This window comes from Panicum virgatum, chromosome 4N (genome assembly GCF_016808335.1).
Source record: "Panicum virgatum strain AP13 chromosome 4N, P.virgatum_v5, whole genome shotgun sequence".
NCBI classification, from domain to species: Eukaryota; Viridiplantae; Streptophyta; class Magnoliopsida; order Poales; family Poaceae; genus Panicum; species Panicum virgatum.
Genome location: NC_053148.1, coordinates 22,223,525 through 22,295,016, shown reverse-complemented (window position 1 = coordinate 22,295,016; position 71,492 = coordinate 22,223,525). Strand labels below are relative to the sequence as shown.

The window sequence follows — 71,492 nt, the reverse complement described above, 5'->3', positions numbered from 1 at the left end:
TCATAGGGGTAATTTTGTTATTGCATTCATGCTGGTGCATTATTTTATTTGTTTGAGTGAATAAGGTTTTGAATTCAAGTTTGTTTTTGAATTCAAATTAGTTTGAGTTCTTTAGACTTGAGTTGAGTTAGAAATAGAAAGGAAACCAAAACTCCAACCCAACACAGCATCAGACCGGCCCATGGCCCACTCCCCTTTCCCCAGCCCAAAACTAGCAGCCCAGCCCTCCCACCTTTCATCTCACGCGGGCCCAGCAACCCCCACGGCCAACACGGCCCAGGTTCACCCCACGCTCCCTCTCTACCAGGCCGGCCCGCGCACCCCGCGCGCACCCGCCTGCTCCCCCGACGCCTTGACCCCACCGAGCAGGCAGCCGCGCGACGCACCCCGCCCCTGCCAGTGGCCCCCTCCAAGCCAGTCGCCTCTCAGCCCGCGCGCGTCGCACGCCTCGCGTCCCTCTCACCCGCGCCCGGGCCCACCCGCCAGCGCCGCTCACTCCGCGCGCCCGCTCCCCGCGCTCGCTGCCCAGGCCCACCTGCCAGCCCGACCCGCCTGCCAGCGCCCCGGCTCGCTCGCGCGGCCCAGCTCTCCCCGCACGCCGCGCCCTCAGCCCAGTGGAGCCAACCCCACAGCCAGCGCCCCGCGCCCACTCCGCCCCGGCCCACCGGTCAGCCTGCGCCGCGCACCCCGTTACGCTGACAGCCCGGGCCCGCATGTCAGAGTCCCCTTCCTCCCGCGCCATCCGCTCCGCGCAGCGCCCGCATCCATCTCGCCGAGATCTCCGGCGAGCTTTCCTTGCTGGCCCGCCCGCCGAGATCTCCGGCTTGCCTTTTTAACCACCCGCGTCGCACCAGGAGTCCCATCTCCCACGCTATCACCGCCCCTAACCCTAACACGCCACAGCCGCCATTGCCGCCGGAGCAGAGCCGCTGCTCTACCGCGGCCACACCGCACCACCCCGCCCCAATCCTTGCAAACCGCCTCCGTGGATTCGCCTTGACACCCCGAAGCACACCGAGCCTTTGCTCGTGACTCTAAGGCCGCACGCACGAGAATTTCTTGTGGGTTTCCTCCGCGGGTAAGTCGACCCGCTGCCGTAATTGCTCGCCGCCGGCGTAATTCGAGTCGAACTGACCCCAGGCACACCTTCACAGGACCCATCCGGACTTCATCGGTGGATCTGCAAGCCCGGAGGAGCTCTCTATCGACCCGCCCTGTTCTCAGCGCCGTGCGCCGCCGCAGGAGCTCGACGCCGACGACTCGGAACCGCGTTCCAACCCGATTCAAGCCTCGGTGAGCATCTCCTCCGCCCCCTCTACCTTAAGCATCCGATACCTAGGCACGTGAGCCATTCCCGTGGCTAAACGCCGGTCCTCGGCGACCCTCGCCGCAAGCCGCCATGGCGGGCTCTGCTGCAGGACGCTTTAGCCCCGCACGAACCTTGCCATAGCCTGCACTAGCTCGGCGAAACGCACTCAGGAGCCACAGCCCCAGTTTCGAGGCCCATAACGGTCTAGCTTGTGCCCGCCGGCAAGCTCTTGCCGCGCAGGCCCGCCGTCGCCGATGCACGCGCCGCCTTGAGCCTCCCCATGACCCGCTTAGGCCATAGGTGGACTACGCATGGCGCGTAGTCCGTCCTAGACCCGAAGCCGCGTCGAATCGAGCCCGGAGCGGCCGATTTAGGCCAAGTCCGGCGAGCCCCGCCGCGGGAAACCATCCCCGGCGATGTCCCGCCGCCGCCCGTGCGCCCAAACGTCCTAAGCCGTCCAATCCGAAACCGGCGGCCGGGATTAGATCGGCGCAACGCTTTGCCCTGAGCCATGCGATCGCGATCCAACGGCCTGGATCCAAAGATACCGTTTCGGCCAGCCTTTTTTTCTAAAGAGCCCCTAAGTTTTTCTTAAATCAAGCCGCGCTCCATCCAGTTCAAAAGAAATTCCAACCAGGCCCTGTTTTTTTTACTTAGGCCCCTGGCTTTTCTCAGATTAGAACCCGCAGCCTTGAGCCGTCAGTTTTGCACGTTAGACCCTAAAACTAAGGTTTAATTACGTTTAGGCCCTCGGGTTTTGCAGAAAAGCCCCTGAAACTTCAGTTTTCTTACAAATAAGCCCCTAGAACTTGTTTTTAGCCTGGAAAATGCGTTTTAGCTCCGTTTTTAGCGTTCTTTATATCCACGCGATCGTTGTAACGCGTAGAATAGTTCTAGAGTAGTTTTGTGCGCTGTTTTTATGTATTGTTGTACTGTTTCTTAGTTTTTGTTAGAGTTTGCTTGTATGCTTATTGTTGTGCATTGTTTTGGCCATGTGTTCGTGAGTAGACGTTGATCCATCTGAGGAGCCTCAGTACCAGTACCCGGAGCAGCCGTCTTCCGAGCAGTTTGAGCAGCAGCCAGAGCAGTACGAGGAAGGCAAGTATAACATGAACAACCTATCACTTTTAATTACAATCTCATACTGCATCTTAATACTGTATGCCTATAAGGACTTTCCTAGCCACTTTATATCCTTTATATATATCCTTTGGGTTGCATTTTGGTTAGTTGTGCTAGGTGCCGCGCTATAAACACACTCTGGTCCTTTTTAATTAAATTGATTAATGGTTTACTTGAATTTAATTCTGAGAGTGGCACTCTGTGTGGCTTGAGTGGCTCACTTCTCGTTAAAACTGGTTTTGTTAGAAACATGGTTTAGGGGGCCAGCACGGTGCTTAGTGCTTGGTTGGCCACTCTCCATAAGGACCGGTTCATAGAGCGACAACCTGGGACAACAGCGCTACCACAAGGCTAGAATGGGATAGACTTGGCGTAATAATTAGATCTTTTTGGTTTGGAGTAACTTACCTGCGGGGCAAGAGTAGTAAGCTTCAATGGTCCCTGCTCCTCCGGCTTGGTCTGTGCTACGTGCTTGTACCCCTGGAGGTGGGCCCCATCGTCGCCGACCTAACTCTCGCGGTTACGCCTTACCAACGAGATTCTTTTTAAAGGCCTCGTAGTGAGTCGCTGGCCATCTCACCTAAGGAAGTGTGATGAACAACTGGCGTAGCTCACGACTTGTGGGTAAAGATGTGCAACCTCTGCAGAGTGTAAAACTGGTATACTAGCCGTGCTCACGGTTATGAGCGGCCCAGATCCTCCTTTTGATTAGTGAAGTTATCTCCTTCCGACGAGGGAGGTGCTTCTCGGGGTTACCTTGGTGGCTTGGTTTTGGTTTGGATCTCAGTAGTAGTATGATTAAATCTGATTAATTACTATGTAACTGGGTTAATGGTAATTCATCCACTCGTAGTAAATAGCTCTAATAAAATTTTGCCAAGATTAAAAGCTAATGCAGTTAAGTCAGCCAGCCTAGAGCCTCATAGTTTGTGTTATACTTGTTGAGTACAAGTTGTGTACTCACCCTTGCCTCTTCTCTACTTTTTCCTCTTGGCTACGCTACTGCTGCTCAGTTCCTGCCGTCACGAGGGAGTTCGTCCAGCGCTACCAGGACTACGAGGACTTCTAGGTGCTTCGTCTCCCAGTCGACGTCCCTGTGGCGCCCTGCTTCAGTTTCGGAGAGCTTTTATCGTATTTTGTACTTCGCTTCCGCTGTATCAGACATTTTGTCATTATTGTAATAAATAACATTCGTATTCGCTTTATTATGTCTTTTTACGTGATATGTGCTATGATATACTGTTCATTCTGTTGTATATACGTGTGACTTGATCCTGGCACGTATATGATTGCTCGGTTTATGTTCTTTTATAAACCGGGTGTTACAGAGTGGTATCAGAGCCATATCGACTGTAGGACGAAGCCTAGATAGAACTGGTCGAGTTTTAGGACTTCTCCTCACCAATCCTTGACTGCTGAAACTATTTTACTATTATACCCCTTGACTTCTATGACTTTTACCCTTCTTGCCTTGATTTCTCTCTCTGAAGAATAGTTTTCGTAGATTTGGCCTGAATCAGTCATCTGACCACCATGAGTTAGCTAGGTGACCCTTTTATAATAATACGATAGCACGTTCTGCGACGCGTTGTGTTAGTCGAGTCTATTGCTAAACTCGGCTAAGTCGTGAGAATTGTCTGCTTGTTATTATGCTACAAGTTTGATTTGGAATTTTGAATGATTGCATAGCTTAGTAGTTTAAAGTTGTTTAAAGAAAATCACTCTTATGATAAAGTAACTAATTAATAAAATGAGTTAGATCGTTGGGGGATAAAACAATCCACTCTAACCTCTCTACCTTATCATGCCTTGAGTTTCCCCGGTCTTGTTTGTTGAGAAGAAGGATAATACGAAGAGGGTATGATATCCAGGGATTCACTGGCAAAGACGTCACCGACGGGGACGTCGGTTTCTGTAAGGGGGTAGGGATGTGACACCCCGTCCTACACATAGTACAAGAGAAGTTGAGAATCTCTCTGATGAAACAGAAGAATTATGCTATAGTTCCTTCTTCTCGGATTTATGTGAATACCTATCTGGAGTTAGCAGCAATGATGCATGAGAAGTGTTGTCTAATAAAATGAAACTTTACATAGTGAGGTTTTTCTCTTCCTTGACCTTACCAATCTGTGTTTTCCTCTTTACCCAGCTCAGATGTCGGCAGAACAAAAAGACCTTGGAGACAGTGCAATGGGTGATGGTGAGAAAACTTGCCAGTGTTGCCAATTCTATGGTGTTCCTTGTCGTCAAGTTCGTGCAACTGAAGATGAAGCTACAACTAGGAGGAACCAGAGGTTGTTCTCCGGTACAAAGAGAAAGGGGTCTCATCAAGAGCAGCTGGTAGAGAATTCCCTTTTCCTCGATAATCCATCGGTCGATGAGCTACAGACCATCCAGAAGAGAAAGGATCATGAATGCTCTAGAGATACACAGGTCAAGAACCAAGAACTCTATGATTATGTTGATGGGTTGACTATCACTATGAATGTGATCCAGCCACGCGGTCGCAAGGAGTCCAAAGAGCAAGCAGCAGAAATAATGCAAGATGTGAAGATAAGTTCACAGGGAGGTCAACGAAGTAGCGCCATTCACCGCCACCGCATGTGCTACAAATGCGGGCAGAAAGGTCATTATGCTAAAAGTTGTCCAGCACCTCAGGCTCCACGGCAGGCAGGACAGCAGGGGCGCCCAGCCCAACCCAGGGCACCACGACAGGGGAAGGTGAACCACGTGACGGCCGAGTCAGCGACCGAGGCTCCTAATGTGGTTATTGGTACATTCATGGTCAACTCTTATCCAGCTATGGTGCTTTTCGATACCGGTGCTACCCATTCTTTCATTTCCAAGTCATTTGCCGAGCAGCATCGTATACCAATTTCTTGTATGAGGACAGCTATGATAGTTACTTCACCTGGGGGCCAGATACACACCTGCTCTATATGCTCCAGAGTTAGTATTGTCATAAGGGGGGCAGAATTCCGCACTGGTTTGATCGTCATTGATTCCTCGGGGATAGATGTGATTTTAGGCATGGAGACCCTTACCAGATGGGGAGTCCGTATTGATTGTGCTCAGCAGACAGTTCACTTGTCAGCATCTAATGGCCAAGAGGTGACGGTCAGTACTACAGAGCCTTCTGGTTTTCTTCCTCAGTTGGAAGCTAGACCCACGGATGGTATTCGCGTGGTGTCTGAATTTCCGGATGTCTTTTCGGAGGACTTGCCAGAAGAAGGAAGAGGAGTTGATGAAGACCTATCCTGATCTCTTTGCTAGCCAGCCCAGAATCTCGGGACGAGATTCCTGTAAGGGGGTAGGATTTGTAACACCCTAATTCAAATTTCAGTATATATTAATAAATTTAATTGGCTTTATTTAATTTTCTAGGTTTGTTGTGTTTAGTATGGCATATAATCCCATTTTGTTCCATAAGTAGTTAAAATTTATCATAGGGGTAATTTTGTTATTGCATTCATGCTGGTGCATTATTTTATTTGTTTGAGTGAATAAGGTTTTGAATTCAAGTTTGTTTTTGAATTCAAATTAGTTTGAGTTCTTTAGACTTGAGTTGAGTTAGAAATAGAAAGGAAACCAAAACTCCAACCCAACACAGCATCAGACCGGCCCATGGCCCACTCCCCTTTCCCCAGCCCAAAACCAGCAGCCCAGCCCTCCCACCTTTCCTCTCACGCGGGCCCAGCAACCCCCACGGCCAACACGGCCCAGGTTCACCCCACGCTCCCTCTCTACCAGGCCGGCCCGCGCACCCCGCGCGCACCCGCCTGCTCCCCCGATGCCTTGACCCCACCGAGCAGGCAGCCGCGCGACGCACCCCGCCCCTGCCAGTGGCCCCCTCCAAGCCAGTCGCCTCTCAGCCCGCGCGCGTCGCACGCCTCGCGTCCCTCTCACCCGCGCCCGGGCCCACCCGCCAGCGCCGCTCACTCCGCGCGCCCGCTCCCCGCGCTCGCTGCCCAGGCCCACCTGCCAGCCCGACCCGCCTGCCAGCGCCCCGGCTCGCTCGCGCGGCCCAGCTCTCCCCGCACGCCGCGCCCTCAGCCCAGTGGAGCCAACCCCACAGCCAGCGCCCCGCGCCCACTCCGCCCCGGCCCACCGGTCAGCCTGCGCCGCGCACCCCGTTACGCTGACAGCCCGGGCCCGCATGTCAGAGTCCCCTTCCTCCCGCGCCATCCGCTCCGCGCAGCGCCCGCATCCATCTCGCCGAGATCTCCGGCGAGCTTTCCTTGCTGGCCCGCCCGCCGAGATCTCCGGCTTGCCTTTTTAACCACCCGCGTCGCACCAGGAGTCCCATCTCCCACGCTATCACCGCCCCTAACCCTAACACGCCACAGCCGCCATTGCCGCCGGAGCAGAGCCGCTGCTCTACCGCGGCCACACCGCACCACCCCGCCCCAATCCTTGCAAACCGCCTCCGTGGATTCGCCTTGACACCCCGAAGCACACCGAGCCTTTGCTCGTGACTCTAAGGCCGCACGCACGAGAATTTCTTGTGGGTTTCCTCCGCGGGTAAGTCGACCCGCTGCCGTAATTGCTCGCCGCCGGCGTAATTCGAGTCGAACTGACCCCAGGCACACCTTCACAGGACCCATCCGGACTTCATCGGTGGATCTGCAAGCCCGGAGGAGCTCTCTATCGACCCGCCCTGTTCTCAGCGCCGTGCGCCGCCGCAGGAGCTCGACGCCGACGACTCGGAACCGCGTTCCAACCCGATTCAAGCCTCGGTGAGCATCTCCTCCGCCCCCTCTACCTTAAGCATCCGATACCTAGGCACGTGAGCCATTCCCGTGGCTAAACGCCGGTCCTCGGCGACCCTCGCCGCAAGCCGCCATGGCGGGCTCTGCTGCAGGACGCTTTAGCCCCGCACGAACCTTGCCATAGCCTGCACTAGCTCGGCGAAACGCACTCAGGAGCCACAGCCCCAGTTTCGAGGCCCATAACGGTCTAGCTTGTGCCCGCCGGCAAGCTCTTGCCGCGCAGGCCCGCCGTCGCCGATGCACGCGCCGCCTTGAGCCTCCCCATGACCCGCTTAGGCCATAGGTGGACTACGCATGGCGCGTAGTCCGTCCTAGACCCGAAGCCGCGTCGAATCGAGCCCGGAGCGGCCGATTTAGGCCAAGTCCGGCGAGCCCCGCCGCGGGAAACCATCCCCGGCGATGTCCCGCCGCCGCCCGTGCGCCCAAACGTCCTAAGCCGTCCAATCCGAAACCGGCGGCCGGGATTAGATCGGCGCAACGCTTTGCCCTGAGCCACGCGATCGCGATCCAACGGCCTAGATCCAAAGATACCGTTTCGGCCAGCCTTTTTTTCTAAAGAGCCCCTAAGTTTTTCTTAAATCAAGCCGCGCTCCATCCAGTTCAAAAGAAATTCCAACCAGGCCCTGTTTTTTTTACTTAGGCCCCTGGCTTTTCTCAGATTAGAACCCGCAGCCTTGAGCCGTCAGTTTTGCACGTTAGACCCTAAAACTAAGGTTTAATTACGTTTAGGCCCTCGGGTTTTGCAGAAAAGCCCCTGAAACTTCAGTTTTCTTACAAATAAGCCCCTAGAACTTGTTTTTAGCCTGGAAAATGCGTTTTAGCTCCGTTTTTAGCGTTCTTTATATCCACGCGATCGTTGTAACGCGTAGAATAGTTCTAGAGTAGTTTTGTGCGCTGTTTTTATGTATTGTTGTACTGTTTCTTAGTTTTTGTTAGAGTTTGCTTGTATGCTTATTGTTGTGCATTGTTTTGGCCATGTGTTCGTGAGTAGACGTTGATCCATCTGAGGAGCCTCAGTACCAGTACCCGGAGCAGCCGTCTTCCGAGCAGTTTGAGCAGCAGCCAGAGCAGTACGAGGAAGGCAAGTATAACATGAACAACCTATCACTTTTAATTACAATCTCATACTGCATCTTAATACTGTATGCCTATAAGGACTTTCCTAGCCACTTTATATCCTTTATATATATCCTTTGGGTTGCATTTTGGTTAGTTGTGCTAGGTGCCGCGCTATAAACACACTCTGGTCCTTTTTAATTAAATTGATTAATGGTTTACTTGAATTTAATTCTGAGAGTGGCACTCTGTGTGGCTTGAGTGGCTCACTTCTCGTTAAAACTGGTTTTGTTAGAAACATGGTTTAGGGGGCCAGCACGGTGCTTAGTGCTTGGTTGGCCACTCTCCATAAGGACCGGTTCATAGAGCGACAACCTGGGACAACAGCGCTACCACAAGGCTAGAATGGGATAGACTTGGCGTAATAATTAGATCTTTTTGGTTTGGAGTAACTTACCTGCGGGGCAAGAGTAGTAAGCTTCAATGGTCCCTGCTCCTCCGGCTTGGTCTGTGCTACGTGCTTGTACCCCTGGAGGTGGGCCCCATCGTCGCCGACCTAACTCTCGCGGTTACGCCTTACCAACGAGATTCTTTTTAAAGGCCTCGTAGTGAGTCGCTGGCCATCTCACCTAAGGAAGTGTGATGAACAACTGGCGTAGCTCACGACTTGTGGGTAAAGATGTGCAACCTCTGCAGAGTGTAAAACTGGTATACTAGCCGTGCTCACGGTTATGAGCGGCCCAGATCCTCCTTTTGATTAGTGAAGTTATCTCCTTCCGACGAGGGAGGTGCTTCTCGGGGTTACCTTGGTGGCTTGGTTTTGGTTTGGATCTCAGTAGTAGTATGATTAAATCTGATTAATTACTATGTAACTGGGTTAATGGTAATTCATCCACTCGTAGTAAATAGCTCTAATAAAATTTTGCCAAGATTAAAAGCTAATGCAGTTAAGTCAGCCAGCCTAGAGCCTCATAGTTTGTGTTATACTTGTTGAGTACAAGTTGTGTACTCACCCTTGCCTCTTCTCTACTTTTTCCTCTTGGCTACGCTACTGCTGCTCAGTTCCTGCCGTCACGAGGGAGTTCGTCCAGCGCTACCAGGACTACGAGGACTTCTAGGTGCTTCGTCTCCCAGTCGACGTCCCTGTGGCGCCCTGCTTCAGTTTCGGAGAGCTTTTATCGTATTTTGTACTTCGCTTCCGCTGTATCAGACATTTTGTCATTATTGTAATAAATAACATTCGTATTCGCTTTATTATGTCTTTTTACGTGATATGTGCTATGATATACTGTTCATTCTGTTGTATATACGTGTGACTTGATCCTGGCACGTATATGATTGCTCGGTTTATGTTCTTTTATAAACCGGGTGTTACAAGTTTGAATTAGGATTAGATTTAGAAAAGGAAAGGGATTAGAAAAGGAGCCCAAACCCCAAACCATCTCGGCCCAGTGACCAACCCAACAGCCCAACTCGCAGGCCCAACCCTCTCCTCTCTCTTTTCCCTTTCCCGCGCTCGGGCCGACCCAACCTGCCCCGCGGCCCGACCCACACCTCCGCGCGGCCCAGCACGCGCTCGCGCAGCGGCCCGCTCCCCGCACCGCGTCGCCCTCTCCCTCACCTCTCCTCGGGGTGCGATCCATAGTGCCCACCAGCCAGCGCCTCAGCCCGCGCGAAGCACTCAGCCGCTCGCTCGCAACCGCGTCTCTCCCTTCCCGCTGCCAGCCCGGCCCCACGCGCCAGGGCCGTCCTCTTCCTCCGGATCCCGCTCGCGCAACTGCCGCCCGAACATCTCGCCAAGGATCACGCCCGCGCCCCCCACTGCACGCCTCCCCAAGATCCCCGCCCAGCCTTTAAATTGGCCCCGCAGCCTCTGCGCCCACCATCTCGCTCAGCCGCGCCGCCATAAACCCTAGCACGCCGCCACCACCCGCTCCGCCGCGCTAGAACTCTGCGCCGCCGCGGGCACGACGCTCCGCAGCGCCCAAGCCCCACCGGAGCCGTGCACTAGCTCCGCCCGAGTCCCAGGAGACTCCCCGAGCTCTCCTCCCCCGGCCTAGGTCCCTGCAGTGCCGGAGCTCCGCCGAATCTGCGTCACCAGTGAGAAGCTCCGCCGCCGTAAATTCGTCACCGCCGGCAACCCCCAATCCCCTCCTGACCTTGTTCCACCTTCACAGCACCCCGGCGCACCGAATCGAGGAGCCCAGGGACCCGGAGGGGCGCCACCGCACCCGGACCGCGAGCTCCGCCCCGTCTCCGCCGTAGGTCCTCACTGCCGGCGCCGTTGCATCACGCCACCGACCTCTTCCAAGCTCGGTGAGCATCCCCAGTTCCCTGCCGTGCTCTTACACTAGATGTTTTATCCTGTAACGCACCCCTGTGGCCGCGCGAGCTCACGCCGGCGATGTTCCGCCATGCCCACCCGCCGCCGCCGATGCACGCGCCGCTCCGGGCCATCCCGTGCCTCGCTAGAGCCATCAGTGGGTCATGCATGTCGCCTAGATGCGTCCCGACCCAATCCCCACTTGAATCCGCCCCGGGGAGGCTGAGATGGACCCCCGCCGCGGGATATGTCTCCGGCGACTCACCGCCGCCGCCCGCGCACCCAAGTCCCCTGAACCGCACGATTAGAACCCAACGGATGCGATTAGAACCGATCCAGACCTGATCCGGGCCGTCAGATCCAAAACCGGCAGCCCAGATTAGAAGATACCCTTTCGCCTAGTATTTTTTTCTAAAGACACCCCCATGTTTCCTGTTATCAACCTGCAGTCCACCCCTTTTGAAAAATAATTGCGGTTTGGCCCAGTTTTTAGCGTCTAAGCCCCTAGACTTCTACCTTTTAGAACCCGCAGTCCAAACCTTGAGTTTTTGCACGCTAGCCCTTAGATTTAACTGTTAATTATGTTTTAGCCCTCGGTTTTTGCAGAAAACCCCCTGGAACTTCAGTTTTCTTACAAATAAGCCCCTAGAACTTGTTTTTGGCCTAGAATACGCGTTTTAGCTCCGTTTTAAGCGTTCTTTATATCCACGCTATCGTTGTAACGCATAGAATAGTTTTAGACTAGTTTAGTGTGTTGTTTTTATGTATTGATGTACTGTTTCTTAGCTTTTGTTAGTGTTTGCTTGTATGCTTATTATTGTGCATTGTTTTGGCCATGTGTTCGTGAGTAGACGTTGATCCATCTGAGGAGCCCCAGTACCAGTACCCGGAGCAGCCGTCTTCCGAGCACTTTGAGCAGCAGCAGGAGCAGTACAAGGAAGGCAAGTGTAACATGAACAACCTATAACTTTTAAATACATTTTCATACTGCATTTTAATACTGTATGCCTATAAGGATTTCCTAGCCACTTTATACCCTTTATATATATCCTTTGGGTTGCATTTTGGTTAGTTGTGCTAGGTGCCGCGCTATAACACATTCTAGTCCTTTTTAATTAAATTGATTAATGGTTTACTTGGACTTAATTCTGAGAGTGGCCCTCTGTGTGGATGAGTGGCTCACGTCTCGTTAAAAGATGGTTTTTGTAGAAACATGGTTTAGGGGGCCAGCACGGTGCTTAGTGCTTGGTTGGCCACTCTCCATAAGGACCGGTTCATAGAGCGACAACCTGGGACAACAGCGCTACCACAAGGCTAGAATGGGATAGACTTGGCTTACTAATTAGGTCCTTTTGGTTTGGAGTAACTTACCTGCGGGGCAAGAGTAGTAAGCTTCAATGGTCCCTGCTCCTCCGGCTTGGTCTGTGCTAGGATTGCGCTCCGGTGCTTGTACCCCTGGAGGTGGGCCCCATCGTCGCTGACCTAACTCTCGCGGTTACGCCTTACCAACGAGATTCTTTGTAACGGCCTCGTAGTGAGTCGCTAGTCATCTCACCTAAGGAAGTGTGATGAACCTCTAGCGTAGCTCACGACTTGTGGGTAAAGATGTGCAACCTCTGCAGAGTGTAAAACTGGTATACTAGCCGTGCTCACGGTCTTGAGCGGCCCAGATCCTCCTTTTGATTAGTGGGGTTGTCTCCTTCCGACGAGGGAGGTGCCTCTCGGGGTTACCTTGGTGGTTTCGGTTTGGTTCTCAGTAGTAACATGATTAATTTTGATTAATTACTATGTAACTGGTTTATGGTAATTCATCAACTTGTAGTAATTAGCTTTAATAAAATTTTGCCAAGACTTAAAAGCTAATGCAGTCAGTCAGCCAACCTTAGAGCCTCATAGTTTGTGTTATACTTGTTGAGTACAAGTTGTGTACTCACCCTTGCCTCTTCTCTACTTTTTCCTCTTGGATACTCTACTGCTGCTCAGTACCTGCCGACACGAGGGAGTTCGCTCAACACTACCAGGACTACGAGGACTTCTAGGCGTTCGTCTCCCAGTCGACGTCCCTGTGGCGCCCTGCTCAGCTTCGGAGAGCTTTTATCGTATTTGTTCTTCGCTTCCGCTGTATCAGACATTTTTGTCATTAATGTAATAAATAACATTCGTATTCGCTTTATTATGTCTTATTTCGTGATATGTGCTATGATATTCTGTTCATTCTGTTGTATATACGTGTGACTTGATCCTGGCACGTATATGATTGCTCGGTTTATGTCCTTTTATAAACCGGGTGTTACAGCTACCCTCGAACGCGGAGTTCGAGATGTCCTATGCGGTGTTCAAGGCCAGCCGAGGGTGCCTAGCAGGGGGATCCCATCGAGGGAGAGCATCGAGCCCTCGGACCCTACCTAATGGGTCCGAGCCCCGCCTAGCGCACCTTCGCGAGCACTTTTACGTAACGTGTCCACGCACCACGAGCCGACCCTTATCGAATGGAGCACGGACGTTCGCTTGAACCACCCGCTAACAGCTCACCGAAGCAACCATAGCTCGCGGCCCGGGCATGGGTAGCATGGTGCGCTTCACCCCTCCTCCCTGCGGAAGGGCGACGAGGGACGTAATTCTAAGTCGAGGGTTCCCCTGAACGCCTTCACATAGGCCAAGGCTCGGGGGCTCCTCGCACGCTGTGGCTAAAGCCGTATCCTCGGATAAATCAGCAATCACCCGATTGTGAAATCCTATGTGTCAACAAACCCCCCTCACATGATCAACAAAACTCCCTTCGCGCTTAACACGTCCTCCGGATTGATCAAAAGGGCTGCAGGCCACCATATCAGCACTGGAAAGCGCCGAGGCCGGCTGAAAGGAACGCCGAGGCCAGCTGGAAGGAACGCTGAGTGACTGCCTCACCCAATTGACCACGCGATACGACGTCTATAGCCCTTGGATGAGTGCTAGCACTCCTCCAAGGCCTCGGAGGCTACACCCGCGGGTGCGCTGATGCACCCGTATGGAGGAAATTTCACATATCCGAGGAACTAAACCCCCACAATTAGCATCTGAGTTGCCGCTCCGAGGGATCAAGCCTCTGCAGGACTGATACTCATCCCTACAAAGGCTCGGGGGCTACTGTCGGGTACCATAATTAGGGGCACCCTAATTCAGGGACTAAACTGCCCTCGGAAACGCAAAACACAATTAGGCCATCGGGCCCACAATGCCTACCGCCTTGTCAAACTCTACAGTCACACCGAACCAAGGCCAACAGTCTTCCTCCGATCCGAAGGGGAAGAAGGATTACTCGACGGCGATCCTGGAGAGGAAGAAGCCACCAATGATGACAACTCCATCGTCACTCTGCACCCGGATCTTCTCCAGGTCCTAACGAGGCCCAATCCTCACTCAGCCTACGGCCCAGCTCTGCAGTACGGCCCATCCTATGCCTCACTCGAACCCGCTGAGCAATCTCCACTTCGCTCGAGGCCTCCCCTCTGAGGCCCTCGACATTGCACCACATCTCCGCCTCGCTCGAGGGTAGCGGACCTACCCTCGGAAGGCAGGCAAACTCTGCCTCGCTCAAGGGTAGCGGACCTACCCTCGGAAGGCAGGCCAACTCCGCCTCGCTCGAGGCTACCCCTCGGCAGATGGAACTAGTAACCCATCTGCTCACCTGCCCATCTGACAGAAGCATTAAATGCCAACCACCCCACCGCAGTGTGCAGGGTGAGACAGCGTCAGGCCACCATGCCGCACAGCAGCTGTGACCGGAGTTTCGTCCACCAACTCCGATCACTGCTCGGCCATCCCCGGCACTGTTCCGACCCTGTGAGAACCTGTGACGCCTTGTGCAGACGTGCCCGGCACTGCTCTTGCCACTATACTGCCTACTCCTCGTACTTTCTCCTCTGCAGAACCCTCGACCGGCATGGGCGCGACCCTCGAATGTGGTACGGACCTTGACTAGAGCAAGACCTCTGCCAGCAGGACCGTCGGCGCTCTGCCAGCTCAGGCCCAGAGGACGGTACCCTCAACAGAAGACACCACGACGCCCACAGGAGTCACCAGGACGCCGTCACGATCTCCGCGAGACCAAAGAGCCACCCAGAACACTGCCACGCCCGGCGCCACGCCACCCCCCCCCCAGTACTCAACAGTGTACTTCAAACAGTGATCGACCACTCCACACCCCCGATTCGGGGGAAGACGACGACTTCTGAGATTTCCCATATATGTACTCCGCCCCTCTTTGTGTCTATAAAAGGAGGCGGCGGGCGCCTTCGACCAGCTCCTCTAGCTTCACTCGGACACCACACACAGAGCACACGCTCACTCTCCCAGTATTTGCACTCGCCTCAATCACTTAGCAGAGACTTGGGTGCTTTCCTCCCTCTCTCGCCACGCTTGTACCCCCTACTACAGGCACTACGGTGCAAGACAATACAATGCACTCGCACACCCCTGCTGGACGTACGGCCCCGTGGCCGGAACCAGGATAAACCCTTGTGTATTACCTCTTGCATCAACCATCTAGGGTGAGGGACGCGCAGCATCATCACTCGTTGGTGCCGGGCCGCCGGGTCTGGACACCGACAGAAAGCACACGAATCCAAGGGCCCACAAAATGGGACAAAATTGACCTAGATTGGTGGGAATCACCAAGGATCATGAAAAGGACCCACCTACCGGTCATCCATGCAAAGGCGGTGCCTAGGAGGGCCCACCAGGGATCGGCCAAACTAGGACTCCTTCACAGAACCTTTAGCTTTGGCTGGTAGATTCTTTGCACTGCCCCTACATCGGTTTCTAAGGTTTCCATACAAAGTGGTGGCTGGAACCGACCTCTAGCCACTATATAAGGAGGAGGAGAGCCTCCCATTCAACACACAACAACAAGAAGAGAAGAGCTCCACTCCAAGTGAAGTCTGTTGATATTTCTTCGCGCAATCACTAGGAATGGGGGTATTAAGCCCATCCCCGGCAATAGCACCAAAAATGCTTGTTCATATTTCTTAGCGCAATCACTTGGAACGGGGGTGTTAAGCCCATCCCATGCAACGGTGTCAGAAATGCCGGTTGGTATAACTTAATGATTAAAAAAATTATCCACAAGCGCATGGGTCTCATGAATATAAATTGCCACGACCGATTGAGGAAATTTAATCGATAAAAAACAAATCAATCTAATACTTTTTTCCTATTATATTTCTAAACCTGAGCTCTTCCAACCCCAACTTCTTGTTACAGTATGTTATAGGTCACCTGCCAACCCTAAAAGAAACCATGTAGGCTTGCCCAAACGGGTCCCTCCAAGGCGGACATTCATTGGATCCTTGTGGGGCTACACCGATGAGACCAGTTTGACCGAGCTACCACATCGGTCTGACCAGTTTACGCTGAGGCACCGCAAGGTGCACCCATGCATGCTGCAAGTTCGGTGCTCAATGTTTAACACGTGCGTTACACATGAAAATCAACACATTCATACAGGAATATGGGCGAACTGGATGACCAGAAAGATCACAAATATAATGAATTAAGACTACAATGAAACATATTAGCACTTATCTTATTGGTGAATCACTCTTAGTACTTACATGTACATGTAACAAAGTTAAATACATCGAAGCATCCCGTTATGAACAGGTACAAGTTAACAGTTGACTTCATCTTAAAGCATCCAGCGATTATTGTGGCTTCAATTTGAGAGATGCGCTGCAACCAAGAACGAAAAAAGTGAGCACAAGAGCTGTACAATTCGACCTGTGTCAAAATTCCTATGGTAGCCAAATATTTTGCCCAACCTTACCACACCAAGGCGGAGAAACTAAAGTTGTGCAAACCTAACCTATGTAGTGGGGCATAGATGCATAGTGGCAAGCATGGTTATGAAAAGGTAGAAGTTACACCTATTGATGCAGTATCTCTTCCCTGTCGGTGGTGGCCCGTCATCAAAGACATGCCCAAGGTGGGCGTCACAGGCAGCGCAAAGCACCTCAGTCCGGGGCATGAATACGATTGACATATCAAGCTTGCTCTTGACATTGTCGCCAATCGGTTTATAGTAGGAGGGCCATCCAGTACCACTGTCGAACTTGGTCGATGATCTGAACCAATAGGAGCACCACAGTAGTGCAGAACAATGAGCGGCATCCCAATAAGATTTCAGCGCAGAAACAAGTATCATGCAAATTTCAAATGAAGAAATATGAAGATGCGTTCTCTTGGCTGTTCATGTGGATTGCTTACTCAAATAGAGGGTTGTCACAGCAGACACAGTGATAAATGCCGGAGGTTTTAGTGTTCCAGTATTCCCTGATATATGACAAAAAACAGAGAAACACTATGTTTTAACAGCAGCAGAAACACTGAATTAAGATGGTGCGCAAAAGAAGATTAATAATTTGAGTAGAGTGCGGAGAAATTGGAATAATAGCCACTTGGCAACTTACCCAGTGAATGCTCTCCGTGCCCTTCTGCCGAGTCACATAATACTGTTCTTTAGTCAGCTGCTTCTTCCACTCCTCTTCACTCAGGGACTTATAGTTACCTTTCTCAGTTTCATTAAATTAGAATATTAGCTGTTAGTGCAGTACTTCGTCAACATTGATATCAAATGTAGGCAGATTTTTATTTAATCTTAAGGACATTCTCTTGCAGCATCAATGCTATCTCTTGACCACTACCTAGTACCTATTTTAATGAAGTGAGAAACCGAATAGCTAGAACATGAATGCATCTTGTTGGCAATATTAATTAACAGCCTCGCTTTTACCAGGTGTAACAAAGTAAAGTAGTAAACAATCTTTTATAGAAGAAGATATAAGGCCAGTCTCAATGAAGGGTTTCATGGGGGTGTTTCCAAGAATGACACATCATCCTTACGGTTTTGATTTGTAGTATGAAACGTCCACTCTCAATGTATAGTTTCGTAGCACGGTTTCATAGACTAATCTGAACATTAAATTGTTGTATGGTAATATGATCAATTGTGCCATACCAACTATGTAGCCACTGGAAACATCAGAGCCATCATCTGAACCGAGCCATAAGAACCAGAAAAGAAAAATAGATCCTTGTGCTTGGTCTGGCAAGAGCATGTGCCGAATGACCCCTTTCCTTGCTTCGGTACTTCCCACCCAGATCGGGTGACCAACAGCTCCTCCCTCCACTGCTTCCGATAGGATGGCCGGCCGTCGACGAGCAAATCTGCAGGAGCTCCACCGTCTCCATCCGATTCCTGACGCCGGGAGCATCATCATCACAGCCGCAACCCCCCCCCCCCCCCCCCCCCCCCCCAACTCTCTGGACCGAGCTGCAATCCACTAAAGCTGCTCCTGCTGGCGAATCTGAGCTGCTCCGCACCACCATCTGTGAGCGTTTGAAGGTTGGAGAGCTGAGAGCGGCGACCGTGATGGGGCCGTAGGCCGCAACCGGAGAGACGAGAGTGTTGACACTAATTTACGCCAACACACTCGAATGCGCTAGAACGCGCGTTGATCGTCGACACGATCTTCACCAACGGGCTCCCTGCACACAGACCGGTCAGATCGGTTATGACGACCGGTCAGACCGGTTCTACAGAGAACACCGCGAAGACCTAAAACCTCGAGCTCGGGATGGACCCCGTCGGAGCTCGTGGATCTAGGGTTGCTCTGAGGTCGGCAGGCCACTCAGAACGCCATCGAACGCTGTGGAGACGAGCGAAGAACAGCAGATGAGATTGGAAAAGTTAGGGTTTGGAGGAAAAAGTAAAGGATAAATGTGTGAATCCATTGTGATTAACCTCAATCGGCCTTAGCCTTTATATTTATAGGCCGGAGAAGCCTCTTCACGAGTAGGATTACATGAGGACTCTTTACAAAAACTCTAATTCTACTTAGTCTGTACAAACCAGACCGGTCTGACCGGTCGGCCCGACCGGTTAGACCGGTCGACCTCAGCAGGTGCCAAATTTGGCTGTCAACATATGCCCCCCTGCTTTTTGGTGAGTTTCACAAACCAAAAAGCAAGAACTATCCTGATGTACATGTTTTACACAGAGCACACAATTCTAAAAATAAAAACTAAGGGCAATATCCAATACCGGCCGTCTTCGTCTTCACGCACTTTGCCAAACGATAGGATAGAATTTCTTTAAGTATCTCCCATTGATAGTCCTGGGTAGACGTTCACCTTGCACCGCCTCCGCCATATACGAATTTCCGGAGATAACTTTGATAATCTTGTATGGACCCTCCCAACTTGGAGACCATTTGCCAAACTTGTTGCTTTTCATCCCAAGAGGCAAAATTGTCTTCCAAACCAGATCCCCAACCTGAAAAGATTTAAGTTTTACCTTTTTGTTGTAAGCTGTGACCACCCGAAGCTTGTCTTTCTCAATCTCCTTCAAAGCCTTCAAACGCTTGTCGGTCACCTCATCAATATTATCAATCATCAAATCATGGTAATCAACAGCGGAGAGGTCATTTTGCTTTGCCAACCTATATGCGTCCAGATTTACCTCAACGGGTAAAACGGCCTCTTGACCATACACAAGCTCAAAAGGAGTAACCTTAGTAGAACCATGTCTAGATATACGATGAGCCCACAATGCTTCGGATAACACCTCATGCCACCTCTTAGGATTTTCTTCTATCTTCTTCTTGACAAGTTTGATCAAAATCTTATTACTAGACTCGGCCTGCCCATTGGCCTGAGCATAGTATGGAGATGAATTGAGCAACTTAATCTTATAAGATTCGGCAAAGGCACGCACCTCTTTTGATATAAATGAAGGACCTTGATCCGTTGTCAAAGTTTGTGGAATGCCGAATCTATGAATAATATGCTCAGTAATAAACTCAATTACCTCCCTATGTGTCATAATCTTCAAAGGAACTGCTTCGGTCCACTTAGTAAAATAATTTGTAGCAACTAACACGAAGCGATGCCCCTTTGAAGATGGAGGATTAATTTGTCCAATAAAATCCAACCCCCAACCTCGGAACGGCCATGATTTAATAATAGGATGCATCAACGCAGCAGGCACCAATTGCAAATCACCAAATCGCTGACATTCTTCACACCCTTTATAGTATCTAAAACAATCGGACAGCATGGTGGGCCAATAGAAACCAGCTCTTCTGAGTAACCACTTCATCTTGGGAGCCGATTGATGAGTACCACAAATACCTTCATGAACCTCACCCATAGCAACCCGAGCCTGATCCGAGTCTAAACATTTGAGGAGCAAATCTTCGGCAGTTCGACGATAAAGTTCATCGTCAATTATAACATACTTGAAAGCCAAACGCCGAATATTTTTCTCTGCGCCACGACCAAGATCTCTCAAATACGACATAAGAGGAACCCTCCAATCCTGGGCTTTGGCCGAGACGATTGAATTATCTTTTTTGGCCGAATCAGAACTAACAGTTGCATCACCGGTCAGACCGGTCTCTGGACCGGTGTGACCAGTCTGGGCGGTCAGACCGGTTTCGCTGACCGGTCGGACCGGTGCGTCCAGAACCAGACACTCGGCTTTCGTTTGCATCGGCTTGTGAATGTTGAAATATTTTTTTGTAACATTATAGCCAGATGCTTGTTGCGCCAGAATATTTGCCTTTCCATTCTCCTCCCTCGGAATATGTTTGATAATAAATTCATCGAAAGAGGAAATAATATCGAGGCATTTATCAAGATATGCATTTAGAGAACCATTATAACACTGGCATACCTTAGATACTTGCTGCACCACCAGAAGAGAATCTCCAAAGGCTTCAACATGCTTCACGCCCATGGATTGCAAGAATTCCAAGCCAAATAGAAGAGCCTCATATTCAACTTGGTTATTTGTGCACTCTTCTTCCAATCGGTTTGAAAATTCAAAACAGCACCATTCGGAGAAATAAGAACAGCACCAATCCCTTGACCATCATCACAAACTGATCCATCAAAGTACAACTTCCATGGTGTGCAAGTAATATAGCCGACTTCTAAATCATGCTTGTCATTAATCCGATGCTCAACAATAAAATCCGATACAATTTGGCCTCTCATAGATTTTAAAGGTTCACAAGCCAAATCATACTCAACCAAAGCATAAGCCCACTTACCGATTCTACCACTCAAAATCGGTTTATGTAACATATGTTTGATCACATCGGTTTGACATACTACTATGCAAGTACTAGATAATAGATAATGTCTCAATTTGGTACAAGCATAATAAAGAGATAAACATAACTTCTCAGAAAGAGTATACCTTGTCTCCGCATCAATAAGTCGTCGGCTTATATAAGTGATGACATACTCCTTGTCTTGGGTTCTTGAGTCAAAACAGTCCCAATGACATTATCTTCAACAGCCACAAAAAGCCTGAAAGGAACCCCTCTCCTAGACGCCTTGAGCACAGGTGTTGAAGATAAATAAACCTTGATCTTTTCAAAAGCCTCTTGTTGTTCTGCCCCCCAAGTAAATTTGGTTTCATTCTTTAACCGAAGAATAGAAGTAAGAGCATCAATATGCCTTATTACAAATAGTTTGCCAATTTTCTAACTCGAATTGAAAAACTTCTAATTCGGCTTTTATCCGCTGATGTTGCAATTTTCAACCAGCTCAAGACCTTAAATATTTGATCAAAGTCTTGAGAACCCCTTGCAAACTGATCTGTTGCATAGAAACTTCATGAGGTAAATTATCATTTGCCAATATTTTGCCCCCCGAGCACTTAAATGTTGTCGAGCTCCATATTGCTGCTCTTTTGGTGTAGCCTCATGATCATTGGCCATGATCGGCCTTTGGATAGAAGGATTGACCATTTTACCAAAAACCATCGGCCTTGTACCCGCATCATTGACAACCACTTTGATATTGCCGATTTGCACAACATCATCGGCTTTAGCTTTCTCTGGATCAATAGTGGGTTGTACCTCTTCTTTCTTCTCCTTGACACGGTAAACCTGTCTCGGAGAATGAGCTTTCCCGGCCTCTGATGAGACCGGTCTGACCGGTCAACGGCGACCGGTCTGACCGGTGAAGGCTGTAGCCTCTGACCTGATTGGTTGGATCTCAATCGGTCATGCACTGGTCGTGCAACCTTGCCGAACATAGGCCTTCTGTGATCCTCCTCCCTGTGGTGAGATGGTAAGTATAGCATCGGATAACAATACATCCAAATTCCTTCATGCCCCCATGTAGGACAAGAAAAACCCGATGCCGGTGACGCCCATGGCGTGGTAGTACACATCTTCAGATGAGGGAATAATGTAGTGCTATCACCCCTACGCTTGCTGGATTCTCCCCTAGGAGAAGAACGCTTGCCTTGACGTGAAGGTGAACTTGGTTCTTTTTTTAGTGGCCGATCTTTTGGAACAGCCTTTGTGTACTTGTTCCGTAGCTGAGCAAAGGTGAGCTGCTTTGTAGAAGTCCCCTGCACCTTCGACTTATTAACCTTCCGAATACCTCCTTCCGGGCGCTTAGGCTTGAAAGTTCTGGGCCGACCTTTTGTCTGACAGGTCTGACCGGTTGAGGCAACCGGTCTGACCGGTCGTGCCTGAGTTGCAGGCCGACTCGTCTTTTGAGAGCAATTTTCTTGCCCCCCGGGTCTTGAAGCTTTGACAGTGATCTTCAGTGACTCCTATCCATTAGGAGTCTTCTCCATTGTCACTTCCCTAGCCTGAATCTTGTCATTGATATTTTTCGGCCTTGTCTCACCAATGATAATATTTTTCCCTTTTTTCGGATTGTTCTGGCCGAATGAGTACCTTGACATTATCCAAATCAATCGTATGGATAGGGAATGACGCCTTGTCATCTTTTACCTCATGCATTACCAATCGTCCTTCATTAACGGCCGATTGGATTTTTCGACGAAAGATATAGCAATCATTAGTTGCATGAGAAAAAGTATTATGCCACTTGCAATATGCATGCCGCTTCAGCTCCTCAAGCGGCGGTATGACATGAGACAACTTGATGTTTCCGCTTCTAAACAATTCATCAAATATACGATCACACTTAGAAACATCAAAAGTGAAACGAGCTTGTTCTTGCCGATTCTTTGGAATCGGCTTAAGCGATGAACAAGAACATGGCTTAGCATCTGATGGCCATATGAATTCAGCAACATAAGCTTCCTTTTTCTCATCGTCCGAATCAGATTTACAATCGACATGTATGGAACGATGAGTATTATGGGCATCTTTTGCACTCTGGAGTCTAAATTCTAAACTCAAAACTTTCATGTGCAAATAATTAATAGTGTAGTACTCAAAGCCTTCGAGTTCTTTTTTCAAATAAGAATGCAAACCATCAAAAGCCAAATCAGCCAATTCCTTTTTAGAAACTGTTAAATTGAAACAATGGTTCTTTATATATTTAAACCTTCGTAAGTAATCCGAAGCAGGCTCATCTTGGCCTTGCCTAACCGATGCCAAATCCGACAGTTTAGCTTCATTGTGCCCATTATAAAAATGATCATGAAACTTACGTTCCAACTGATTTCAAGATTGAATTGAATTCGGGGCCAATGAAGAAAACCAAGAAAAAACGGTTCCAGTCAAAGATAATGAAAATAAGCGAACGCGCAAAGCCTCATGAAAACCAGCTTATCCCAGTTGTAAGATATATTGGTCAATGTGCTCCCAAAGTGCTTTATTATCATGACCACTAAATTTCACAAATTCAGGAACACACCAACCAGCAGGAAAAGAAACTAAATCAAATTCAGGAGGATATGGCTTTTGGTATAATGTAGAATTACCTATATCCACACCAAATTTAGTTTTCATCGCACTAGCCGGATCCTCTTTTAACCTAGCGGGATCGGCTTTGCATCTACCACTCGTGGATGCTTGTGCTACAGAAGTAAGACGATGTTCTATAGAATTATCTTGTACCATCATCTGAACCGAACTTATCGGTGCATGCCCCATAGAATTTCGATGTACATTAACAAGAATCGGTTCATGTGGAGGACCAGATTCTTGTGAAGGAGAAGGCTGCACACAATTTGTCATCTCGTTGATTCGGCTAAGGGTTGCCGAGCAAGGAGTAGACGTGTTCGGTGTAGATGTTACTGGGCTAACCACCATCTCATCGGTCTGACCGGTCCAGCCATATTTGGCTGTACCAATTGCAATGGTGATGTTTGCCCTGCCAAATAATTTGTCGGCATGCCATATAGTGGTTCTGGAACAGATGCTGGCGTAGCCGATGAACTAACAGTTTGGAAAGCACAATTATCATCTACATATTTGCCTTTTTTATGATGTCTAATTGATCCTTTAAATCATTCATGGGCTTATATATATCAGCAATCTTCTTATCCATAAGAGATGATAATTGGCTAAACAAGTCGGAAGATGAGGTGCTTACATCGCTTATTACCTCGACTTGCTTATTCTTGAGCGTGAAGGAGGGCATCACGAAGTCTTGAACCCTCGTGATCTGGCCTTGCTGATTTTTCTTGAATCCCTTCAAGAATTGCGCTTTGAAGTGCTCCCTGACCACCAAGTACTCTTGGCGCTCCTCCTCGCTGAGTTCCTCGATAGAGGTGGAGATGTTGCCTTCGTTGAGGTCGGTGATGACGCCCATCTTCTTTGAGAACTAGATTAGATCGGTTTAAAAACCAAATTAATCAGTCCCCAGCGGAGTCGCCAAAAAGTGTGTTGACACTAATTTACGCCAACACACTCAAATGCGCTAGAACGTGCGTTGATCGTCGACACAATCTTCACCAATGGGCTCCCTGCACACAGACCGGACAGACCGGTTATGGAGACCGGTCAGACCGGTTCTATAGAGAACGCCGCAAAGACCTAAAACCTCGAGCTCGGGAGGGACCCCGTCGGAGCTCGTGGATCTAGGGTTGCTCTGAGGTCGGCAGGCCACTCAGAACGCCATCGAACGCCGTGGAGACGAGCGAAGAACAGCAGATGAGATTGGAAAAGTTAGGGTTTTGAGGAAAAAGTAAAGGATAAATGTGCGAATCGATTGTGATTAACCTCAATCGGCATTAGCCTTTATATTTATAGGCCGGGGAAGACGTACCCCTTCACGAGTAGGATTACATGAGGACTCTTTACAAAAACCCTAATTCTACTCGGACTGTACAAACCAGACCGATCTGACCGGTCGGCCCGACCGGTCAGACCGGTCGACCTCAGCAGGTGCCAAATTTGGCTGTCAACAGAGAGCAGCACAAGAGCCTGGACCGGCGTCTGCAACGGGAGGCACCGATGGGGGAGGCTGACGTGCCGCCGAGACCGGAGCAATGGCCGCGGCAGTGCGTCACTGCAGCAGGAGGTACAGGGGCGAGGCAGGAGAAGGCAGAGAAATTTGATTTGGGTCTGAATTCGTGAGTCTTTCAGAATTTGACCCCCTGACCTACATGTCAATGACTCTGATTAATTCCACATGTCATTGTGATAAGGGAGTCAAATTCTAAAAGGCTCATGAATTTAGACCCAAATTCTAAAATCTCTCGGAGAAGGCGGATGCGTGGGTGAAGGGTGTGTGGAGGACGCCGCAAGGGATCGGAAAAATGCGATGGGATGAAACGGACGAGTCCTCAGTGCAAGTTTCGTACGCGTTTCATAGTATTGGAAATGAAACACCTCCCCTCTCTCTCCTATTAAATCTCCTGCCATGTCATCAGTTTTGCTTATGTGGCACCCTATTTAATGCAAATGAAACTCCTATGAAACCTGCATGGAGACTGGCCTAATATTTTCAATAAAATCAGAATAATATAAATTCTTTAGACATTGTCAATTTTGAGCTTCCTCGGTTAATACAAGAAAAAGGCAAATTCTGAGTGCGTTCATGCTTCTGTAGAGTTAGTTTTGGCACATTGATTTTACACTGCACCATTATAATTCAGTGTTATGTTATGTTATATCACGAAATCTGCACCATTTTCTGAAATTAAGCAGCATATAACTGTACTGGAAATAAGTAGTAGGAGCCCAACTGTCTTGTTTGCCAGAATTGGACTCAAGACATGACTAGCCGCACAAATTCGCTGCTCGCATAGGTTAATAAACATCAAATTTGACCCCCTTCTTGTTCGACCCACATAGCTGGACTAATCAGTTTTGTCTACATGTTTAATTATATAGAACAAGAGCCGAAAGAATCTATGTCAAGAAGTCGTCCGCATCGTGCGATACCAATCCAACCGTCCCATACCCCGAAGGCAGGAGGAAGATACTCGTGGAAGCAAAAAAGGGAGGCGAAAAGAACCTGCACCTTGGGCTTGTCCTGGCGGCGTTTGCGGCGACGGGGACGACGACGACGATGGTACGGAGCCCATGGTGCGTGTTGACAGTCAAATTTGGCACCTGCCGAGGCCGACCGGTCTGACCGGTTAGACCGGTCTGGTCTGTACAGTCCGAGTAGAATTATGTTTTTTATAAAGAGTCCTCATGTAATCCTACTCGTGAAGGGGTACGTCTTTCCCAGCCTATAAATATAAAGGCTAAGGCCGATTGAGGTAACACCCAATTGAATCAATACAAAAATCGCATTACTTTTTATCTCTCAAACCCTAGCCTTTTTCAACCCAAGATTACTTTCTTCCTTCGTCTCGACGGCATTTGAAGACGTTCTGAGTGGCTTGCCGACCTCAGAGCAACCCTACGTTCACGAGCTCCGACAGGGTCCCTCCCGAGCTCGATGTTCTAGGTTTCCGGCGACGCCCTGCTTGCACCGGTCAGACCGGTCGGCGGCACCGGTCAGACCGGCCTGCCCAAGGTTTCGCGGGTGTTGATCGTTTTGACGATCATCCGCGCGTTCTAGCGCATTCGAGTGTGTTGGCGCGATTCTGCGTCAACATACTTTTTGGCGACTCCGCTGGAGAACAGATTAATCTGGTTTTTAAAACTGATCTAATCTAACTTCTTCGGAACTCATGGTGAAATTCACAACGACAACGTCATCAAGGCGACAATGGAGGAACTCACTGAAGACGAGCGCAAGGCCTACCTCATAGCTGAAGAGCACCTGAAAGAGTAATTCCTTCAAGGATTCAAGAAGGAGCGAGGAGGCCTATTCAAGAGGGTCGGGGAGTTCGTGATGCCATCATTCAAGCTGAACCAAGACAAGGTCGAGGTACTTCCTAATGATTCCTCTGAATTAGTCCAGCAATTCTCTCTTATGGTTGATTCGAAAATATCCGCCGCGCAAGTAGCTGCAGGAGAGAGTTTTGCTGGGCTCAATGATCAGATTGAGGCACTTAAAAAGAGCAAAAGTGTCGAGGATGGCACTTATATTCCAGAAGCGAATTCGGCTGGCACATCTGCTACCCAGGGTCAATCTTTGGGATGCCGCCGAACTCGTTTCCAGGGCAAACACCGTTGCCATCTACTGTCCACGCGCCACCGGTCCCACCGGTCTCCTCGACCGGTCAGACTGGTGCGGGCGGTCAGACCGGTAACATGATCGGTCAGACTGGTCCAACGGGACAGTGTCCAGTGCCTTCTGCACCGCACGCTTCTATTCCCGGTTCGGCCGTCCCTAGCCGAACCAATGAGATAGTGATGCATGACGGGCCTCATACTACATCACAGCAGGGATCTGGACCTCACCGAGGGCCGATTCCGAACATAAACATGACTCACACCGGTCCTACCACGCAACGTGTTTCGTCCTCTTCGCATGCATTGGCCAGCGGTACTTATCAAGCCGATTTCAACAGGTTTAAAGAGGATTTGGCCGGTGTGCTTAAATCTAAACTTGGGATTGATATGGGTGGGTCGCGTTTATATCAAAAGCCGTATCCTCCAGAGTTTGATTTTGTTTCATATCCTGCTGGTTGGCGCGTTCCCGAGTTTGTGAAATTTAATGGTGAAGATTCTCGTACGACTTGGGAGCATGTTAGCCAATATGTCTTGTAGTTGGGAAAAGCGGGTCTTAACGATGCTTTGCGCGTTCGCTTATTTTATTTATCTTTGACCGGAACCGCTTTCTCTTGATTTTCCTCACTGGCGCCGGGATCGATTTTAAATTGGAATCAATTAGAGCGCAAATTTAATGACCACTTTTTTAGTGGGGAAGCCGAAGTTAGATTGCTAGACTTAACATCGGTTAGACAAAACCGAGATGAATCGGTTTTGGATTATTTCCAGAGGTTTAAAGCTTTGAAAAACTGTTGTTTCAATTCGCCTCTTTCGGAAAAAGATTTGGCGGATTTGGCATTTAATGGCTTGCGTTCTTATTTGAAAGAGAAACTTGAAGGTTTTAATTTCATTACGGTTAATCATTTGCAAATGCGATCTGTTGGTGTCGAATTTAAGTATAAAAATTCTAAAGATTCCTTTAAGCCTCATCGGACTAACACGCATGTTGTTGAGAATGATTCCGACTGTTCGGACGATGAGGAAAAATGAGTATATGCCGCTGAATTTGTTTGGCCGTCAAAGGACAAACCTTCTATGTGTCCTTCGCTTAACCCAGTTCAAAAGAATCGGCAAAATGAGTTGAAATTTACTTTTGATGTTTCCAAGTGCGATAGGATTTTTGATGAATTACTTAAACATAGAAACATTCATTTGTCTCATGCTATACTGTCGCCGGAATAACTAAAAAGGCATGCATATTGTAAGTGTCATAATTCTTTCTCACATGCTACTAATGATTGTAATGTTTTCCGTCGATAGATCCAATCGGCTGTAGATGAAAGGCGATTGGTGCTTTCTGAGATGCAGGTAGACAAGACTCCCTTCCCTGTCCATACTTTGGAACTGAATAATCCAAAGGTTCTCCTTCGGCCGGAGCAAGCCGAAGGGGCTCAAGGGAAGAATGTGGTGATTGGAGATCCGAGGCCGATGAATGCAAATGACAAGATTCTGGCCCGAGAAGTCATTGCTGAGAAGACTCCTGATGGGAAGCCGACTTTGAGGATTTTTGTTAATGCTCCTAAGCCCGGGGGTCAAGCAAGTTCCTCCAGTCAGCCTACTGTCTAGGAGCAACCGGTCAGACCGGTAGCATCAACCGGTCAGACCGGCCCAGGGAGCAGCCCCGAACTTTCAAGCCGAAATGTCCGGAAGAGGGTACTTGGAAAACAAATGTTCCAAAACTGCGGGGTAAATGTACAAATCAGAGACCTACCTTTGGGTAGTTATTGAACAAGTACACTAAGGCCATTCAACAAGATCGGCCATTAAAAAAGAGACCTCATTCACCACCGCGTCGGGGCAATGCTTCGCCTCCAAGGAGGGAATTCATCAGGTGCAGGAGTGATTATCCTCAGTTTCCTCCACAGAAGGTGTATGCTACTATGCCTTGGTCCTCACCGGCGTCAAATGTAGTTAATCCGGTGTGGGGACATGAGGCGATTTGGCTCCAGTGCTTTCCAATGCCATACCCACCACCATATCAGAGGGAGGAAAGATCAAGGACGCCAGTACACGACTGATTAGGAGCACACCAATCTAGTCCAGCTCATTAGGCGCCACCAGTTAGACCGGTCAGATCGGTCTCAGCAGAGACCGGCGCGATTTGTTCCTCCGCAGGTTGAATACCGCGTGAAGGAAAAGAAGTTAGAGGTGCAATCAGAAGCTACTCCAGAGAAGGCTAAAGCCGATACTATTGTTCAGATCGGCGAGATTAAAGTGGTTGTGCAGGATAAGGGTAAGGAGCCGATGGTGATTGATAAATCGGCTACTTCTTCTGCTCCTCCTGTCCAGAAACCTTTTACTGCTAACAATCATGAGGCTGGTGGCAGCAAGGTGGCGGACAAATACCATCAACCCCATTGGTGTCCCGAGGGATTGACGCATACCCAGAAGAGGAAGCTCCAACGTCTTCGCAATAAGGAAAAGAGCGAGCAGGAGGCAGAGAAGGCGAGGGATGAGTACTTCAACAAGTACATGCCCATGATCCCTCAAGGCAAAGTATGGCAGGCCAAGACGATTGACCAGCCATCAGAAGAACCGGTCAAACCGACCACAGTGACCGGTCATACTGGTTCTCTCGACCGGTCAGACCGCCCTGAGCCACCGTTCAGACCGGTTGACCCCAGTGCAGAGAGTACAGCCGAATCAGCGGTGCCTGTTTCGGTTTCTTGAGTTGATGAAGTGGAACCAGCTCCTCCAGTAATGGAAGAAGAAGAACTGGTGGATTATGAGGCATCCCCGGAGCGCAACAATTTGGAGATCAACGTTGTGCATATGTCTTCGGATTATCTCATAATTCCTGAAGAGGAGGTGGCTCATCTTCAAATTGGACCTCGTGATGCTGTGTTCCAGAAGCCCAAGGAATCGGATAACCACTTGAAAGCTCTCTACATGAGGGGACATCTTAATGGAAAGCCGATTTCTCGCATGTTAGTGGATGGTGGGGCTATTGTAAATCTTATGCCCTACTCATTGTATAAAAAGCTTGGCGGGAAGGACGAGGAGCTAATCAAGATCAACTTGACGGTTAGCGGTGTAGGTGGAGGTGATCCCATTGGTGCCAAGGGAGTTGCGTCCATGGAGTTGACCGTTGGAAGTAAGATGCTTGCCACAGCCTTCTTCATCTCGGAAGTGCAAGGTAACTTCAGTTTAATACTTGGGCGTGATTGGATTCATGCCAATCAATGTGTTCTGTCTACCTTGCATCAATTTCTTATTCAGTGGATCGGTGATGAGGTTGAGATAGTGTCTGGTGACACTTCTTCCTTCATAGCTACCGCCGATTCCAATTCTATTGGTGCCAATGACAACGTCAAGTGCTTATCGGGCTTGGATCTGTCCGATTATGAGCTTATCAGTTGCACCAAGGAGGGTTTCGTTCCTGCAACTCTAATGCAGATGGAAAATCGGTTGAATCACTTAATGTTGTAAAGATGAGTCCAGCAGGCGACTCAGGTGCAACCGGTCAGACCGGGTCCCACGACCGGTCAAACCGGTCCTCTTCGGATCGGCCATCAGAGCCGACCGGTCGGACCAGTGGGTCAGACCGGTCCAACGCAGAGTGGCTCCAGCAACGCATTGAGCACTATCGGGCACGTACGAACGATATGTGCGAAACTATTAAAGAATCAGAAGACATGGACAAGCTGGGCCAAGTTTTTACGTCGGCTGATCCTTTAGAAAAGGTAGATCTAGGTGATGGTACTATTCGTAGGCCGACTTTTGTAAACAAGAATTTATCGGTTGAGTTTAAAGCCGATTTGATAAAGTTATTAAAAGAATATATCGATTGTTTTGCTTGGGAGTATTTTGAAATGCCGGGATTGAGTCGTGATCTTGTTGAACATCGCTTACTAATCAAAGCCGGTTTTAAACCTTATAAACAACTGGCTAGACGTTTCAATCCTAGTATTTATGACCGAATTAAAGAGGAGATTAATTGATTATTAGATGCTGGTTTTATTCGGTCTTGTCGTTATGCAGATTGGATCTCTAATATTGTGCCCGTTGAAAAGAAAGATTCGGGCAAGATTCGTGTTTGCATTGATTTTAGAGATCTCAATAGAGCTACTCCCAAGGATGAATATCCTATGCCTATAGCCGATATGCTAATTAATGAAGCATCGGGACATCATGTTATTAGCTTTCTTGATGGTAACGTGGGTTATAATCAAATATTCATGGCCGAGGAAGATACGTCTAAAACGGCCTTTGTGTGTCCCGGATTTGTTGGTTTGTTTGAGTGGGTGGTTATGACTTTTGGCTTAAAGAACTCCGGTGCAACTTATTAGAGGGCTATAAATTTAATCTTCCATGATTTGCTTGGTGTTATCTTGGAAGTGTACATTGATGATATTGTTATTAAATCGGCCAGTTTGGATTCTCATTTAGCCGATTTAAGACTTGCTCTTGAAAGGATGCGGCGGTATGGTTTGAAGATGAACCCACTCAAATGTGCTTTTGGAGTATCGGCGGGAAAATTCCTTGGTTTCATCATTCATGAGAAGGGCATAGAGATTGATCCTAAAAGAATTGAAGCTATGAGGAAAGTTGAGGCTCCTACTTGCAAAAGTTTCTGGGCAAGGTAAATTATTTGAGAAGATTTATTTCTAATTTGTCCGGAAAGATTGATGCTTTTACTCCTATTCTTCGGTTAAAGAATGAAGCCAAATTTACTTGGGGGGCAAAACAGCAAGAGGCATTTGAGAAAATTAAATACTATTTGTCTTCGCCGCTGGTTCTTAAAGCACCTAGGAGAGGTGTTCATTTTATACTTTATATAGCGGCCGAAGGTAAAGTTATTGGAGCTGTTTTGACTCAAGAGACCGAAGGAAAGGAGTATGTTGTTACATATATAGGCCGACGACTTATTGATGCGGAAACAAGGTATACTTTTATTGAAAAGTTGTACTTGTCTTTATATCATGCTTGTACTAAATTGCGACACTATCTACTATCTTGTACATGCATAGTAGTATGTCAAACTGATGTGATAAAACATATATTGCAAAAGCCGATTTTGAGTGGTAGAATCTGCAAGTGGGCATATGCTTTGATAGAATATGATTTGGCTTGTGAACCTTTGAAGTCTATGAAAGGCCAAATTGTAGCGGATTTCATTGTTGAGCATTGGATTAATGATGAGCATGATTTAGAAATCGGCCATATTTTTTGCACACCATAGAAGCTTTATTTTGATGGATCGGTTTGTGATGATGGGAGAGGGATTGGTCCTGTCCTTATATCTCCAAGAGGTGTTGTTTTTGAGTTCTCAAACCGATTAGAAGAATATTGCACAAATAACCAAGTTGAGTATGAAGCATTATTATTCGGCTTGGAAATTTTACAATCCATGGGCGTGAAGCATGCTGAAGTTTTTGGTGATTCGCTTCTCGTTGTGCAGCAAGTATCCAAGGTATGCTAGTGTCATAATGGTTCATTAAATGCATATCTTGATAAGTGCCTCGAAATTATTTCTTCTTTTGATGAATTCGTTATAAAACATTTGCCAAGAGAAGAAAATGGACAGGCTAACACTCTGGCTCAGCAAGCATCTGGTTATAATATTAGAAAAGGAAAATTTAACATTAGAAAACCAATGCAAATGATAGCCGAGTTGCAGTTTCTGGACGAACCGGTCAAACCAGTTGACGCGACCGGTCTAACCGCCCAGACCGGTCTGACCGGTCCGGAGATCGGTCTAACCGATCAGGATTGGAGAGTTCCTATGATCTCCTATCTCAAAGATCCTGGTCGTGGTGCAGAGAGAAATATTCGGCGTGCAACATTCAAGTATATTTTAATTGATGATGAGCTTTATCGTCGAACCGCCAAAGATTTGCTTCTTAAGTGTTTGGACTCGGATCAGGCCAAGGTTGCTATGGGAGAAGTTCATGAAGGTATCTGTGGTACTCATCAATCGGCTCCTAAAATGAAGTGGTTGCTTAGGAGAGCCGGATTCTATTGGCCTTCCATGATTTCGGATTGTTTCAAGTATTATAAGGGATGTGAAGGATGTCAACAGTTTGGAGATTTGCAATTGGTACCTGCTGCATCGTTGCATCCTATCATTAAACCATGGCCATTCCAAGGTTGGGGGTTGGATTTTATTGGACAAATTAATCCTCCATCTTCAAAGGGGCATCGCTTCGTGTTGGTTGCTACGGATTATTTTACTAAGTGGACCGAAGCGGTTCCTTTGAAGAATATGACACATAGAGAGGTGATTGAGTTTATAACTGAGCATATTATTCATAAATTCGGTATTCCTCAAACTTTGACTACGGATCAAGGCTCTTCGTTTATATCCAAGGAGATACGCGCATTTATCGAATCTTACAAGATCAAGTTGCTCAATTCATCTCCATATTATGCTCAGGCCAATGGACAGGCCGAGTCAAGTAACAAGATTTTGATCAAGCTTATTAAGAAGAAAATAGAAGAAAATCCTAAGAGATGGCATGAAGTGTTATCTGAAGCATTGTGGGCTCATCGTATATCTCATCATGGTGCTACCAAGGTTACTCCTTTTGAGCTTGTGTATGGTCAAGAGGCCGTTTTACCCGTTGAGGTAAATCTGGACGCTTATAGATTGGCTAAGCAAAATGATCTTTCTGCTGTAGATTATTATAATTTAATGATGGATAATATTGATGAGGTGACCAACAAGCGTATGAAGGCTTTAAAGGAGATTGAAAAGGACAAGCTTCGGGTTGCTAGAGCTTACAACAAGAAGGTAAAAGATAAATCTTTTCAGGTTTGGGATTTAGTTTGGAAGACAATATTACCTCTTGGGATGAAAGGCAATAAGTTTGGTAAGTGGTCGCCAAGTTGGGAGGGTCCATATAGAGTTGTTAAAGTTATTTTCGGGAATTCCTACATGAAGGAGACGCTGCAAGGAGATCGACTACCTAGAGCTATTAATGGGAAGTACTTGAAGAAATTCTACCCAAGCGTGTGGCAAGATGCATGAAGAAAGATGGCCGGTTTATGAAAATCATCCTTAGTAGTATTTTTTAGGCCCTAGTATTGTATAGAATACTTTTGTTCTGCTTTTTAGCTTGTAAACTCACTAAAAAGCAGGGGGCATATGTTGACAGCCAAATTTGGCACCTGCCGAGGCCGACTGGTCTGACCGGTCGGGTCGACCGGTTAGACCGGTCTGGTCTGTACAGTCCGAGTAGAATTAGGTTTTTTGTAAAGAGTCCTCATGTAATCCTACTCGTGAAGGGGTATGTCTTCCCCGGCCTATAAATATAAAGGCTAAGGCCGATTGAGGTAACACCCAATCGAATCAATACAAAGATCGCATTACTTTTTATCTCTCAAACCCTAGCCTTTTCCAGCCCTAGATTGCTTTCTTCCTTCATCTCGACGGTGTTTGAAGACGTTCTGAGTGGCCTGCCGACCTCAGAGCAACCCTACGTTCATGAGCTCCGACGGGGTCCCTCCTGAGCTCCCTGTTCTAGGTTTCTGGCGACGCCCTGCTTGCACCGGTCAGACTGGTCGGCGGCACCAGTCAGACCGGCCATCCCAAGGTTTCGCGGGTGTTGATCGTTTTGACGATCGTCCGCGCGTTCTAGCGCATTCGAGTGTGTTGGCGCGATTCTGCGTCAACAGTGCGGACGGCGGTTCACCTGTGGCTGCCTCATCCGTACGTCCACTCTCCTCTCGATCTTGGATGCGGCGAGGGAAGCACCGCAGTGGCGGCGGCGGCTGCGTGGAGGGAAAAGGGGAGACCGGGGACTCCTGCTATCGGAGAGGAGACCACGGTAGCAGCTGTGCAGCACCGGGCCACCATCGGTATTCCGTCAAGTTTTGTGGCAGGGGGCTCTGATGTTTTTGGCCCACGCTGGGAACAGGAAAACGGTGCATGCAAGGGGTAGGCGAGTGGGTTGGGTTCACTTTGTTACGACATCCGTGGCCGAGGATGGCGCGACGTGGCTATAGTTGGCCATTTGGCCCCATGACCATGGGGGCTCGAGACCCGGCCCAATTTAGCCCGACCCGAGCACGACCCAGGCCCAGTTATTATTGGGCTTCGGGCGGCACGAGCCCGATACCCGGGCCGTGCTTGGGCCTCACTGCCGGCCCGTGGATGCGTCCAGGCACGGCCCGAAAATAGACAGCCCGATCGGCCCGATGGGTAGCACGATAGGCCTATTTAAATACTAGGTCATCCCATTATCAAATCCTATTTAAGTATTTTTGGACCGCCGTGCTGCCAGGCCAAACGGGCCGGCACGGCCTGATTAATTCACTTTCAGGCCGTGCCTGGACCGCCAGTTCAGCCCATGGGCAGGCACGGCCCGGCCCGTTAATAATTTTGTGCCTAAGCGGGCCATGCCTAAATGGGCCGTGCCTAAGTTTGGCCACCTATAGACGTGGCCGAGTCGCGTCGGCACACGCAACAGCGGCATCGGCGCCTGAAGGAAGCAAGCCGAATGTTCGGTTCCCCTCAGTAATAATGGGGTTTGTTTTTCCGCCTGTTCTGCTTGCGGGCTGCCTGCTTCGGTGGGGAGGTCTATTTGTCGCGCACATGTGGAAGACGTTGAGTCGCAAAAGAGGGTGCTCCGTCAATACAGTTGAGTCCGCGAGCACTATTTATCTTTTTCTTGAGCTCGCAATTGCGGTCAGACTTCAGCTGCGGGGGAGGAGGCAAAGGAAGGCGGAGGTGGTTCCGGCAGCGAAGGAAGACGAAGGCGATGGGGAGGCAGAGGAAGGTGGAGGCGGCGGTGGAGGTGGTAGGGGAGACGATGAAAGGCGGCAGTGGAGGAGGCAGAGGAAGGCGGAGGTGGCGGGGAGGCAGAGGAAGATAGAGGCGACGGAAGGGGGCGGAGGCGGCAGTGGAAATGAAGGCGGGCGGAGGTAGCATCGGAGACGAGGAAGACGGAGCACGATATCTGTGAGTGGCTGCCTTCTGCAGTTCTGCCATAGCAACGCATTTAATCGCGTGCGCTAAGAATAGACGTCCCCGGTCCGGCTGCGTCTGGTTCAGCTGGGGCTACTTGGCTAGCCGAAGAGGCGGAGCTCCCCATGCGGCACGGTGGAGCAGCTGCCCCACCTACCGCTGGAGTAGCACCACGCTATCTTCCTTCCTTCCGGCGAGCTGGCGAGCATGGAGTGTGGGCGGCGGCGTCCATCGTCTCCTCTGCTCCGTGAGGAGAGCAGCCAACCGAAAATGGGAGACAAGGCCCAATAAGCCCAATGAGACGGCTCAAGTGGAACTAGCTTTCTAGCTCCCCAAATCTCTAACCGTGTGTTTGGTTTGGGGTTGTGTGGGTTGGGTTGGTTCCAACCCTCATTTTGGGGATGACTCCAACCCTTGCCTTGTTTGGTTGCTGGGTTGGGTTCATCCCAGTTTCTTGTTTGGTTCGAGGACTGCATGGGGTTGGAGCCAACCCGTCACTTGTTTGGATGCATGGATTGGAATGAAACCTGAATGTTATCACCTTTGCAGTCCATTGGTGAGGTTACCCCTCTCAATATTATCAGCAATTTAACAGCCACACAATAACAGCAACACAATAATATTTGACAGCCACTTAATCAACACATATTAATATTTGATATGCTTGCACCATGCATCAAGGAACAGCACACACAATAATTTAACAGCCACATTAGAAATAGAAGTCTTAGGCCATATGCATAGGCACATTACATGCAATAGCATGTCATATGCTTGCATGATGCATGAAGTTCAAGCCTTTTACAATATATATCAAGTTCAAGGCCTCCACATAGCACGATACAAGCTTACTTAGACCACAAATATAAAGTTCTATGTGGTACTAACAAAAGAACCATCCCATGACTACAACTTACCCTTACTGCCCAGGTAGTTGTCAGCAATGTGCTTTGCAACCCAATTGAATTTATGCTCAAAAGGCAGGGAGTTGAGAGCTTTAGCTATGTGGGGATGTTCGACCAAGTAGGAATGGTAGAAGGATAAGTGAGTCGAATTGAAACTATCACTCATAGCCATCAAGTTGTCATACAAATCAGCCGGCACATCATTGTCAGGTTTCGCCGCTATCTTTATCGGCGGCTAGCTTGGTACTTCCCCATTTAATTGCAGCAACCAACGGATCTTGTTCAGACATGGCCCTCTTCTTGCCCTTGTTGGTCTTGTTAGGATTGGTGGTCTTGGTAGATGATGAAGTTGCCCCATTGTTGTATTGAGTTGCACACCTTAAAGTATGGATACCACCTTGTGTCTCCTTCTATTTTAGCTGGAGTGTCCAATGAAGGGGGCCTAATATAATCCTCTCGTAGCTCACCAATAGCATTAAGTACTTTGTTAAAATAACGACTGACCATTTCTCCAGATCTACCAAAATTGGTTCCAATTACTCTATTCCTAACATTGTCCCCCACAATATGTTGAAACATTGCCATTTGCTGCTCAACACACATATGAACGGTATCTTCAAGTAAAGCACGATCTCTAAACAACTTACAAAACCTAAAGAAACATGCTTTGTTCATTCTCAGCATGTCTACACAAGTTTTGTCATTCCTCCAGATTTTGTCATTGAGGTATTCCATTCTCTTCCTATCCCTTTCACATATTGGTGCATAAGTAATTTCTTCCCTTCTTTCAACTCGTTTTCTTTTCCTAGACCGAGCAACAATTGCCATCACACACAACAACCAATGTGCAGCATCAGCAAAAACAAATGCCTTGAGCCTCTTATCCATCTACATACAACAGAATAAAATTGTGACTACAAATGACCTAGCAAAAATACCATGTATGGTTTCCATGTACTAACACAAGATTCTTGAAATCAACCATCAATCCATAATCAATCTGCCATATACACACATGAAGTAAGGGGGGATGAATTTACCTTGAACGATGGAGCAAATCTTGGCTGGTGGGAGCAGCAGCTTGCGGAGGGAGGAGGCCTGGCGGGGCGCGGCCCTGGACGCGGCCGGCGGCGCGTGCCTGTGCAGGCGCGGCGCGGGCCTGGCAGGCGGCCGGCGGCGCGCGCCCGTGGAGGCGTAGTGTGGGCCTGGCAGGCGGCGGTGGACCGGGCAGTGGTGGAGGTCCGTGCGGCTGTGGAGGCGACCGGGCGGCGGTGGAGGCGACCGGGCGGCGGCGGTCTAGAGAGGGTGTGGTGATTTTTTTTCTGAACGATAGATGGGGTGCGGTAGAGATGGTGGGAGGAAGAAAAGGAAAGGCAGGGGTGACGGGAAGCAGCATGCGCGCGCTCAACCCGGCAGGAGCCGCTCCCGTCTGTCAGATTTCGGGTGTCCAACTCAACCCGCATCTACACGATATATTCCTCTTAGGTTGGCTCCAACCCTCCCCAACCCCCATCCAAACACCCCAAAAACGGGTCGAATCCAACCAGGTCGAACCCAGCACCCCAACCAAACACATGGTAACTCTCGATTTTCTCCCAATCTCCCCGCAGCCGCAGTCCTACTCAAATCCGCACCGCGCCTCCGGCTCCGACGGTCCAACCTCCGCAGCCTGCCACCGCACCACCCGCCCACTCCACTGGAGCATCATCGCGTGGAGGGAGCTGCAAGCGCCCCGCCCCCGTCCAGAGGCGCCCCGCCCACCCGGCCACCGAGCTGTGCAGCATCGCGGCGGACGGCTGCTCTAATGATGGAGGAGAGCGACACCAGCGAGCCGACGATAGGCACTAGCCACGATCGTGGGGAAGCCGGGGAGAAGCTAATGGAGGGCGAGAGGGAGGAGCAGGCCGAGGTCGTGGCCGTGGTGCAGGCGCCCCCAACACCAATAGTCATACCTCTTCTGTAATTGGAGAGAAACAATTGTATTTGTGATGCGCCCCATCTAAATCTTTATTCGAGCTCCGCCACTGGCTAGCCATAAGAGTGGGAGCTCCAGCCCAGCTATAAATGTCCAGCCGAACAAGATATTTTTTGTCAATCTCTATGTTAAACAACTAGATAATTTTATATACATATTATTTCAAAAATTAAACATACATTTTAATAATATTTTCATTACTATAACGAGTAAAGTATAGTATGTGCACATGTTCAAAGTTAATATAAGTTTAAGTAAAAATAGAATAAAACACAAGAATCTCCATCTGTACCTTGGGGCGTGACCAGGTGCTATGGAGACACCCGATTGAACCGTTGCCAACCGCGGAACAGACATGCTATTCAACTGGGTCGAACAATGTCGATGCAAGGTGTTTTCGCAGCACAATCCCACAAACGGTCATATAGAGAAGCAGTTGGGTGTTTTCTATGTGTGAAATGAGAGGAGAGGAGCTGGTTTATATAGATGTGGAGGTGCCGATGTTCTAATGAATTTAATGAGTTAATTACTGGTGCCATAGTTCGCCAGTAATTATCACTATTTTATATCTCAAAATAGCCATGTCTCGCTCTCAGAGCAGCGAGTGAGCGCGCACGTGTGGCTCGCCAATTCCCTCTTACCAGCTTCACACGTTGTGCACACTCCCTCTTACCAGCTTCACAAGTTGTGCACATATGGTACACCATTTATGTCATTATCCTCCTCTAATATCCATACGGGGCTAAATACATGATTCCCTAGCATTTATAAGTGGATTTTTAATTTCTTTTATTATGAATGAATAAAATGGGTCAAACCCATATCTCGTTCTCTAGCAACGAGAAGAAATTCTAAATAGTACCTATTTTTGCTAACTGTCGAATCAATTTGGACTACTAATAACTTAGCACAAACGCTTTTTATCCATTTTTTAAATAATATTGTTTAAATAGATAACCATAGAAATAATTGCTAAATAAAAAATTGCAAATCTAGGTGCCTTTCAGCCATTCCTGACGGGTCGATAGCCTACGTGGCGTCTAACGTGATGTTGTTGACCGCTTCCATCGCTGGCGATCGGTGCCAAGAGGACCTGGCCATCCATTAGCCAACAGGTGCTCTTCGGGTCGATTGGCCAATTAGGCCACGCGTGCTGACGCCTATGTCGGCCCAAAGAGGTCTGTCGGCTATTGAACAGCCAACAGGATCCGGAATACTTGACTTTATACTCTAGTAGCTTTGGCGGCTTCGGAGAAGGACTCGGACAGAGATGAGAAGGGAGTCCAATTACAATCGGCTACTACTGCTATGAAAATACCCGAATGTAGTAGACTACAAATGACAGACAGGGTTGTCACCACCTGTCGCCTACCACTGCGGTTTCATGGGGTGGAACACAACCCAAGGTAACTAATCAAGACTAGGCACCACGCCTAAACTATCGAGCTACTTACTCCTACCTCACGCTAAGATAAAGAGCACACACAAATAAGTAGAACTTGCTACTTATGACGTCAAGGGATCCCGCAAACTGAAAAGATAAGTACTCAAGTACTAGTAAAGTAAAGGAGAGAAAGCAATATTACCAACGAAAGAAGAGGAAATTACTCGAGTCGAAACTTCATTTCTCGGAGGTACAAAGTTGCAGAGGGGCCAACACTATGGCTTCTCTCCGGATTCTCACCTCGCCCCTCTCCCTATTTTCTAAAGATATGTAGGCAGCTATGCGTCATCTTGGACCTTGCTCCAATTCTCCATGTCTTACAAGTGAGGTGAGCGCTGCTATTTATAGTGCTTTGGGGTTGGTACGAAGCAAGTGCGTGCCTTTTACATAGGTATGGCTACGTAGGTATGGCGGTTGCTTGACTTCCACAGGAAAGATGGAGCAGAGAGGCTGAAATGTGGAGCCGGCCGGCCGGCCTTCCGATTCTCCGATTTTTTATCATACGCCTAATATTCTTTCTTGCAATGTTAGTTGCAGCAAACTCCAACTTGATTTGGTCCGATCAGTCGAAAATTGAGGCCGGCCGGCCTAAATGAGGCCGATCGGCCTGGGATTTTCTCCCCAGCCTCGCATCAACCACCATTGTGTGATGGATGATGTCGAGTTGCTCTTCCAAAGCGGTTTGCAGTCGGTTGGATGTTTCTTCATGCGAAAGGTGGGCCTTTTGATCCATGTGACCAGCTCATCCATCCCTCCACTTGTGTTAACTACCATCCAATTGTTGGCATTGATTTTGTTTGTGTTTGTTTGCAAGCAGGTGAAGGTCCAACCATGGATAATTAGGCCAACCTCGAGTGGCCACTTCGGGAGCCAAGTGGAGGGACATATGAGGCCAAAATTAGGGTAAGGAGTTTGATAGACGGTCTGCTGGAGTTACTCTTAGCAAAGGAGCCATAAGAGTTGTCTATTGTCAGAGAAAGTGTTGGATGGCAGGATCAGAGAGTGAGGCAAGGTTCATTGCTCATTTGTTTTTTACATTATTGAGTTATTGTTAGTTCAAGCCTTCAGGTTGATAGGTGTTCATAAACTTGGGAAGTATAAGAAAATACTTAGATTGGTTACATTCTATGGACGGTCAAAATTTATTCCCTCGTTCGACGTTCTCTTAACCACATTTCTTTTGTTGTTTATTACCTAAGCTGGTGATGTGTTTCGCTCCTACTCCCATCATTTACGGGATCAGAAGAAAACGTTAGCCAAAGTTCCTTATGATCGAGACGCTGTCGTAACAAGTCTCAACCACATATCCCTGGACACAGCTAGTGTACAAATACACATGCATGATGGCAGATGGAGCATCTATCAGCAGGAATGTTATCCCAGAAACACTAGACACACGAGTAGCAAGCAAAAAAATGGACGCAAGGAAGAAACGCGTGGCGATTGTCGGCGCCGGCCCGAGTGGCCTGGCGGCATGCAAGCACGCCCTCGCCAAGGGCTTCCGCCCCGTGGTCTTCGAGTCTGCCGCCGGCGTCGGCGGCGTGTGGAGGCGGACGCTCGCCTCCACGAGGCTGCAGACGCCGGCGTCCGCGTACCGGTTCTCCGACTTCCCGTGGCCGGCGCCGGCGGACGCCGCCTCGGCCGAGGGCCTCTTCCCGCGCCACGACCAGGTGCTGGAGTACCTGGACGCATACGCGCGGCGCTTCGGCGTCCTGGAGCGCGTCCGGTTCGGGTGCAAGGTGCTCGGCGCCAGCTACGTCGGCGCGACGGAGCGGGAGGTGGCCGCGTGGGAGCGGTGGTCCGGGAACGGCGAGGCGTTCGGCGACGGCACCGGCGAGTGGCATCTCACCGTGCGGCACGGCGACGGCGGCGGCGAGTCGGAGAGCACTCAGGTATGCTCCTTTAATCATTAGCGCACTTGTGGACTAGTGGTAGGGGCTGCGAGGCCGGGGGCAAGTAGGTCTGGTTTCGCTTGGACACATCGAACAAGTCAGCAGAGAATCTCGAATTCTGATAGCGTAGTCTGGTTAGGCTCCAAACCGTGATTTCACGTGATCGAGATTGAGAGTTTGCGTCCCAATGCAGGGAAACCTTTTGTCAAGTACATGTGCACATGGATTGGCCCAAGAATCGTGCTCAAGTGGTACTCTGGGAGCGTTCTTTTCACTGACGTCGTCTTTAAAATTATGCATTATCTAACGTGGTTGACTTCCATCTTTGTTACTTTTGGTATGTCTAATAATAAAAGCAATTTCGAAGGAAAATCATATGATTTTTATATGGCACGATTAAATCTTAATAACCTTCTAAACTATTTATTAGTTCAATGTACCCATAAACTATATCATTTGATCCAATTTATCCTTTAATACAATTTATCTTTTCCATGCATAAAAAAAGTTTTGAGTTAAAATTTTGCAGGATAATAGCAGACAGCATCACGTATTTTAGAAAATATGTCCAGAATTTTTCATCAATATTTTGATGGAGTATGATATTTAATAATAAATTAATCTTTATGTTATAGATTAAGGGAAAATAATGATGAAAAAAAATTGTAATATATTTTAAACATACATTGTGATGGTCACAACAACCTTGCAAAATCATAAATTGAGATTCCACTTTATGTAGATGTTGACACAAAATCGCGGCAACACACTCGAATGTGCTAGAACGCGCGGAAGATCGTCAAAATGATCAGAACCAGTGGAACCCTGGGCAAACCGGTCTGACCGGTTGCGCCGACCGGTCTGACCAGTCGGGGCAGAGAACCGTAATGAACCTAGGAACGTGAACTCGGGAGGGACCCTGTCGGAGCTCGCCCAGCTAAGGTTGCTCTGTGATCGGCAGACCACTCAGAACGCCTTCAAACGTCGTCAAGACGCAGGAAGAACAGCAATTAGGGTTTAGAAAAGGCTAGGATTTGAGAGAATAAAAAGTATATGTAAATTGATTTGATTTGATTGGAAATACCTCAATCGGCCTTAGAATTTATATTTATAGGCCGGGGAAGTCGTACCCCTTTCCAAGTCGGTTTACACAAGAATTTACAAAATAAAACGAAGCCTACTCGGCTAGAACTGGACAGACCGGTCTGACCGGTCGGCCCGACCGGTCCGACCGGTTGGCCTCTGGGCCTGCCAAATTTACCCGTCAACATATGTCCTCCTGCTTTTTGGTGAGTTTGACAAACCAAAAAACAAGAACTAACTGACATATATGTTTACACAGATTACATAGGCCCAAAAAATAAACTAAGAGCGATATCTAATACCAGCCATCTTCATCTTCATGTACTTTGCCATACGCTGGGGTAGAATCTCTTCAAGTACCTCCCATTGATAGCTCTTGGTAGACGCTCACCTTGCATCGTCTCCATCATATATGAATTCCCGGAGATAACTTTGATAATCTTGTACGGCCCTTCCCAACTTGGCGACCATTTGCCAAACTTTTTGCTTTTCATCCTAAGAGGCAAAATTGTGTTCCAAACCAGATCTCCAACCTAAAAAGATTTAATTTTTACTTTCTTGTTGTAAACTCTGGCCATCCGAAGTTTGTCTTTCTCAATTTCATTTAAATCCTTCATCTGTTTGTCAGTCACCTCATCAATGTTATCCATCATCAAATCATGGTAATCAACAGCGGAAAGGTCATTTTGCTTAGCCAACCTATAAGCGTCCAGATTCACCTCAACGGGTAAAAAGGCCTCTTGACCATACACAAGCTCAAAAGGAGTAAACTTAGTAGCACCATGTCGACATATACGATGAGCCCATAATGCTTCAGATAAAAGTTCATGCCACCTCTTAGGATTTTCTTCTATCTTTTTCTTAATAAACTTAATCAAAATCTTATTACTAGACTCGGCCTGCCCATTGGCCTGAGCATAGCATGGAGATGAATTGAGCAATTTAATCTTGTAAGATTCGGCAAAGACACGCACCTCCTTTGATATAAATGAAGAACCTTGATCTGTTGTCAAAGTTTGTGGAATGCCGAATCTATGAATAATATGCTCGGTAATAAACTCAATTACCTCTTTATGTGTCATATTCTTCAAAGGAACCACTTCGGTCCATTTAGTAAAATAATCCGTAGCAACTAATACGAAGCGATGCCTCTTTGAAGATGGAGGATTGATTTGCCCAATGATGTCCAACCCCCAACCTCGGCCATGATTTAATAATAGGATGCATCAACGTAGCAGGCACCAATTGCAAATCACTAAACCGTTCACATTCTTCACACCCTTTATAATACTTGAAACAATCGGACATCATGGTAGGCCAATAGAAACCGGCTCGTCTAAGCAACCACTTCATCTTGGGAGCCGATTGATGAGTACCACAAATGCCTTCATGAACCTGACCCATAGCAACTTTGGCCTGATCTTAGTTTAAACACTTGAGGAGCAAATCTTCGGCGGTTCGACGATAAAGCTCATCGTCAACCAAAGTATATTTGAAAGTCAAACGCCGAATATTTCTATCTGCACCACGACTAGGATCTCTTAAATAAGATATAAGAGGAATCCTCCGGTCCTGATCTTCGGCCTCGACGATTAAATTATCTTTCTTGGCTGAATTGGAAGCTTCAGCAGCGTCACCGGTCAGACCGGTCTCTGGACCGGTCAGACCGGTCTAGGCGGTCAGACCGGTGTCACTGACCGGTCGGACCGGTTGGTCCAGAACCAGAATCTCAGCTGTCGTTTGCATCGGCTTGCGAATGTTAAAATATTTTTTCGTAACATTATAGTCAGATGCTTGCTGAGCTAGAGTATTTGCCTTTCCATTCTCCTCCCTCGGAATATGTTTTATAATAAATTCATCGAAGGAATAAATAACATCAAAGCATTTATCAAGATATGCATTTAGAGAACTGCTATAGTATTGGCATACCTTGGATACTTGCTGCACCACCAGAAGAGAATCTCCAAAGGCTTCAACATGCCTTACACCCATGGATTGTAAGAATTCCAAGCCAAATAGAAGTGCTTCATACTCAACTTGATTATTTATGCACTCTTCTTCTAATCGGTTTGAAAACTCGAAAACAGCACCATTCGGGGAAATAAGAATAACACCAATCCATTGACCATCAACACAAACCAATCCATCAAAGTACAATTTCCATGGTGTGCAAATAATATAACCGACTTCTAGAACATGCTTGTTATTAATCCGATACTCAACAATAAAATCCGATACAATCTGGCCTCTCATAGATTTTAAAGGTTCACAAGCCAAATCATATTCAACCAAAGAATAAGCCCACTTGCCGATTCTACCACTCAAAACCGGCTTTTTCAACATATGTTTGATCACTTAGGTTTGACATACCACTATGCAAGTACTAGATAGTAGATAATACCTCAACTTGGTACAAGCATAATAGAGAGAAACATAACTTTTCAATGAATGTATACCTTGTCTCCACATCAATAAGTCATCGGCTTAAATATGTAATAATATACTCCTTTCCTTCAGTCTTTTGAGTCAAAACAGCATCAATAACCTTGTCTTCAGCAGCCACATAAAGTCTGAAAGGTACTCCTCTCCTAGGTGCCTTGAGTACGGGTGGTGAAGACAAATAAATCTTAATCTTATCAAATGTTTTTTGCTATTTTGCCCTCCAAGCAAATTCGGTCTCATCTTTTAACTGAAGAATAGGAGTAAAAGCATCGATCTTCCCGGACAAGTTGGATATGAATATTCTCAAGAAATTTACCTTGCCCAAGAACTTCTGCAAGTCCTTCTTGCATGTAGGAGCTTCAACCTTCTTCATGGCTTCAATTCTTTTAGGATCAACCTCTATTCCCTTCTCATGAATAATGAAGCCAAGAAACTTCCCAGCCGATACACCAAAAGCACATTTGAGTGGATTCATCTTCAAACCGTACCGGCGCATTCTCTCAAGAGCAAGTCTCAAATAGGCTAAATGATGATCCAAGCCAGCCGATTTAATGACAATATCATTAATGTACACTTCCAAGATGACACCAAGCAAATCACGGAAGATTAAATTCATAGCTCTTTGATAAGTTGCACCCGCATTCTTCAAACCAAAAGTCATGACAACCCACTCAAATAAGCCGACAAATCCAGGACATCTAAAGGCCGTTTTAGACGTATCTTCTTCGGCCATAAATATTTAATTGTAACCGGCGTTACCATCAAGAAAGCTAATAACACGATGTCTGGAAGCCTTATTAATCAACATATCGGCTATGGGCATAGGATATTCATTCTTGGGAGTAGCTTTATTAAGATCTCTAAAATCAATGCACACTCTAATTTTCTCGAATCCTTTTTTTCAACAGGCACAGTATTAGAGATCCAATCAGCATAACGACAAGATCGAATAAATCCAGCAACAAGTAAATGATTAATCTCAGCTTTATTTCGGTCATACATAACGGGGTTGAAAGGCCTAGCTGGTTGCTTATAAGGTCTAAAACCGGCTTTGATCGATAAACGATGCTCAACGAGATCACGACTCAAACCAGGCATTTCATGATACTCCCAAGCAAAGCAATCAATATATTCTTTCAATAAATTAATCAAATCGGTTTTATACTCAACTGATAGATTTTTGTTTACAAACGTCGGCCTAGGAATAGTTCCATCACCAATGTCTACCTTTTCTAAAGGATCGGCCGATGTAAACCCTTGGCCTAGCTTGTCCAGATCATCAAAATCTTCAATGGCTTCACACATATCGTTCGTACGCGGCCGATATTGATCTAGCCTCTGCTGCAGCCATTCTGAGTTGGACCGGTCTGACCGGTCGGGGGGTCCGGTCTGACCGGTCGGCTCTGTGCGCCGAACTGGGTTAGACCGGTCTGACCGGTCGGTGCAGGCGGTCTGACCGGCCGCTTCTGGAATCCCTACTGAACTCATTTGATTTACATTAAACGATTTAGCCGATTGTCCATCAGCTTTAGTACAGCAGAAACAAAACCATCCTTAGTGCAACTGATCAAATCATAATCGGACGGATCCATGCCCGATAAACATTTAACGTTGTCATGTGCACTAATAGAATCAGAATCGGCCAAAGCAACAAAAGATGAAGTGTCTCCATGGACTACCTCAACCTCATCGCCGATCCCTTGAACAAGAAACTGATGCAAGGTAGAGGGAATGCACTGATTTGCATGAATCCAATCCCTCCTAAGGATCAAGTTGTAATTACCTTCCACCTCTGAGATGAAGAAAGTTGTAACAAGTGTCTTACTCCCAATGGTAAGCTCCATGGAAGCAACTCCTTTGGCGCTAATGGGCTCATTCCCACCAACGCCACTGACCATCATGTTCGTCTTGATCAAATCCTCGTCTTAGCCACCAAGCTTCTTGTACAATGAGTAGTGCATAAGATTTACAACGGCCCCACCATCCACTAGCATGCGAGTCACCGGCTTCCCGTTAATGTGTCCCCTCATGTAAAGAGCCTTTAGATGATTATCCTTCTCGCTCGGCTTCTGGAACACAGCTTCATGGGGCCCAAACTGAAGATGACCCATATCCTCCTCCGGAACTACAAAGTAATCCAAAGACAAATGCACAACATTGATCTCCAAGTTTGTGTGCTCTGGAGATGCTTCATAATCCACCAATTCCTCATCCTCTGACGCTAGAGGAACTGCTGGTGCTTCATCAACAGAAGGAACCGAAACGGGCGCCACTAATTCGGTCGCTGGCTCTACACTGGGTTCAACCGGTCTGACCGGTTGGTCCGAACGGTCTGACTGGTTTGGCTGACCGATCGGACCGGTCGGCTGCGATGGTCTGACCGATCCTGCTGGCTGATCAGCCATCTTGATCTGCCAATCCTTGCCTTGAGGGATCATGGGTCTATACTTGTTGAAGTGCTCATCCCTCATCTTCTCTGCCTCCTGTTCCTTCTTCTCCTTGTTACGAAGGCACTGCAGCTTCCTCTTTTGTGTATGAGTCAAACCTGAAGGGCACCACCTTGGTTGGTGATACTTGTCTACTGCGTTCTTGCTAATACCGGCCTCATGATCATTAGCCATGACCAGCTTTTGAACAGGAACATCAACCGATTTCTCAAAGTCCATCGGTTCTTTGCACGCATCCTTTATGGGCACTTTGATTTCGCCGATTTGAACAATAGCTTCGGCTTTAAGCTTCTCTAGGTCAACAACAGGCTTCTGCTCCTCCTTCTTCTCCTTACGCAGTACTCGAACCTCGGAACAAGAACTTAGCTTAGCCTCTGATGAGACTGGTCTGACCGGTCAATAGGGACCCGTCTGACGACCCGATTGGCGTGGCCCCAATCGGTCATGCACGGGCACCCTGGAGCTTTCCCCTTGATAATGCGGAGGATACAGCATTGGGAAACACTGCATCCAAATCCCCTCATGTTCCCACGCCGGATTTGAAGCATTTGATGCCGGCGGTACCCATGGCATGGTGGCATACATCTTCTGGGGAGGATACAATGTAACAACATCATCTCTGCGCCTATTCTATTCCCTCCTTGGGGACACTGGACGATCTTGGCACGGCGGTGATCGTGGTCTCTTTTTTAGCGGCCGATCCTTTTGAACGGCTTTTGTGTACTTGTTCAACAATTGGTTAAAGGTGCGCTTCTGATTAGCAGTCCTCCCCTGCACCTTAACCTCGTTGGTCTTCCAAGTACCCATTTCCGGACGTTTCGGCTTGAAAGTCTGGGGACGGTCACCAGACCGGTCTGATCGGTTAGAGGGACCGGTCTGATCGGTCGGAGACACCGGTCTAACCGGTCATGCATGAGCAACAGACTGATTTTCTGGTGGAGAGCTTCTTTGCCCCCCGAGCCTTGGATTTCTGATGGTGATCTTTAGAGTGTCTTTTCCATCATCAGTTTTCTCCTTGATAACCTCTCTGGCTAGAATCTTATCATTTGCATTCATCGGCCTTGGATCACCAATGACAACATTCTTCCCCTTAGCTCCTTCAGCTTGATCCGGCCGAATGAGCACATTTGGATTGTTCAATTCTAGTGTATGAATAGGGAAAGGAGCTTTGTCAATTTGCATCTCAGAAAGTACCAATCGTCCTTCATTAATGGCCGATTATACCAGTCGACGAAAAACATTACAATTATTAGTCACATGAGATGTAGAGTTGTGCCACTTACAATATGCATGTCGTTTAAGCTCCTCGGGCGAAGGTATAGCATGTGACAATCGGATGTTGTCATTTTTAAGCAATTTATCAAAAATCCGATCTCACTTAGATACATCAAAAGTAAATTTCAGCTCCTCCTGCCGATTCTTTTGAATCGGATTGAGAAACGGAACTGAACCGGGTTTGGCTTTTGATGGCCAAATAAACTCAGCGGCGTACACCTCTTTGCTCTCATCATCCGAACTATCCGAATCATGATCGAGAATATGAGTATTGGACCGATGAGGCTTGTAAGTGTCTTTGGCATTTTTAAGCTTAAACTCCAAACCGATGACTTTAATTTACAAGTAATTCACCGTATGATATTCAAAGCCCTCGAGTTTTTTCTTTCAAATAAGAACACAAGCCATTAAACGCCAAATCTGCCAAATCTTTTTTGGAAATTGTCAAACTAAAACACCAATTGTTAATTTCTTTAAATCTCTTAAAATAATCAGAAACAAGCTCATCACAGCCTTACTTAATCGATGACAAATTCAACAATTTTGTTTTGGTTTCCCCATTAAAAAAGTGATCATGAAACTTATGCTCCAATTATCTCTAATTGTGAATAGAATTCGGAGCGAGCGACGAAAACCAAGCTGTCCCCAAGCTCCCCACATTTCCCCACGGCAGAGGCCCCGATGCGTTCCGCGGGCGGGTGCTCCACTCCATGGAGTACTCGAGCATGGCGCACGAGGACGCCGCCGAGCTGGTCCGGGGCAAGCGCGTCGCCGTAGTTGGCGCCGGCAAGTCGGCCATGGACACCGTCGCGCAGTGCGCCGAGGCCAACGGTGAGATCGTCGAACGGCGGCAGGCAAGCTAGCCTGGTTCCACATTTGTGTGCAAAGAAACCACATCATCATCAGAACATATCTGTGCATTGGAGTTGACAGGTTGCAGGTACCCGTGCACAATGGTCTACAGAAGCGCCCACTGGATGGTGGATCCCAAAGTTGCTCGGCATGTGAAATTCTTTACTTTCACCTCGTGCCGGTGGACGGAGCTGATGGTTCAAAAGCCCGGCGAAGGGTTCCTTCTGAGCCTTCTCGCCACGATGCTGAGTCCACTGGTAACACCTGCTCGATCTTGCTCTGAACCATCTTGTTCTCGTCATTGTTGTGGGAGCAATGAACAATGTAAAAACTGAAAGCATGATTAGACTGGCTTGATAACTCGTCTCCATTCAACTGTTGTCCTTGCAGAGATGGGTGGCATCGAAGGTGACGGAGGCCTACTACAAGAGGAGCATCCCGATGCGGGAGCACGGGATGGTGCCGGACTGCGGCTTCGAGCAGGCGAGCCTGGGCTGGCGGCTGGGCATACTCCCGGAGGGGTTCTACGACAGGGTGGACGAAGGCGGCGTCGAGCTCCGGAGGTGCGGCTCGGTCGGCTTCTGCGCCGACGGCCTCGTGCTGGACGCCGGCGGCGAGGGCGAGCGCGTCGTCGGCGCCGACGTGGTCATCCTCTGCACGGGCTTCGACATCGACCGCCCGCTGCGGGACGTGTTCGCGTCGCCCTGGTTCAGCGAGATGGTCGCCTCGGGCGACGACGGCGGCGGCGCGGTGCTCCCGCTGTACCGGCACTGCGTGCACCCGCGGATCCCGCAGATGGCCGTGGTCGGGTACGCGGAGAGCGGCTCCAGCATCTACCCCTACGAGATGATGGCCAACTGGGTGGCGCACCTGCTCGACGGCGCCGTCCGGCTGCCGGGCGTCCGCGACATGGAGCGCGGCGTCGCGGAGTGGGCGCGGTGGGGACGGTGGGCGCAGCGGAGCTGCGGGGGCTTCTTCCTCAAGTCGTGCGTCGCCTCCGTCACGACGTGGTACCACGACCAGCTGTGCCGGGACATGGGCTACAGCCCCAGGAGGAAGGACGGGCTCCTCGCCGAGTGGCTGCAGCCATACGGGCCGACGGACTACGCCGGCATCCAGTGAGGAAAGCTAGCGGAGATACAGAGCTCGAGATGGCCACGGCGGCCCAGTAATCGATCAGGGCAGTTGAAGTCGGTAATTTTTGCTCGGCGCGATCTTTCTTGCGCGAGTAACATGCATTTGATTCTAGAGAGATTCAATCTTTGATCATGCAAATATAGCAGTGAATTGATTTGATTCACACTGAGTGACATTGCATTCATCTTCGATCATGCAGAAATGGCAGTGATTTGATTCAGAACGAGTTGCATTGCATGTTTAATTTCTTCAGTTTATAACTTGCATAATCTAGCTTCATTTGTGTGTGTGTGTGGGGGGGGGGGGGGGGGGTTAATCAGCTGAGACCCAGAGTAGATTACTGATCGAACTTTAGGGGCAAAAAAATCCTTGCTGATGCGACAGGCTGGGCCGCCAAACTACTCATTTGGTTGTGGGCTCGTGTTGTTTAATCCAATTGGGCCCACTAACTCCTAGACTATATACTGTGTGCCGCCGGCTGCAGAAGATTTCATTGACAATTGAGTTGCATGAAACGTGAGTTTTATTATAACGGCAATTTCCTCATATATAGTATTACTTTGGTTGATTCGTCTTCACCGTGGGTCCGTGGATCATTATTCGCTGCCTCCCTGGTAAATGAGAAGCTAAAATGAAAGGCTAGTTTGAATCTCCATTAAATTATTTTTTTGTTGTAAAGGCAGAACTTTTCATACATATCATTCAGTTGTTTTGAACTTTTAGTTTACATAAACTGTCATATTCTTAGAGCATGGTTAATAATTTCTCCCACTACCGGCGGTAAGCTTTTGCCATGTCACATAAAGTAACATCACATATAGTAAGCTGGCTCAGTTGTATAGAATACTTTAATATATAGTGTTCGTATGTGCATATTATCAACTAGGATTCATAGTACGCTACAACTCTGTAGCCATCTCATCATACAATAAAATTAAGTGTGGCCGGCGCACGGGATCCAGCGGGAAGGTGGGTGGAGGATTCCCTCACCCGTGTCAGACTGCATGCAACGCTTTTCTTTGGTTCATGTGTTTTAGCCCGGCGAAGTGTCATGCACCCGTCCAATTCTCTCTCTCTCCATTTCTCTTTCTGCCACATTGGATTTTAATGACATAGACAAGCTCTCAACCAGAGACTAGGCACTATAATACTTGGTCTTATAGAAATATCATTCTAAAAATTGCACCGTAGGGGGATATAAGTGCTGGCTTAGGATTTATTGTATTTCAAGGGAGATCGGGCCAAGTGCTGAGTTGCGTGCCATCAAATCTCTGTCGTCCTCTCGTACGTAGCTAGTGACAGGGGATCGATTGAACGATTAATAGTACATCGGTAATAGTAGCATGGGCCACAATGACACGGACTAGAACTTTGTGAGGTGTTCCCCAGCTGCACGCTTTGCATAAAAAGCGTGCGAGGCTGAGAATTTCGTGCAAGCTTCATCTCGCAAATAACAATAAATAATCAAGATGGAGACTCGGGGGCAAATTCCCTTCCCAACTTCCTTGCAACAACCTATCGCTCACCGGAGGCGTAAGCATAAACTTAACTAGATGATTCCTCGTGTTGCTGCGAGATTTGAGATAGATTTTGCGAATGGGCCTACAACCGATTGGTCGGCAGCGCCTTAGTAGTGCCCTCTCCTCGTCCTCAGGTCCCCGGTTCGATCCCAGTGAGCACGATTTTCGGTGGATTTTCCAGGATTTTCTGGTAGCCTTCAACACATACTTGAAACTGATGTCCAAGTCCATCTCTTCAAGGCAGGCGTGTGGGTGTGAGTATAAGGTGTAGGTCTTAGCTTGCGCATAGGTGGTGTGTGTGGAGTGTGTGAGTGTGGTGTGCGTGGGTCTATGTGTAAGTTTAGATACTACAACTTGTATTTGAGTAAGGCCAGTCAAAAAAATTGAGAGAGATTTTTGATAAACTTTGAAAAAATCAATATTTTTTTAAATAAAATGCTAGCGGCCCTTAGGAATTAGATGCAGTTAATTTAGTGTTTTCAAAATGGCGCCCGGAGCGTTAAATGTGTGTTCGTGGTGCAGTAGCGGCCATCCATGGTCCACTTCGCGAGTTGTACTAGTCTTTAGTGTAAGTGTGCTTTGTAAATTTCTAATAATTGTACGTATTCTAGAGCATCAAGTATTTGATATGATAGAACCTCGTGAATGCAGAAGATAGCCAACTACAGTGGGCATAACCGATACCTGAAAACCAAACCAAAATACCCGATAATCGAATTGAAATAACCGAAGTCGAAGAATTCGGTTACTAGTTCGGTTCTTGGTTTTAATTAAGCAAAATAAATTCGGTTTATTCGGTTCTGGGTCTCGGTAACCAAAATACCCAAAATAGAGGCCCAGTAGCAGAAAAAATCAGCCAGCCCAATAACCTCCACCTCAGACCCGAGTAACCCTAGTCTTATCCTACCCCACCGCTCTGCACCCACTCAAACACTCTATCAAACCCTATCCTTTTCCTAACCCCCAGCCCCCACCGACGCCCGCACCCCTCCCTCCCACCTGGCCACTGCATGTCGTCCGCTTGCACCACTCCGCCTGGCTACGGCCCACCGCACGCCTGCACCCTCCTTCCACTAACTCAGCGGCCGCCCTCTAGGATCGGCGCCAGGCCTGCTCCTCCCGGGCCTTAGGCCTCCTCCAACGGGTTAGCTTAGAGCTAGCTTTGAATGACGTGGTGGAGAGAGAAATTGCAATATTCCTTTCGCTAGCGTCAATTCCGTCGCCTGGCGAGAGTCCTCTCCCCCTCTCACACACACGCATTCCGAAACACTGCTGCTCATGTGCGGCTGGCGACTTCGCCAGTACTAGCTGCAAGCACTGGAGGAGGCCTTAGGTGGTCGGAGCCCCCAGGCCCCAACGACCAGCCTCCTTGCGGATGGCGGGAGCCCCAACGACCAGCGGCTGCGTGTGGAGGCCACCGCCCAAGCAAGTGCACAGGAGGCACGCCCACCTTCGGTTCACCTCACCTCACCTCACCTCACCTCACCTATTCCTCACCGCTATAAAAAATATTTTTAGGGGTGGGTGTCATACCCACTACTAGTTTTTTCTGCTAAAAATGCTATTTTTAGGAGCGAGTAATGCACTCGTCCCTAAAAATGATTTTAGGGGCGGGTCACGCCATGACCCATTGCTACAAATCGATTTGTAGCAACTGGTCATGGCGTGACCCGTCCCTAGAAATCAAATTTTAGGCGCGGGTCATGACATGACCCGTTGCTACAAATCCATGTCCACAAAATAAAAGAATTCAAAACAAATCAAAACAGAAACAGCCACCACCTCAAGCTTCGCGCGCACCTTCATTACCACCACACCACACAACCACTTGTGACTCAAAGGGCATGGTATTCTTTTATATTTACTTTGAAGTTGATTTGTAGAACGGATAACGCCACCCTAATAATCATTTTTATATAAATATCCAATTTATTAGATCGTTCAATTCATTACAAATAGCAAAAACACTTTTAAAAGTATGAAATTTTTACTAAAAACTTATTGCGACCTGTATAATTTAGGAAAAATACCAAAATCTAATTTGAGTTCAAGGTGTGGAAACCACAATGAATAGTTCTCACACTAACTTATCTCATACAACTCAAAACTCAATTTGTGGTTTCCACACTCATAATCATTTTATACTTTTAAATGTGCTTTTAATAATTTTTTCTAGTTCTACAGATCACAATAGGCTTATGGTAAAATTTTCACTTTTTTGATGTGTCTTGCTATTTTTTTTGAATTAAACGAACTTCTGACATAAATTTGAAAATCATTTGTAGGGGCGGGTGAGGGAGTGACCCGCCCCTAAAAATGTATTTTCAGGGGCAGGTCGATTGCTACAGTAACTCTGTTCAATTTGTAGCAACGGATCAAATTTGGACCCGTCCCTAGAAAAAACCAAGACGCTCATACAAATCGTTTTTGTAGCCGTGCCTCTTCGCGCGAGGCAAGCTGAGGCACAGTTCATGTGTTCATCTCTCGATTTGTGATCTGTGTTGAGTCGATCTGTGTTGGATGGATCTGTGGTGAGTCGATTTCTGTTGGATGGATCTGTGTTCAATTGATGTTGAATTCTTGATGCATGTTGCTTCATTTTGATGTATATATGATTGAATATGTTGATTTTGTTTATGATTCATGGGGTAGTCAATTAGTTCGATCATAACCGAAACCGAACCCGAAATTGCTCGGTTCCTAATTTTCTTAGGAACCGATACATTCCTATTTTGTGGTAACCAAATTTACTCCAAAAACCAAAGAACCGATCAGTTCGGTTCGGTTAGACCGAACGTCGAGGCTGAACTACAGTACTACTAGGATTCAGGTAGTTCCTCCATCACAAATTATTAATTGTTTTAGTTTATCTAAATACATAGATTTTGCTATCCATCTAGATATAATATAAATATAAATATATATATATATACACACATATACCTAGAAAAGCTAAAATGACTAATAATAATTTCAGAGGGAGCAGCTAGGAACATAACGTAGAACTACCTGCTCCTGCTGTTCTGCCTAGAGCCATACCAACATAACGGATGCTCTTTGATTTGTCCCTGCTGCTTCATCTTTTGGACGGAACCCCTCATCCCCACGTGCATTCTTTCTTCTCGTTCTCGACACGGCTAAAAAAAAGAGCACTCACTGCTGCTGACCGCGAAGCCATGAAACGGCCGCGCGGGCCTCCGTTACGCTTTGCGCCGAATCCTTCGCCCGCACGGTATCCTGGTCCACCTCAGCACCACGGCCTTGGCCTATCCGATCGCTTGTGCATAAATAAAGCGAAACTGGCCTTGGTTCGCTTCGCACCCCGACAAGGTCTATTGTCGGATAAGAACCCCTGTTTACTTGGGAAGGTCTTCCTCTTCATTTCTAATAATAAGAACGTATTTTCTCTAGAAAGGATGGCCTTTGATTATGTAAACAAGAGAAGATATTCGTTCTGTTTGGCTGGCTGTGGCTGACGGCTGATGCTGATTCGTTATGAGAAATAAGTACTACTGGCTAGTTGGCTGACAAGCCAGCCGAACAGAGTGATTACCATTTTCATTGAGAAAGATGCTAGCTAATACGGCATCATGTGCCTTTATCTGTAGAACTGTCTCTTTGGTTGTACGCTAATCTAGGTCGAATTGGCATGCGATTCCGACGTAAACTTATTTTTATGTGGTAACCCAAGAGCTGAATTAAAACATCCAAAATCCAATTTTAAGATTCCACTACCAAATTGTAGAAAGAAAGGGTCGAATGTATGACTCATTTTATGCACCCAACAATAATTTATCATTAAATTATAACTTTACCTATTTCTAAACCACCCTACGTTACTATCAGGATTTTTCAATTTCGTCCAACAAGTATCTAGACCCAAAAGGTATAGAATGAGAATCAATATTGTAATCTAAAACGGCTTGAATACAATGACAAAACCGATTTGAATATAATCAAAAAGTGAAAATATGAGTAAAAGAAAATCCAATGTAGAAAAAAAAAGTTCAGCCGCTATGCGCCCATGCGATCTTTTCCTACTCGCGCTGGCTGTCATAGTATTCCCAATGTATAGAATGTTTGATCGTGACAACGTATAAATATATTTGCTAGTAGTACTACTTAGTAAAATTTACCAAAATGTTCTCCCAACAAGTTCCACCAAAGTTAGTATAGTATGTCTAACTATCTCCAGCCGACAAGCTACCGTATCTCTCACTCAGTCTGGGTTAACAGAACCAAAACGGAGTCCTGTTCTAATTCTAACCCCAGCTTGGCTGGCCCCAGCGGGCAGTGGCACAGTCTTCCTGGTGCTCCCGTAAAAAATCGGTTTCCCGGGGTGCCCGTCGCAACTACGCAATAACCCTCCCCTCTCAGCAGGGTCTAATACGAAAAAGGCGACTTGTTATCAATCGGACCAAGCAAACTATCTCGCCTCCGTCGCCGGCGAGTCCCTTCCTCTCCGGACCGCCGCCGCCGCCGCCGCCGTGGGAGTGGAGATGATGGGGTTCCTGGAAGGGCTACGCCTCGACACGCTGCTGAAGCGCGTCTGCAAGTCGCTGCTGAAGAAGCGGCTCGGGGATCTGATCCTCGGCGACCTCGACCTCGACCAGTTCGACATCCAACTCGGCCGCGGCAGGCTGCAGCTCAACGACCTAGCCCTAAACGCGGAATTCATAAACCGGAAGGTGCGTTTTTTGTCCGCGCCCCCCACGCTTGCTCTCGCGATTCCCGCATCTTCTTCTCCCATGTGTGTGGTGTGTTGGGTTGGTGGGCGTCGCTGTCCGCTTTCTATTGGGAGCGGAGGGAGGTTTAGGTTTTGTGATGTTTCGATCACCGACTTCCGCGCGCATGATGTTGTCTGGATGATCGAGTCGTGGCCTTGGAAAGCGGAAAACTTGGCGGTGAGGGAGGTATCGTTGATTTGGTTGCCGGGTGTGTTAGTTATGTTTGATTTTGAATTTTGATCGCGATGCAAACTCTTGCGAGGCTAATTGTGGTGAGGGATTGACGCGTTTTTTTTATTTGGCTATTTTCGTGGTGGAGCTAAAGGATTGATGGAAAAAATAGAGCTGCAGTTCATTGGTGTCGACTGTCGACACTGGCAATATTGGATACCAATTTTGATTAAGCTGTTTTTTTGTGCTGTATAGTGCAATAGAATTTTGTTAATTAGTTTTTACCATATGGACCAGATGGAGCATCAGTTTTGGGAGAAGGAGAAGGGGTTATGCATCTTTGTTGCTGTTTGCAGTTCATTCTTTTGGATAATAGACTAAATTGAAATACATCGCAGTGCAAAGTCTGTACACAGTATAGTATGCACAGCAATGCGAAGTGTGGCTAGTGTTAAAAATCAACCTAGCAGAAAGTATCATGTGCCCAGCTAATCTATGATGTTAATTGCCTTTCTATCTAGCTTTAATGCTCGTTGTTCACTCGTTTTCTTCTAACATAATTTGTGTGGTACTTAGCATACCAATCATCTCTTATGTGGATGCAAAAAGAAGTTGCGAAACTTGTACTCCCTCCGTTCCAAATTATAAGTCATTCCAAGAATCCTGGAGGGTCAAACCATCTCAATGTTTGACCAAAATTATAGAGAGAAACACAAAGATTTATGACATCAAATAGATATACTATGAAAATATAACTAACAAAGAATCTAATGATACTTAATTAGTATCGTAAATGTTATTATCTTGTTGTATAAATTTGGTCAAACTTTTTCCTCCAAGATTCTTGGAATGACTTATAATTTGGAACGGAGGGAGTAGAAGTTAAATTGTTTGTTTCCTGTTCTAAAATGAATCATTGGTTAATTTTCTGTATTATTTCAGTTGTCAGGATCTCCTATTATGCTGAAAGAAGGATCGATAAAATCCTTGGTAGTTAGATTCACTGGTAGTTGTGAGATTGTTGTGGAAGAATTGGAGCTTGTGCTTGCTCCATCTGTTGCAAGTGAAGTTGCTGATGTACATGCTGAATGCTCTGTCTCTGGCAGTCCTAGTGACACACAGACATCAGTCAAGACCGAAAGATATGAATCTGATAGTAATCAGTGTTCTACTTCTGTATCTCGAGACGTGGATGAAGGTGTCAAGAGAATTGCCAGTGCCGTCAAATGGTTTCTTACAAGTTTTAATATCAAGTTAAAGAATGTATATGTTGTATTTGATCCTGAAACCAGTTTGGATAGTATGCTCCCAGAAAATAATCGATCTCTGGTTTTCCGAATTAAAGAGTTGGAATTTGGAACCCAACTAGGTCTGTTTAAACTGAACAACTTTTTAACTTTCCATGAGGCGGTCATTGAGTTTTTGAAGATGGATGATGTCGATGCACTGTTTCAAAATGATCCATTAAGAGGAATAGCTGACATTTCATCATGCCATAGTACTACTGCAGTCTTGACAGGTCCCATCAGTGGATTCTCCGGTGAACTCAACTTAAGCATACCATGGAATAAGGGGTGCTTGAACTTTGAGAAAATTGATGCAGATGTATCTGTCGATTCATTGGAATTACGGTTACAAATCAGCAGTATCCGCTGGATCATGAATGTATGGGATTCTCTCCAAAGGAAGCCAGTAGACGAACAGAGTTGTGCACATAATGCTGCAGATACCTCTATAAGCTCTTCCAGGTCTGCCTTTTGTTCACCTGCGTCAAGCACATTGAAATCAAGTTCAGATTCTGTGATAGCCAACAGTGAATGCTTGGTGCATAGCACATTTTCTCAAAGCAGGCAAGGTAAAATTCAGGAATCTTTCCTTACAAGGGCACATGTAATAACAGACTGGATGGAACCTGCTGCCCGTGAGGATCAAGGCGATCCTGATTCAGATTGTGATGAAAGGTTTGTTTCAGCACTACATTTCATTCCTTGAAAATCCTAATCACAACTCTCATCGTGTACCTTATTTCTTTTGCCATATCATTGTCAATTTCCTGTTGCTATGCCACAATTTTCTTCTGTTTGTATCTCTTGTGAATATATGAGACCAGCTGTAGGATTTTCAAAAGTAGTCCGTTGGTCTTTGCATGCTTTCCATGTAAACAGCTTTTGCTTTTATTTCTTCTGATTTGTGCCCATCGCAGTACCGACTTATTGCTAGCTTCTTTCTGGAATCGTTCTTCATTACATCCTTTGAAGTTCTGTATTCATAAAACAATGCAACTTTCAGAAGGCCATTGTGATTACTTGCTTGAATATTTCTTTGATCCATTGTATGTAGCCTGGAGTTATAGTGGTCAAATCACTATTTCTCTTCTTGGTTTCTACCATAAATTTTCTTTGCTTTGACACCAAGTAATTCTTTCATAAGAGATACTTGCTGTTTGCCAAGTTTTATTTATTTATCTTATTGAGGGAGTCATGCTATTTTTTCTTAAAAATAGGACATGGGTTGTTCTAACTGCATTACTAATCCCTTGTTACTTTTTGGCAGCATTGATCAATTCTTTGAATGTTTTGAGGAATTGAGGAACTCCCAGTCTTGTTTAGGGAACAGTGGTATATGGGACTGGACTTGTTCAGTATTCAATGCAATAAGTTTTGCATCAACTTTAGCATCTGGATCTGATCAAGTTCCTAAAGGTATATTCCTTTTAACTTCGGCATATGGCTTGCAGTTCAGTATTAGTGATGCCGTATCATACACTCTTCTTGGTTTTGGTGATGAATGGATAAGGTGCATCTGCCATTTATTTTACTCTTGAACCTATCCGTGCTAAGTAGTTTTTTTTTTTCTAAAAAAAACTATGCTAAGTAAATATACGATATTACTTCCATTAAAAGGTGACACACTGTTCATGGATAGTGGACAGTCCTCAAAATGCATTTTTTACCATCAAATTCTATTTATGTATATGTTCAAAACCAAATAAACTGTGATGAAAGTATTTTTCAAAATTCAAGATGGATTTACATGCTATAGCATATAACTCTAAAAATGCATATAGATATTGTGAGTCAAACTTAGAATTCATTTAGTGCATATATCCCAAAAGGACAACTTTTCTATGACTGGAGTATCTGATTGTTGGCATCTGAAGTGACTTAAGAATAAGTTTCCTGTAATGGCATTTTGTTAATACCACTGGTATGAACGAAACTATTGCATTTATTTATGTTGTTGGACCAAGTGCTTGTAGTGTTCTACTTTTTACCACTTAAAATATATATTTACATGACTGTATTGACTTTTTATTTTCTCACAGAACCAGTGATCGAGAAGACCCTACGAGCCTCCATTACGGAGGTATCAGTTCTTCTTTTGTTCAGTGATGACATGGATGTCAACAATTCCAGTGTCCCTATCAGTGAATTGGATGATATGAGAAATTCTCAAATGTTTTCGAGCTGCCTTTCATCTGAGCAGTTTGAGAAATCAGTTATGTCTCCTGCTACTGCTTCCCGCTTAAATATGCATCATCTCGAAGCCAAATGTCAGAATATTCATCTTGACCTACAGGTATTCATATATTGTCTGTGCTAGTACAGTAACGCTTGTTCTTAGTCCGTGCATCGTTGTAGTGTCATCAAGCTTGTTGTTGAATATTTTTGCTGTTGATGTCTGCAGACATATCCAAAAAATTTAAGGTTCAAGGCATCAGTTGCCCAAATGAAGCTTGATGAATACTACCGCGCTGGAAACGATAGTTCAGATGATTCATACCTTGGTTACCACTTCTTGAATAATAACTTGCGGCAAGGAGTTCAAGCTTCTTTCCCTCAGTGCCTGTTTGCTGCTGGAGATCATTTAGTGGAAACCTATGAACTTTGTGGCAACAGTTCAAGTGAACTGACTAAAGTTGAATTGCTGAAAACTTTTGGCGAGTGCACATTACATTATGATGTCAGTACCAAAGATCAAGATGGCAAATTAGTAAGCTCAACTTCTATGTCGATCTGTTTGCCTCCTTTGGTTTTATGGGTGCACTTCCATACAGTATACATGCTGTTGAGTTTTATTAATAAAGTTGAGTCCGATTTGTCACACAAAAAGCATAGAGCTCACATGCATGGTGATGATAAAGGAAGCAGATTGACTACCAGCACAAATTTGTCCTCAGGTGGAAGTCTAAAGATTCATATATCCCTGTCACCAGCAAGAATCATCCTTTGCTTTCCAACTGAGTTTTCGTGGGATTTAAGGCACCCATCCATCCTGGATAAGTTCCTGGTGATCGACCACACTTCATGTTTTAACATGGCAGAAACTGCATCTCATCCACAAAATGAAATTCATAATGAGTTTCATCTTGGCAAGCCATGTACCTCAGTCCATTTGGCCACAGGGAACTTTGACATTTATTTAGTTAAACCTGCCAATGATGTATTGGATGGTAGAGTCTGTTCTTCAAATAGGCAAATTTTCTCTACAATGAAGATTTTTTCTGTTACTGGAACCAGTTATCATGACTCCGGCATCACACTTATCAGGAGACAGTATCCTGTAACTAGCCCTGAGATGGTCAGCAAAGCATGGAGTTTGGCAAAGCTGCATGATCAATTGGTTACTAAAAAACAGAACAGCAAATGGGCTGGCATTTCCCCTTCTATAACACAAGATCTTGAAGAGACAGGATCTAGCATGCGCCAGGAGCTCCTTAAGAGCACTGAGCTCTTATTTCATGTTCAACTTTCTTGTGTCTCAGTACAACTTAGCAAAAAGGATTGCGAGCTATTAACTAAGTTGATAGATCATGTCCTTGATGGGATATCAAATGAAGAAACAAGCATATCTGGAAATTGCAAGGAAAAATCTATTCCAACCAATGATATTTGCATCCAAACATCTGTCATCATTGAGTGCAGAACCTTGGAAATTTGCACTGAATTGGACGAAACAGTGGAAGTTAGTCCTTTGTTACAGGCAGAACTAGAAGGATCCTGGAATTCTCTTAAGTTGAAAGTTTCAAATTTTTCTCTTTTCTCTTTTTCGAATGTTGGTGGGTTCAACAATGCCAGTTTTCTTTGGGTGAATCATGGTGAAGGGGAGCTTTGGGGTTCTGTTGGTGTTAAGGATGATGAAGCCCGAGAAAACAAAGATTTTCTTATAGTGGTTTGCAAGGACTCTGCCTGCAGGCGTGGTGATGGTGAAGGTACTAATGTGTTGTCTATTGGCACTGCTGGCTGTTCTGTGACCCACATCAGGAACCCAAAGCTAAAAGAGAACTACACTTCTGTTGGTGTTCGTTCTGGTACAATTGTGGCACCTGGTGGCCGTATGGATTGGATCAATGCGATATGCCTGCTGTTCAGTTCAGGTTCAGATGGAACTGGAAAGTCAGATGATAGTAGCACAGTAAATAGTTCTCAGTCTGGTGAATCCTATTTATCATCTTTCTTTCTTGAGCTGGCTGATGTTGCTGTTAGCTATGAACCTCACTTCAAATATTCCACTCTCAATGCTGAAGGAGCGGACCACAAGTTCTTCTCATGCCTTTTAGCTGCATCATCATTTAAACTTCATAATAAATCAGCACCAGCCTCTGCAGCTACTGTTTTTGATATCCAGTTACGTGATCTTGGGGTTCTTCTTTCGGAATCATCTGGCTCAAAAAATGTCACTTGTGGTTATGGTGTAGATTACCTTCGTCAAGCAGGATATGCTAAGGTTGCCCAGAACACATTAATTGAAGCTTCTCTAAGAATCGATTCTTCATTTTGGAAACTTGAAATATTGGATTCCCAATTCGATATTGGTACTTGTCATGATACAACTTATGGTCTTATTCGTTTGGGCTCCCAACTTCAGCAGCTATATGGTCCAGATATGCGGGATGCTCTAGATCATCTACAATCTAGGTGGAATAGTGTCCAACAAGCAAACAAGCAAAATATAGCTGCTGATGCATCAGACAAATCTGAGAGCAGTTTGGAGATTTTGACAGATTCTGGAGATTGCCAGTCAGATGGACTGCTTGATGATATCATTGAGAATGCTTTTTACACAGAGGACTACATGGCCAATGATGATTTTTGTGAGAGCAATTGCTGTGAGACGGATGATGGGTTTGAATTGAATACTCAAATACCACTGAGACAAAACTCCTGTGCAGATCAAATCATTGACTCATATTATATGCCTGAACTTCATCAATTGTCATCATATGAAGAGCATAAATGTACATCTGGTGGGGATGCTCTTAGAACCCTGGAGAGTGAAGATGGGGGATGGTATAGCAATGTTCCCTTAACAATAGTTGAGAACCATGTTTCGAAAAAGAAAAGCAAACAAGGAGAACAAATACTTCAACAAGAGGTTAAGGCATCTGTTTGTGTCTCGGATACTGATGAATCTTGTAATCTTAAAGGAAAGGTTCTTATTCATGATATAGATGTCAAGTGGCGGATGTATGCTGGAGGTGACTGGCTATTACCTCAGAAAGATTCAACTAGCTTCACATGCACAGATGGCAGGGATAGGAGCTCTTCTTTGGAGTTTACCCTGACAGGGCTCAGTATCCAACTTGACATGTATCCAGATGGGGATGTTTCTATATCTAAGCTATCTGTTGCTGCACAGGACTTAAGTCTTTGTGATCAAAGTATCCATGCTCCCTGGAAACTGGTATGTCTATTATTGCCAAATTATGTTACAAAAACTTGCTTTAGTCCCATGGCTAATGGTTTCTAATTCTTCTCATCCATTCAATGAAGGTTCTTGGATGTTACGACTCAAAGGATTACCCAAGAGAATCTTGCTCCAGTTTATTCAGGTTTGAACTGGAGTCTGTAAGGCCCGAACCACATGCTCCTTTGGAAGACTACAGGTACAGACCGACTCATGCCAAAGACCATTTGCTTCTTGTTAATCCATACAGAGTTCTGCCCTACTCGATGAAGGCAAATAAATAAAGATAATGGCAAGGTCCATGTCATTCAGACCTATAGAAGAACATTCTTTAGTTATGTAGATTATAGTTGAAGAACTGTGTTGGCTTCAGAAGTGCTGGAAAAAGACAAAATGCATTTTATCAATATCTTTTTGCATCACTGGATAAACATATATGGTAGATAGATGTAGGAGGGTGTAATCCTGTCTCACTGGTGTTTGGGGTTTAAGGCATTGGCACCTAGGTGCCATGGCATACAGGCAGGGGCGAAGCTAGCTCAAAACTAACCCTGGTGTACCCTCTTCAAATACAAAGGAATATATACAATTGTAGAGGAAATACATGGAAATTTTGAGGTAGGTATTAGTAATTTTGGTTTTACTGTGGTGCACGTGCACCAGGAAAATCCAACATGGCTTCGCCCCCGCATACAGGCGTTAGGGTAAGAGAGAGGGCCCAGGGGTTGGAGGGTGTTAAGGATGTTTAGGGACCTCCTTTTTGCTTCATCTGAAATGATATGTGATAGCTCTTATTTAACGGAGCCATTTATAACAACAATCCGAAATGACCTTTAACATTTTTTATGCTTCCATCATATAACAATCTATTGCATTATCCTAACTTTTGCAGGCTTCATCTCGAGATTTTACCTCTGCAGCTGCATCTTGATCAAGGACAACTTAACTTCCTAATCAATTTCTTCCACAATGATTCATGTAACAATGACCCTCATTTGCATTGTGAAAAAGAAATTGTCGATGTGAAAAGCACGAGCTATGGAAGCAATACAGTTGTGGATGAGGCATTACTTCCTTTCTTTCAGGTATTTTAAAGTTCATCATTACTTACTTTTTCGTTCAATGCTGGACTCAAAATTTTTTTGCGATCTAATTATTTTTTCCCTCTTTGATGCCAGAAATTTGATGTAAAGCCGCTTGTTCTGCACATTAATTATATACCTCGTCAGTTTGACCCAATTGCACTAGGCAAAGGAAATTATGCAGAACTTCTCAACATTCTTCCGTGGAAGGTAAATTTCTGTTAGAAAAAAAAACATTCCGGCAGCAAAGAAACCTTCAGATGATTATCTATGTATGGATAAAAATAACCCTGACATGAAATTTGTTAAACAGGGAATTGATTTGAAGCTCAAGCATGTTTCAACAATGGGTGTTTACGGATGGAACAGCATATGTGATACAGTAGCTGCAGAATGGTTGGAGGACATTTCTAAAAACCAGGTCCTTGCCTACCCATGCGCACCTGTACTCTTAGACATGTATGCTCTTGCATGCACAAACGCAAAACATATGAAAACTTAATGCAGATAACACCTAAAGAGAAATGTTGTTGAGATTTGCGCTGCTACATTAGCCATGCATACCTAAATATACCAGCGGAAATATGGAGAAAATATTAAGTCTGCACTTGAATTACAGGTAAAATCCCATTGCAGTCTGAATTGAAATATCTCTTACTTGTTTAGGTTCACAAACTGTTAAAAGGGCTTCCTCCAATAAGATCACTAGTTGCTGTCAGTTCAGGGACTAAAAAGTTGGTATCTTTGCCCATCAAAAGCTACAAGAAGGACCGGAAGTTGCTCAAGGGAATGCAAAGAGGTAAGACATGTATAGTGTAGGACATATATCAGCTAACATTTCTGTTTGAAGTGTGATTATGCCATGGTAATGTGAACTACTTGATGACACGCTTCTTTATCACCACTAATGGTTACGGCTTTGGCATCTTGTTTGACAGGTGCAGTTGCTTTTATAAGGAGTGTTTCCATTGAAGCAGTAGGGCTTGGAGTCCATTTGGCTGCAGGAGCTCATGATGTGCTTGTGAAGACAGAGCGCGCTCTTACAGCTGTGCCACCATCTTTAGCCTCATGTGAAGCAAAACGAACAAAACACAACATAAGAGCTAACCAGCCTGAAAGTGCACAGCAAGGGATAAAACAGGTATGAATTCCTCTGCGATACATAACAATTTTATTTTTCAGTACTTTGATTACATGGCTGTTAGTGTTTGGGATTTGGTTTTAACCTTTTGCATAAGTTAGGGACTACTATATAATTTATGGTCTAGAACAAACTTCAAAATTAATTTCTCATGAATCTCTGAAGTTTAACAGGCTGAGGCTGCCTAACAGCTATAGCTCCTGTCATGTAGTGCTTTAGTGCTAGTAACATTAATTCACAACTTGTGCAGGCCTATGAAAGTTTAACTGATGGGTTTGGAAGGACTGCCTCTGCTTTGATTGCCAATCCTATTAAAGTTTATAACCGGGCTGGTCCTGGATCAGCCCTGGCTACTGCAATTTGTGGAGCACCAGCTGCTGCAGTAGCTCCAGTATCGGCATCTGCTCGTGCTTTTCATTGTGCACTTGTTGGGCTAAGGAACAGGTCAGTTTTAAGCTCATTCTTAAGTTTCTGTGCGATTGTTATTTGTACTATGCGAGTCATCTATAGACGTTTATGACGTGAGTACCAGAGAGTTTGCATCTGTTGGTGGAGATTTTAAGCACCACATGAGAAATTACCTTGTCCCTGTCTGGTAATCTTCCAGCTCAATATTTGTTATTCCTATTATTGGTTATTTATCTTTCTTTGTCAAATGTTACGTTGTAATTGGTATTCTACTTTTAGTGTCTTAAATATTCAGCAGCAGAAAGTATCAAAGAGTCGAAGTTTCAAATTGGGTCGATTAGTTACTAAATCAATGAAGTGGAGTAATTTTGAAGTTTCGTAGAAGTCCATATATTTCTGTATAACCTGTCTAAATTGAATAATCGAAAAAAATAATTTTGAAGGATGGACTGTGCTGTGCCTTCACTTGTTGAAAGGAATAATTTCTTCTACTGCTAATTTCTGTTAGCTAAACTTGTTTTTCTTTTCATGTGTGCAGTCTTGATCCTGAGCACAAGAAAGAATCCATGTACAAATACAATGGACCTTCGCAATTGTAGACTTCATTCAGAAGAAGAGGTGTCCCGTCATTCTTTTGCACGCCTTACATCATCTCCTTGGACGAACTGGTTGGGGAGCACACGTGCTGCATTCTCGTCCAGTGGTGAGAGGCAAACTTGTACAGTGTAAGATTGATTCACTATTATAAGACTCATTACCATTTAGAAAATCAGCATTGTCAGGTGTGTTCTTACGAATGTTTTGAGGCATCTGCGCAGGTGTACAGATCGTAGGACAGATAACATGTGTGGTCAAACCCTTCCACACCTTATAAATTGTAATATAAACACAGGAGGGTTGTAATTACCACTTGCCGTTTCCATCGCCTAGGCTGGTGGAAGTTTTGTAACACCCTTTTTCGGTAGCTGGGGAAGATGACCTGGGGCCGGCATGACTGGCCCACTGTACATATGGTTGCCCTGTGAGTTGTGTGCATGTAAATATCTCTTTTGCTTCGGTTGTGACTTTGAGTGTGCCGGTAGGTTGCCAAACCGCTTAAGTTCTCAATTTTGCAAGTGTAAATATTACCATCATTTTTTTTATCTGCTGCTGGTGACAGAGTTGTTGCATTGAGTAAAGCAAAATGGGGGGAAAAAAGGAGGTGCACCGGCATTTCTGTTGCCTGTGCCAATATCTGGGTGGATACGTATAGTAATGTTGGCACGGGCAAAACTAATATGATCATGGTTTCGTTTCGTAGCTGGAGTTTATAATAATGGCACGTATGACAGGCCAAAGAAATTCCACAACAGTTACAGTACCCCTTTCTGTTCATCTTGCATTTTCCATTACACTCCGACGATCTCAAGGTCAGTCTCTGAAAGTGATCTTAACATATGGGTAAAGATTGTATATGTATTTGTATGAAGTGTGTGTGCAAGTCAATTCATGTAGAATGTAATATCAGATCTGAAGGATCTGCTTTGTTGGTCGGGGCTCGACGGGAGGCGGCTTGGGCCCGCGGCGGTGGGCAGCGGAGCTCCTGTTCCGCCTCCCCTTGCGTCCGAGAGAAGAGAAGGACAGGGGAGAGGAGCACGGGAGAGGAAGGAGAGGCAGGCCGGCTGGGTTGGATTGATTTGATCCGATCCAAATCGTCTTTGATTGATGATGGGGTCAGGGGTAAAATAGGAAGTTCAAGTGCCCAGTAAATTGAAAATGAAAAAGAAAATCACAAAATCACTAAAAGAGAAATCCTCCAAACCGAAACAGTTGCGCAGCATTATATTTCGAAAGGCTCTCGTGAATTGCATATCAAAAGAAACGAGGTGTGTGAATTCGATATCAAATATCAAAATTTCTCGATTTTCATGAGCTTCCACTAAAAAATAGAGAGAGAAAGGGAATTTGAAGGAATCCTATATTTTCCTAAATTATCATGCACATTTATAAAACACTAAATCCATAAACTCCTAATGCCTATTGTTGATTTAGTCCCAGTGCATGAACTGTGTAAAGACGCCGTTTTATGCTAGCTCATTATGTGACCATAGCAAACCCATCCAAAAGTAATCAGGAGATGTAAACCTCGATCTTTGGGTGCCGACAAACGTAGAGCATCCATCCAAGGATTAGTCCAAAAGTGCCCAGAAATTCCAGCTCCAACGATCGACGGAGCAATCAGATATTGCCACCATGGGAGTTGGTGAGCAAAGACTTCACACTTTTTTCGATCCACACAGTTATACTATGAGCTAGTAGCTTTCAGGACAGCTGCACGGCAGATCGCTGCAACGTGTTTGGCTTCTTGCGTTGGACCCGGGCCGGTGCATGTCTGTATCAACTTTGATACTTGCTTCTTGTCACACTCTTCCTGATGGACGATTGGACCTGCAGTCCTGGTATGCATGGTTTGGACGAGTCGCAAGTCCCACTTGCATGTTTCGCGACGAGTCTATGTGCAGTGGGAGCTCGGGTGGAGTTGCATGATCCAATATACCAACATAATGAGTCTGTTTGGATACACTAACACCGTTAGATGTTAGTGTTAGTTTCTAACACAGAATTAACACTAACACTTGAGGTGTTTGGATGCTAGTGTTAGTTTGACAATAAAATCACTTTTTCAATCATTTGACTCATTTACCTCTTTTTGCAGCCGGATTTGTTGTGGCCGGCCACTTTGTGGTTTCCTCTCGCACATAAATTTCAGAATCAAATCATCTCCACAAATAGTTCATCACAAATACGATCAAGCCATGGAGGGTTGGGGGCGGTAGCGCCGGCGGCGGTCAAGCCATGAAGGGTTGGGGGGGGGGGGGGCGGATTGCGGGCAGCGGCGACGAGTTTGGGGGCTGCGGCTGGCGTCGGGGTTGGGGGCAGCGGCGCCGGCGGCGGTCAAGCCATGGAGGGTTGGGGGTGGCGCCAGGCGCACGCCAGGAAGTGGCAGTGAACAGGTTGGGGGGGGGGGGGTCGAGTGTGGGCGCAGGGGATCTGAGGGAGGAGAGAGAGTGGGACTTCTCCTTTTTTTTACCCCACCAAAACTAACACAAAAATACCTCTTAGAGCTGCTAGTTTTTCTGGGGGTGTTAGTTGCATTTAACACAAACTAACACACCTGTTTGGGTATTTAGGTGTTAGTTTGCTCTGATCTAACACAAACTAACACTAACATAGGGTATCCAAACAGGGCCAATATTACAAAACCGTTGGCATATTTTATACTCTTAGAGCATCTCCAAAAGCTCTTCTATATTGGGTGAGTTAGCTAAAAAAAGAAAAGAAGACAAAAAAAAACCCATCCAACGGAACTCTATCCACATTGCTTTCTATTCTCGTCTTGTATCTCGGGGGTGCTGCTGGGTAAAGATGCACAGCGCTGAGCACTCGCCATCAAGCCCTCCCGTGATTCTTGGTTTGCCCACCCCTCCGCTCCCTCCCGCCGCTCCTCTGCCCGCTCTGCTCTGACTCGCCTGCCTGCTCGCTCAATGATAGGAGCGTGGAGCATGACAGGAAACAGCAGCGTACTCCCGCACTAACTCAATGGCACAACCAGGTTCAGGGATTTGGGCTTTCTTATGTTTTCTCCATACTTGTTTATGAATCCATTATCCACCAGATTGCATTGTAGTCCATTCATTACTGCAAGATGAGGGAGGGGAAATGATGGGTGGCGGATCAGATGGCGCCACTGGCATTGGCAACAGCAGGCTGAGGCTACAGACTTCGCAGTGTGGAACAGAGCAATGCGAATTGATGACGTGGACCTAGTTTTGAATATAGCCATCACATTTTAGCTAGTCTCTTGGACTACTCCATAGAATTAGGGAGTTCTATATTTTTACAAGGGGTACAATCTTTATATTTAGCTAACAAAATACAAGAGCTCTTGGAGATGCTCTTATAAGATTTTAAAACGAGCTGCTAACCACCGACTGAGGTGTTTTGCACTGCATTCCTACTAGGTATATATGCAAATAAGACAAGGATGGCGCTATGCATATACTACGTACTTTAAATTCAAAACAAAGGAAGATGCGGCAATAATGTAGTCGAGATTTTGATGCGATCCCAGTGAAAGCATATATACGTCGTCATAAATAAAACAGAATCTAGTTTACATTTATCTGGATGTGGCATCAGACTTTTGTGGTGGCTACTTCCTACCTGCTTGTGGTTACAGACCAAACCATGATTGTCTGGTGGCTCGGCTGCCTCCCTTATCCACAGTTCACTATATGTTAGTTGATGCTAACATATATACTTCTAAGGATTCAAAGACTAAAGTGTCTACACCTGTTTTACTACTTCTACCATGGTATATTGAGAAACAATTCTCTTCCTTTTCTAATCGTCCTCTTTTCTTGTATTTTGGGCAAAGAATAATGGTTGGGAAATAACAAAC

At 46.6% G+C, this 71,492-nt stretch overlaps 3 protein-coding genes and 1 pseudogene across 4 annotated transcripts; 3 read left to right on the top strand and 1 right to left on the bottom strand.

Annotated features, from left to right (window-relative positions):
- Window positions 1-16,102: 16,102 nt before the first annotated feature.
- Window positions 16,103-25,871, bottom strand: LOC120669236 (annotated as a pseudogene).
- A 15,570-nt stretch (window positions 25,872-41,441) lies between these two features.
- On the top strand, window positions 41,442-50,269 carry LOC120670685 (probable flavin-containing monooxygenase 1). Its single transcript, XM_039950839.1, has 2 exons — window positions 41,442-42,079; window positions 49,939-50,269. The coding sequence occupies exons 1-2, from the start codon at window positions 41,528-41,530 to the stop codon at window positions 50,101-50,103; spliced, it is 717 nt and encodes a 238-aa protein (XP_039806773.1). The 5' UTR covers window positions 41,442-41,527; the 3' UTR covers window positions 50,104-50,269.
- LOC120670686 (probable flavin-containing monooxygenase 1) lies at window positions 50,096-51,535 on the top strand. The gene is made up of 3 exons (XM_039950840.1): window positions 50,096-50,157; window positions 50,260-50,435; window positions 50,569-51,535. The coding sequence occupies exons 1-3, from the start codon at window positions 50,124-50,126 to the stop codon at window positions 51,298-51,300; spliced, it is 942 nt and encodes a 313-aa protein (XP_039806774.1). The 5' UTR covers window positions 50,096-50,123; the 3' UTR covers window positions 51,301-51,535.
- A 5,698-nt stretch (window positions 51,536-57,233) lies between these two features.
- On the top strand, window positions 57,234-68,209 carry LOC120669755 (autophagy-related protein 2-like). Of its 2 annotated transcripts, XR_005672785.1 has the most exons (14): window positions 57,234-57,523; window positions 58,676-59,694; window positions 60,287-60,435; window positions 61,059-61,312; window positions 61,421-64,417; window positions 64,507-64,619; window positions 65,313-65,505; window positions 65,599-65,712; window positions 65,816-65,923; window positions 66,169-66,301; window positions 66,441-66,643; window positions 66,894-67,087; window positions 67,590-67,776; window positions 67,870-68,209. XR_005672785.1 is itself a non-coding variant. In XM_039949603.1 (13 exons), exons 1-13 carry the CDS (start codon window positions 57,335-57,337, stop codon window positions 67,648-67,650), a joined length of 5,727 nt encoding a protein of 1,908 aa, XP_039805537.1. In that variant the 5' UTR covers window positions 57,234-57,334; the 3' UTR covers window positions 67,651-68,209. The 2 variants fall into 2 exon arrangements, 1 of the variants encoding a protein (XP_039805537.1); XM_039949603.1 differs by having other exon boundaries at window positions 67,590-68,209.
- Window positions 68,210-71,492: the final 3,283 nt, after the last annotated feature.

Bases quoted from the DNA above. Each gene is read 5' to 3' on its own strand.
- LOC120670685 (XM_039950839.1), top strand. From the start codon at position 41,528: ATGATGGCAGATGGAGCATCTATCAGCAGGAATGTTATCCCAGAAACA. The intron at 42,080-49,938 runs GTATGCTCCTTT...AATTGTGAATAG, and splicing joins GCGAGTCGGAGAGCACTCAG to AATTCGGAGCGAGCGACGAA.
- LOC120670686 (XM_039950840.1), top strand. From the start codon at position 50,124: ATGGACACCGTCGCGCAGTGCGCCGAGGCCAACG. The intron at 50,158-50,259 runs GTGAGATCGTCG...TGGAGTTGACAG, and splicing joins GCAGTGCGCCGAGGCCAACG to GTTGCAGGTACCCGTGCACA. The intron at 50,436-50,568 runs GTAACACCTGCT...TTGTCCTTGCAG, and splicing joins CCACGATGCTGAGTCCACTG to AGATGGGTGGCATCGAAGGT.
- LOC120669755 (XM_039949603.1), top strand. From the start codon at position 57,335: ATGATGGGGTTCCTGGAAGGGCTACGCCTCGACACGCTGCTGAAGCGC. The intron at 64,620-65,312 runs GTACAGACCGAC...TAACTTTTGCAG, and splicing joins GCTCCTTTGGAAGACTACAG to GCTTCATCTCGAGATTTTAC. The intron at 65,506-65,598 runs GTATTTTAAAGT...CTTTGATGCCAG, and splicing joins CATTACTTCCTTTCTTTCAG to AAATTTGATGTAAAGCCGCT.